This window comes from Capricornis sumatraensis, chromosome 5 (assembly GCF_032405125.1).
Source record: "Capricornis sumatraensis isolate serow.1 chromosome 5, serow.2, whole genome shotgun sequence".
NCBI classification, from domain to species: Eukaryota; Metazoa; Chordata; class Mammalia; order Artiodactyla; family Bovidae; genus Capricornis; species Capricornis sumatraensis.
In genome coordinates this window covers 18,721,345-18,793,433 of record NC_091073.1, presented here as the reverse complement: position 1 = coordinate 18,793,433, position 72,089 = coordinate 18,721,345, and the positions used below count along the sequence as shown (strand labels likewise).

The 72,089-nt window shown below is 38.3% G+C and overlaps 1 protein-coding gene across 1 annotated transcript; it reads left to right on the top strand.

Annotated features, from left to right (window-relative positions):
- Positions 1-31,113: 31,113 nt before the first annotated feature.
- SEM1 (SEM1 26S proteasome subunit) lies at positions 31,114-54,730 on the top strand. Its single transcript, XM_068973178.1, has 3 exons — positions 31,114-31,292; positions 49,532-49,625; positions 54,551-54,730. Exons 1-3 carry the CDS (start codon positions 31,217-31,219, stop codon positions 54,591-54,593), a joined length of 213 nt encoding a protein of 70 aa, XP_068829279.1. The 5' UTR covers positions 31,114-31,216; the 3' UTR covers positions 54,594-54,730.
- The last annotated feature ends 17,359 nt before the right edge of the window (positions 54,731-72,089 follow it).

Genomic DNA, 72,089 nt, shown 5'->3' with positions numbered 1-72,089 from the left:
CAACTGGAAGAGTTCGGGAAAGGTCGAAAGGAGACACTGTGTGTCTGTCCACTTCCCAGAATCCCTCTCGCTAGCATCCATCTTGGCTGAGCGATGCATGTGCCACCAGGAAAGACTCTGAATTAGAATGATTGGCCAAAGACCACCCGGAAACTAATCCCATCACCATAAAACCCGAGGCCCTTTCCTAATAAAATCTCTTGCTTTGTCAGCACATATGCCTCCTCAGACAATTCATTTATGAGTGTTAGACAAGAGCCCAGTTTCGGGCCCTGGAAGGGGTCCCCCTTCCTGCAACACCACCAGTAGTGCACAAGTGTTCCCTTTTCTCCATATTCTCTCCTGTTTTAAATCTCTTAAAACAGATTAATTTTTTAAAAGATCACCTTGGCTACTCTGTGGACCATAGATTAAAGGGAGACACAAAGAGATGCAAGGAGACCAGTTCAGGAGGCTGTTGTAATAATCCAAGAGAGAGATGAATGTGGATCAGACTAAGGTGGTGGAGAAAAGTAGATGATTTTCAGAGATATTTGGAAGTGAATTTAACAGGTTTTGGCTATTAAGTGAAATAAGGGTACAAAGCAAATATTAGTGTCACTAGTTTGGGGAACCTGGGAGGAAAAAGAGGAGAGAGAGAGAAGAGAAGAGTAGGACAGGTGCTGGATGAAGAGGTGGATGATGAAGGGTGGTCGAGAAAGGATGCCACACCCTGATGCTAATTAAACAAAAACGCTTGTACATATCACCAACCAGGCATGTAAGGAGGACCTTCCCAGGACCCTGAAATCACTCCACCATGGTGGCCATCTAGCCTGTTCATGTGATGTGATGGATGTGGGGGCTAAATTCAAGCTGGAATGGGCCTAGGAGGAGTGCTAAGGCTCAGTGTTGCTTAAGACACAGATCAACCCAGCTGTGGTTACTACAGGCAGGACACAAAGCTGCTAAAAATAAGACTTTGGGTCTCTATGCATTCTCTCCTAATTGAGCTAAGTATAGTGATAGTTGTTGCTGCTGCTGCTAAGTTGCTTCAGTTGTGTCCGACTCTGTGTGACCCCATAAAAACTCCTTGTTCCTAAATACACATCCACTGGTGGGGTTCCTGAGAGATGCAGCTCATCCCTACTTATTTGATGTTGCCAAACTTCCAATACTTCATTAAAAAATGAAAGAATTGAGTCTGAGAAAGTTAAAGTCAGGTTAGCATTAAAAGAATTATCTTCCTGAACACAGAGTGATGATAAAGGACGCAGAGACTGCAGTAACGCAGCTGCAAGCCAAGGAACACAAGCATTTCTGGCCACTGCAAGACGCTAGAGAGAGGCATGAGGCAGGGTCTCCCTCAGTGCAGTCGCTCAGCCGTGTCTGACTCTTTGTGACCCCATAGACTGTAGCCTACCAGGCTCCTCTGTCCATGGGATTTTCCAGGCAATAGTACTGGAGTGGATTGCCATTTCCTTCTCCAGGGAATCTTCCCAACCCAGGGCTCAAACCCGGGTCCCCCACATTGTAGACAGGTGCTTTACCATCTGAGCCACCAGGGAAGATTCTCCCTCACAAGCCCGCAAAGAAAATCAGCCTTGCCAACACCTGGATTTTAGACTTCTGGACCCCTAAACCAAGAATATAAACTTCTGTTGTTTTAAACACTCTCTAAAAAAAAAAAAAATGATCTTACTTTTGAGGAGACTGAAGTTGATATTTAATCTGTATATCTTGAGAAATAAAGTTTCCTTTGCTGGAAGAACAATGAAAATATGTTCTTCATATTTTTTCTTCATAACAACTAAAAACAAAGACAGACTTACAGAATGTTTATGTTAATATCAGCGATACTGGAAGGTTGCCCCGAAAGAAAATAGTGCCCACAGGAATGACAACTACATAGCTCAAGAAAAGCAACTGTGTACTTGATGGTTTGCAATGTGTTCAGTTCCTGGGTAGATCGGCAACTCAAAGTCCTTAGCAGTGCAAAGGGGTATTAGATCACCCACCGCTTCTCAACTCCCCCAACCAGGGCAGGATTCTTTTCTCTGGTATGTTCATAAGGACTCTGTTCAGTCTCGTTTTAAAGGTCTTAAGCTTAGAGGTTTTAATCATCTCTTTTAAAAGACTCTTCCCTCCTATCATAGGAAGTATGTCCTTAAGGGAAATTCACTGATACTTAACCCATATTTTACGTGTTATAATTTCCTATTACCCTAATTAATACCTTTCTCTGAGCCTTTCCTTGTGACTCATTCAGCAGGTATCATCTCTTCCTCTGCAGAGTTTTTACCATTCAGATCCCTTGCATGTGGACAGTTATCCCAAGTCTGTAGTCAGCTTTAATAGTTAGGAAATGTTTAAGCCTGTAGTACTAATAAATCAGCTCAAGGTATAATTAGAGGCTTAACTCTGTGAAGAGAAGATGTAACCCATTTGTTAATAACATCACTTAGGTCTTTTGAAAACATTCTTGCCTAAAATAACTGAGTCAAATTAAGAATGAGCCTTTAACAAAATGTCAAAATGATGGCCTTCTAGGAGAGTATGAGCCCAGTCCCTTCACTGAAAGTACAGCTAAGAACACTCTGTAGCTTTCTGCTAGTTATTCCAGAGGCAAGTTGACTCAGCGTCTCCAAAGCTGATTAAAATTCATATGTAATTAATATTCATTGATGTGCTAGATGCTTTTGTTTAATCCCCACATTACACTCATTGTATAGAGTACAAGGCTAAGAGATGTTAAGAAATGTGCCTGATGCCACACAGTTGGAAGTGACAGATTCAAGGTATAGACTCAGGTCTTTTGACTCCAAATCCTGAGCTCCTAAAGTGTCATTCACCTAACTGCGGGATGATAAGATGATTAATTAGTGGGCTTGAGTCTCTCCACCACACACAAGGCCTCAGCAAAATATCTGCTTTGTATTTTCTTTTGTGCCAAAAAGTATATGGACATTAAGAACAAACATTTTTACAGATGTATAAGAGCCATGTAATTCATCTTTTTCACCTTGTAGTAATCCATGTCTCCTTGTTCAACCTACTTTGCATTGCTCATTTTGTTTTCTTATACATATAGTCACTGACACTTTTATAGCCCAGGTGCTCCAAAAAGTTTTCCCAAAGAGTAGAAAGTGGCCAAATTCAAAATCATACACAAGTCTCTCTGACTCCAAAGCTCTTCCTTTATTTATTTGTTGGAAGTGAATGAAGGAAGCCCTAGTTTGCTTTCTTATTAGGAGTGTTGTGGGGAAAAAAAAAAAAACAAAGAATGATTGCAACTTGTTTTCCAAAGTAAAATAGACCAGTGAAGAACCGAGAGTATTGACCCATTCCTAGGTATAGTGCACGTGATGAACTGTAAGATTCACTAAACCGGTTTTTCTGTTGTGTAAATCCTCCCTCTGTCACTGTCTTACATATGCAATGCCATCTCTTATGTATTGTAATCTGTACAGCTAGTTCTAATTCTATTGCTACTCAGATAAATTCTGTTTAAAATTGAAGTCAATAATTTTTAATGAAGAGATCACTCTGTATAATCAAATAATATTTCAAAAGAGCATGTAACCTGACAAACACTACCTCAGCCAGGGTGATCAAGGTCAACGTTAATGGTGATAAGTTATGTTGATAGCACGTTTGATGTCATGGGATGAAAATGGCACCTTATCACTGTGGTCTTGCTCTCAAAGGTGCTAATCCTAGTCTAATTATGAGAAAAACATTTAAAAAAATCTCAAAAGAGAGACATTGTTAAAATATTAACATAAATATGCTGCTGCTGCTGCTGCTGCTCAGTCGCTTCAGTCGTGTCCGACTCTGTGCGACCCCACGGACAGCAGCCCACCAGGCTCCCCCGTCCCTGGGATTCTCCAGGCAAGAACACTGGAGTGGGTTGCCATTTCCTTCTCCAATGCAGGAAAGTGAAAAGTGAAAGTGAAGTCGCTCAGTTGTGTCCAACTCTTTGCGACCCCATGGACTGCAGCCTACCAGACTCCTCCGTCCATGGGATTTTCCAGGCAAGAGTGCTGGAGTGGGGTGCCATTGCCGTCTCCGAACATAAATATAGATATAGCCAAAACCAAAAAACTAAGCACTCCTCAAAATTATCAAGGTCATCAAACACTTAGAAAGTCTAAGTAGTTGTCCCTGCCAAAGAGGAGTCTAAGGAGACATGATGACTAAATACAACGTAATATCCTGGACGGGATCCTGGAACAGAAGAAGAATAGTAGGTAAGAACTAAGGACATTTCAATAAAATATGGACTTTAATTAGCAATAAATGTATTAAAATATCAATAATGTATCGATAAGGGTTCATTAATTATGACAACTATACCATACTAAAGTAAGATGTTAATGATAGGGGAAACTAGGTATGGGGTATATGAGACTCTCCTTAGTATCCTCATAATTTTTCTATAAATTTAAAATTGTTCTAAAAAAGGTTTACTGAAAACTAATACAAAAGAGCATGTACGTAGGTTCTTGCTTTGAACAAATTCCTTAAAATATGTATTCTCCTTCTCTTGTCTTCATGTTTTTAAAAAAATTCTAAGAACACAGAAAGAATATCATCTTTTTTAATTCATAGGAAATAAGTTTATCATGGAAGTGTAATAAATTAGACTATTCCCATCCTTCTATCATGAACAGACATTAAGAAATTCAGGGCCATTTTTCTTTAACTTTATTGCTAATTAATTATGATTCTAAAAAATCATTTTTTCCATTTGTAAAACAGATAAAATTCTGCCATGCGGGAGGCTTATAAAATTTAATGAGATGAAATAAACAGATAGTGCATGAAAAGAATTACTTTAAGCACTGAAACATACACATTACCATATATAAAATAAATAGCTAATGGGAAGTTGCTGTATGATGCAGGGATCTCAACCCAGTGCTCTGCCACAGTCTAGAGGGGTGGGATGGGCGAGAGGTGGGAGGGAGGCTCAGGAAGGAGGGGACACATGTATACTTATGGCTGATTCACATAGTTGTACGGCAGAAACCAACACAACACTGTAAAGCAATTATCCTCCAATTAAAAAAAATTATTACTTTAGTGCATTCTAATATCAGAGCTTTTAAAAATAAACAGTTTTCATCCATTTCTACAGCTGACCGGAAGATTTTACTTTGCTGTCAGCAAAGAAGCCTATAATGGTTTTATTCCTCTGCTGGATTTTCTTCACACAAATGAGCATGCACTTACACTGCTTAAATACCAGGACATGCTGACACGAGGATTGCATGGGCAATCCACACCCTGGCTCCTGCTCAGTTTTTAAAATCCAGGACACACTGTAACCCAGCAAGGCACTGTTTCATGAATCAGCCCCTTGATGCGAGGGAAAAGTCCTTGGCCACCTGGCTGTGCTGTTCTAAGGTAAGAGAAGTGATTGCCTAGGGAGAAGATATCAAGGCCACCACATGTACACGCTTACTCTGCCCAGGAAATGGGGAATTTTGCTTTGCTTAGAATCAGCTCTAGAATTCAGAATTAAGCTAACTACAACTTACTTTTCTAATATCCTAAAAATGCGTGCTTTTCAGAAGACCCTAGGCACTGGCTTTCGTATTTGTGCTTGCTTCGCCTCTGCTCACCAGCCCTGTGCCCTTGAAGTTGATACACCATTGCTTGATCTCATCAGGTAATATGAGGTAGAGTGAGGCAATCAGCTGTTCAATTCAGTCACAGGTATGAGTGTGGAAACAACCCCATGTGTAATCAGAAGGCACAAGACAGTAAGGGCAACTGCAGGTTCTGAAAGGAGACCTGATTGGATCTATGCCAAAAACGAGGCAGCCTAGTTTCTGGGGTAGGGTATGGTCATCAATTCTATGCTGTCTGTTGTTCTTAGGGTTTCTGCTACCACTGCCTGATTCAAGAGAATATCACCTGGTGGGACCAACCAACAAATTACCTCCAGTCTCTGGCCCACGGTAATTTGCAAGTGCACTTTTTGTCCCTCAAGTAGGCCTGTGGAACTCACGCTGATAAAGACTCATGACTCATGGTAGCTACTGACAAGAATTTTATGGAAAATAAATTCACCCAGTTTGGTGGCTTAAGTTTTAGTGTTACATGACTTGAAAGTTATAATACTGAATTCTATAGCCTGCATTTCTTTAATACTGTTCTTACCCATCTTTCCCTAGAGACTCCTCTCTCTTCTCATCTCCAAGACTTCGAGTCTGTGAGTGAATCATGTACTCTTTCGTACTTTTTTGTGAACTGTATAGACAATGGACACCATTTTTGCTTTAAAAGTTTAGACTAAGTACTACAGGAATGATGCCACCAGAAAAGAATGTAATAAGCATGGAGAAAGTTGTAAAAACTAATAAATTATATCAAATTCTTCCAGTCAAAGTCCCTTTGGCTATGATTACACTATTTGGGTTTCAGTTCTTATTTATAAGAATCAGGTTCAGAAGAAATAAGGAAAAGTGTTGACTGAGTTCCTATTTGTGGGTAATAGTTATTTTTCAGGAAATCTCATATGTATATTACCAAACTCAGTGGGCATTTTCACAACACAGGAATCAAGTCCTATGAACATACTGGGATACTCACATCCCTTCCCAGAATTTTCTGAATGCTAAGGAGTTATTCAATCAATATACAGAATAAAGAAGAATTTGACTTCAAATTTTATTTTTATCATTTGACTCATAAGAGCAACTAACCAGAATTTTATTAAATATAAATGTGATTCTGAAACAAGTGCATAAGACTGCATGGCTTGGTTTCCAATTTCATTATCATATGTCTGCTCGGCAATGTTATGTGGACTCAAAGTTGGTCTAGGATCTTCTTCTTCACTTAGTCCTTAGATTTAGAATGCCATTTAACAGAGGCTTATGTTCCATAGATAATGCAAAATATTTACACTAAGAAAGTTTATTTTTTTCCTCTAGATATGGAACCCATGAACTAAGGACAACCTTGGGTTTAATGACTATGGAATCAGGGAACAAAGCAAAGAGAATGTTTTGAAGCTGAGACAGCTAGCTGAAACCTCCTCTCACAATTGTGACATGACAGAGTTATATCTGCCCAGGAGCCTAAACAATATCATCAATGGTCCAGGAGTTCTTGGTTTAAGGATATATCAAAAAATTCTTACTTTACAATTTTCATTTTTCCAGCTGCCTTATGAACCCACATCTTTTGAATTCTATAGTTTCAATCCCACTGCAACTCTCTTTATAACATTTGGATAATGTGTCTTACATTCCATTTACCTGAAGGAAGTATCTATGTATATTCATTTCTGCTAGTCCACAATAGGACCCACCTTTTTTCCCCAATTACTTTCTAGTTTATTTTGGTCTGTTTTGTAGATCCAGTTACTTTAATAGCATATAAGAATAACTCACCACGTTTCAAATTTGTATTTATATCATCAGTTGAATGGGTGTGATAAGCACAAATGAGGAAAATGGTGTTATAAAATCACAAAGAACCAGCATCTAGGATAAGCATTGCTTTGGTCCTCATCCTATATGTGTGAATGGGAGAATCAATATAGGATAATTACACTATCCTTAGTACTTTAATATACAACAATAGGTGAGGGTGTATAGTTGAACAAACCTATCTTGTGGTCAGTCATTATTGACTTGAGGTTTAATTCAGAAGACATTTGTTTTGTTCTAAGTACAGTGTTTACAAAGCTTTGATAGATTGGCAGGAAAGCACCCAGAGAGGAAAGATTGTATTATAATATTAATAAATATATTGGAATAAACATAGCCTCTGAAGTATTTTTACCTAAATTTTAAAGCGCTCCTAGAATCAAGAAATGGTGCTGGGATAACTGCATATGCATGTTTTTAAAAGAGAATGAAGTTAGACCCTTATTTTATACCAGATACAAAAATTAACTCAAAATGGATCATAGACCTAAATTTTCATGACCTTGGATTAAGCAATGGTTTCTAGATGAGGCTCAAAAGCACAAGAGACAAAAGGAAAGAAAAAGATAAATTGGACTTCATTATGATCAAAACCTTTTTAATGGTAACTATATGAGATGATATGCTAATAAACTTACCTGTCGTAATCATGTCACAATGTGTGTGTGTGTATATATATATATATATATATATATAAAATCATCACTTTGTGCACCTTAAACATATACAGCTTTTATATTAAAATTTACAAATAAGGAAGATTTAAAACTTTTGGCTTCAGTGGAATCATCAAGAAAATGAAAAGACAATCCACAGAATTGGAGAAACTGCAGATCATAAGTGAATAGATCACTATAGCATTAACATTGCTATAGTGATATAGATCACTATATCTAATAAGTGACTTTTCTCAGAATATAGAAAGAACTCATAACAATAAAAAAGACAACTTAAAAAGCTTTTGGCAAAGTTCAACACCCATTTATGATAAAAAAAAATCTCCAGAAAGTGGGCATAGAGGAAATATACCTCAATATAATAAAAGCTATATATGACAAGTCTACAGCTAACATTATACTCAGGGTATTGGAGAAACATTTCCTCCAAGATCCACTCTTGCCATTTTTATTCAACATAGTTTTGAAAGTCATAGCCATGCAATCAGAGAAGAAAAAGAAAGAAATGGAGTCCAAATTGGAAAAGAAGTAAGACTGTCAATGTTTGCAGATGATGCAATATTATACATAAACAATCCTAATGACACTATAAGGAAACTAGTAGAGCTCATCCATGCATTTGGTTAAGTTGCAGGATACAAAATTAATACACAGAAATCTATTGCACTACTATACATTAATGACAAAAGATAAGAAAGAGAAATTAAATAAACAATCTCATTTACCATCACATCAAAAAGAATAAATTATCTAGGAATAAACCTACCTAAGAAGACAAAAGACCTGTATTCTGAAAACTATAAGATGCTGATGAAAGAAATCAAAGATGACACAAAGACATGGAAAGATATACCATGTTCTTGATTGGAAGAATGAATATTGCCAAAACGACTATACAGCCTAAGGCAATCTACAGGTTCAATGCAATTCCTATCAAATTACCAACTGACATTTTTCATAGAACTGGAAGAAAAAAAATCTTAAAATTTGTATGGAGACACAAAAGACCCCAAATAGTCAAAGCAATCTGGAGAAAGAAAAATGAAGTTGGAGGAATCAGATTCCCTGACTTCAGACTATACCACAAAGCTACAGTCATCAAAACTGTATGATGCCATCATAAAAAGAGAAATATAGATCAGTGGAACAGAATAGAAAGCCCAGAGATAAAACCATCCACATCTAATCTATGACAAAGGAGGCAAGTATGTACAATGGAGAAAAGAGAGTCTCTTCAACAAGTGGTCCTGGGCAGGGAACTCTACTCAATATTATGTGGCAGCCTGGATGGAAGGGGAATTTTAGGGGGAAAATAGATACATGTATATGTATGGCTGAGTCCTTTTGCCGTGTACCTGAAATTATCACAGCATTGTTAAATGGCTATACTTCAATATGAAATAAAATGTTAAAAAAAAAAAAAAAGTGGTGCTGGGGATTTCCTTGGAAGTCCAGCGGTTAAGACTCTCTTTTTCCAGTGCAGGGGGTATGGATTTAGTCTCTGGTCAGGGAACTTAGATCCCACGTGCTGCGGCGCAGCCTAAAAAACAAATGGTGCTGGGAAAATGAGACAACTACATGTAAAAGAATGAAATTACAACATTCTCTAATACCAAGCTCAAAAATAAACTCAAAATGGATTAAAGACCTATGTAAGGCTGGACACTGTTTGACATAAATCACAGCAAGACCTTTTTGCAAGCAGTCTCCTAGAGGAAGGGAAATAAAAATAAACAAATGGGACCTAATTAAACTCAAAAGCTCTTGAAGAGCCAAGGAAACCATAGACAAAACAAAAAGACAACCCACAGAATAGGAGAAATATTTGCAAATGATGCGACCAATAAGGGATTAGTCTCCAAAATTTACAAACAGTTCATGAGGCTCAATACCAAAAATCAAACAACCCAATCAAAAAATGGTCAGAAGACCTAAATAGACATTTATCCAGAGAAGACATACAGATAGCCAAGAGGCACATGAAAAGATGCTTAACACTGCTAATTATTAGAGAAATGTAAATCAAAACTACAATGAGATATTACCTCATACCAGTCAGAATGACTATCATCAAAAAATCTACAAACAAAATGCTGGAGAGAGTGTGGAGAAAAGAGAACCCTCCTACACTGTTGGTGAGAAGATAAATTGGTACAACCGCTATGGAGAATACTATGGAGAGTCCTTAAAAAACTAAAAATAGACCTACCATATGATCCACTAATTCCACTCCTGGGCATACATCCAGAGAAAAATGAGGTTTGAAAGAACACATGCACCTCAATGTTCATTGTAGCGCTGTTTACAAAAACCAAGACATGAAAGCAGCCTAAATGTCCATCAACAGATGAATGGATAAAGATGTGGTACATACATACAATGGAATATGACTCAGCCATTAAAAAGCATGAAATAATGCCATCTGCAGCAACACGGGTGAACCTGGCGATTATCATAAGTAAGTGAAATGAGTCAGAAAGAAAAAACAAATATCACATGATAATGCTTATAGGAAGAATCTTAAAAAATGATACAAATGAACTTATTTACAAAATGGAAACAGACTCACAAATTTAGAGAACAACCTTATGGTTACCAGTAGAGAAGAATGATGGGGGATAGATTGGGAGTTTGGGATTGACATGTACACACTACTATATTTAAGATAGATAACCAACAAGAACTGACTCTATAGCACAGGAAAATCTGCTCAATATTCTATAAAAACCTAAATGGGAAAAGCATTTGAAAAAGAATAGATATGTATAACTGAATCATTCTGCTGTATACCTGAAACTAACATAACATTCTTTTTATTAATTGTTTTCTGTCAAACCTCAAAATGAATCAGCCATAGGTATACATATATCCCCTCCCTTTTGAACCTCCCTCCCATCTCCCTCCCTACCCCACCCCTCTAGGTTGATACAGAGACCCTGTTTGAGTTTCCTGAGCCATACAGCAAATTCCTGTTGGCTATCTATTTTACATATGGTAATGTAATTCAAACTAACATAATATTCTTAATCAACTATGCTCCAATATAAAATTAAAAAAAAATCTTACTGATCAATAAATGTCTAATCTGAAAAGCTAAAAATAAAGATAACTCAATTTTAAAATGGAGAATTTGAATAGATATTTCTCCAAAGAAGAAATCCAAATGTCCAATAAGCATTTGAACAAGTGAACATTATTAATCATTAAGGAAATGCAAATCAAAACCATAATGAGATACTACATCAAAACCATGAGAATGACTATAATCAAAATGACAATGACGAGTGCTGCCAAGATTGTGAATAAACTGGAACCCTCAAACATTGCTGACCGGAATGTAAAATGGTACTACCCTTTAGAAACATTTTGATAGTTCCTCAAAAAGTTAAAGAAAGAGTTACTACATGAGTCAACAAACCTACCCCTACAGAATCCACTCCTAGTTATATCCCAAGAGAAATGGAAACATAAATCCACATAAATTTATAACACCCAAAAAGTGAAAAACAATACAAATGAGCATCAACTGATGAATGGATAAACACAATATGTTGTGCTCAAGCAATGTTATATTTTTGACCATACAACGGTAGAAAGTATTGATACATGTTATAACATGGATGAACCTTGAAAATGTTATGCTAAGGGAAAGAAGTCAGACCAAAACCCATACACTGTATGACTCCGTTTGTATGAAAAGTCTAAAATAGGCAAATCTATAGAGAAAGGATTAGTGGTTGCCAGGGCCTGGTGGAAGGGGAAATGGGAGTAACTGCTAACAGGTATTGGGTTTCTTTTTGGAGTGATGCAAATGTTCTGAAATTAGTGGTGATAGTTGCAAAACTGTGACTATACTAAAAACTTGTGAACTGTACACTTTAAAATGGTAACCTTTATGGTATGAGATAGGTATATGAAGTCCCCACACTTTAAGGTAAAGAAATTATGGTTTAAAAAGGTTGAGAACTTTAAGACTGATTAAACCCATAGGTCTCAAAATGTAGCCTGCAAGTCACCAGCATCAACATCACCTGGCAACTTGTTAGCGATGCACGTTCTTAGGTTCCATGCAGGTCAAATGAGTCAGAACCTCTGAAGGCTGGGTTCAGGACTCTGTGATTTAACGAGCTCTGCAGGTGATTCTGATGAACACTCAGGTTTGAAAGCCACTGGGTTGGTTACAATTTTAAGGCCTCATTGCTCTTCCACTCACCAGATTCGTAAACTTTGTTTTGGCAAGTTTCTTGACCTTTCTGTGCCTCAAATTATTCATCTGGAGAAATGGTTCCTAATGAAGTTATTATGAAGATAAAATATTTAAATACAAGTAATGTGCTTGGAAGACAGCTTGCCACTTAATGAGTTGAATACTCAGTAAGAATCAGCTATTATTCTATCAATCAAATGCAGATCCCCTAATTTGGTGGAATTGAGCCACATACATGTTTAAATTTTCTAGCAGCCACATAAAAAGGTTAAAACAAAATAATAATAATATAATTTATTTCACCCAATGTATTAAAAATATTAGCGTTTCAACAAGCAATCAATGTAAAAAATGTTTAAGATAGTTTACATTCTCTTTTCCAAACAAAGTCAACAAAATCCAGTGTATTTTATACTTAGAGCATTTTTCGATACAGACTAGCCACATTTCAATTGCTCAATAGTCACCTGTGGCTGGTGACTATCATACTGGACAATACCACTCTGACACAAATGCTGAGTGGTTTATCCTGTCTAAAGTTCCTGTGCCTTCAGCACATACTCTCTGCCCGAGGATTTTCAAGGAATGGACGGCCAGGTGGGGACAGGTCAAGAAGCATCTTTTCCTGACTATGTCTCATCTTAACAGGTGATGCTGGGTTGCAGATAAGCCTTCAACACATGCTTTTTGCCCCAAGGTGGGCACAATAAAGGACAGAAATGGTAGAGACCTCGTAGATGTAGAAGAGATCAAGAAGAGATGGGAAGAATACACAGAAGAACTGTTCAAAAAATATCTTAATGAACTGGACAACTATGATGGTGTGGTCAGTTACCCAGAGCCAGACATTCTAGAGTGTGAAGTCAAGTGGGCCTTAAAAAGCACTGCTGTCAACAAAGCTAGTGGATGTGTTGGAATTCCAGGAGAGCTATTCAAAACCCTAAAAAATGGTTTTATCACAGTGTTGCACTCAATATGTCAGCAAATCTGGAAGACCCAGCAGTGGGTCTTTTACACTTGACTGGAAAAGGTAAATCCTCATCCTAATTCCCAAGAAGAGTAATACTAAAGAATGTTCAATTCATCAGACAGTTGCACTCATCTCCCATGCTAGTAAGATCATGCCTAAAAGATTCCAGACTAGGCGTCAGCATTATGTGAACTTCCAGATGTCCAAGCTGGGTTTAGAAAAGGCAGTGGAACCAAAGATCATGATTCAGCAAATGTTGGCAATTTGATCTTTGGTTCCTCTGCCTTTTCTAAACCCAGCTTGGACATCTGGAAGTTCTTGGTTCACATAATGCTGACGCCTAGTCTGGAATCTTTTAGGCATGATCTTACTAGCATGGGAGATGAGTGCAACTGTCTGATGAATTGAACATTCTTTAGTGTTACTCTTTTCCAAAAAAGTAAGATCATGGCATCCAGCCCTGTTACTTCATGGCAAATAGAAGGGGAAAAAGCGGAAGTAGTGACAGCTTTCCTCTTCTTGAACTCTAAAATCTCTGTGGATGGTGACTGCAGCCGTAAAATCAGAAGACAATTCCTTCTTGGTAGGAAAGCTATGACAAACTTAGACAGTGTCTTGAAAAGCACAGCATTACTCTGCCTACAAAGGTCTGTAGAATCAAGACTATGGTCTTCCCAGTGGTCATGTACAGTTATGAGAACTGGACCATAAAGAAGACAGAAAGCCAAAGAATCGACGCTTTCAAACTGTGGTGCTAGAGAAGACTCCTAAGAGTCCCTTGGACAGTTAGGTCAAACCAGTCGATCTTAAAGTAAATCAACCCTGAATACTCATTGGAAGGACTGATGTGAAGTTGAAGCTCCAGGATTTTGGTCACCTGATCCAAACAGCTGACTCATTGGAAAAGTCCTTGATGCTGGGAAAGATTGAGGGCAGAAGGAGAAGAGGGTGTCAGAGGATGAGATGGCTGGATGGCATCACCAATGCAATGGATGTGAACTTGGGAAAATTTCAGGAGATGGTGAGGGACAGGGAGGCGTGGCATGCTGCAGTCCATGGGGTCCCAAAGAGTTGGACACAACTGGGTGACTCAACAACAACAACAACAAGTTCTCAACTACATATTATTATACAAGAATGATCATGTAAACTGCCTGAGGAGAATCTTAATCGAGTGGCAGATTACAGCTTTTTGCATGTTATTTGCTGTGGTATTCACAGGGTCTAGAAAGCTTGCCTGGCACAGAGCAGGCACTCAACAGATTTTTTTTTTTAAACTAATAAGTGAACAATGCTTTTCTAACTTAACCTTTTAATTTTATTACCATTTTTCCAAATATCTAATAATTCCTTTAATATGCCCTTACTTCTCACAAAGCAGATCCATTTTCATCTTCTAAATTGATTTTTAAGCTCTTCCTTATTTTAAAATATTTATCAAGCTCCTAGTAAAGATCAGGTTTCTTAGCGCATGAGCCCATAATAGAATTGCTGATATTAGGAGTTTATTTTCCATACCAGAATACATATTTCATGTATGTACAGACATCATACAAAAATCACAAACAAAATTTTGTTCGGATTTTTCTATTGCTGGCCTAAGAACAAATGGAAGCAAGGAAGCAAATGTCTTAGAGTTTCAATATTGATGAGCGTTCCTTATTCTTAGTATAATCTAGGACATATTTAGACATTAAGGGTCCACACCGCTGGATAATGCTGACGTTATTATAAACGCATAGACTGAAGGAGCATGCAGAAACACTGTGGATGTGGTTGGGGTGGAGTGGTTTCCCAGGGAGACCAGTCTCTGCTCTGAATTAGTTTCTTCTCTGCGTTCCTAGGAGCCATGAAGCAAGTCGGTGTGTGAAGTTTACTCAGAGTAAAAGATGAGGCCTCCCAGACCTCTCTGCAGCCATCTTCCTTAAGCTCACTCCCCTCCAGCCACACTAGCTTCCTTCCTGCTACTCAGACACACCAAGTTTGCTGCAACCTTCCTCCTGTGCTTTAGGTTCCCTTAGACTGTATTGCTCTTCCCCCAGTATCCACTTAGCTACCGCCTTTTCTTCCTTCAAGTCTTGTTCCGATGTATTTCCTTCACAAATTCTACCCGAATTTACACACTGAGTACAGTAAGCGCCTGGATTCCACCGCTGCCGCTCATTTTCCTTACCTTATATTTCATCCCCCTTAGCACCTACCAACCTTTAACTTATGTCATGCTATGTTGTTCATTGTTCCTCACACTACTATGTATTAATAAAAGCCACAGGAGCAGAGATCTTGGTTTTTTGTTGTTGTTATTTGCTAATGTACCCTATCCTGGAGCAGTGGCTAGCCTATAGTAGCGGCTCATATCCTTGTAGAATGAGTAAATGAATTAGTTCACTCATAGAGCAGGCTCTTTCATAGATTTCCTTTTCAATTTTTGAGACTGCTCTAGCATTAAGATTAGCTGGGAGGTTTTGGGAGCCTGTCTGAAAAGTTGAACTCTCCCAACCTGTTGGCTGGACTTGCTCACTGAAGGGTCCTGTCTCTGGAATTTTTTCTGTTGGGCAAATTGCCAGAGCCTGAATTTGTCCATCTTAGGTTCTTTTTCTCTTTTTTTCTTTTTGGATGGGCCTGTTTCAATTTTGACTGACTTTACTGTTTTGTCTGGGGCTTTATTCTTGTATTAAGTTTTATTTTTCTGTGTTGATCAAGCAATTTAGCAACTATTCTTCTCAGAGCTATGGAATAGTAGAAATTAGAGATGGAAAAGAACTCACAGTTGATCCAGTCTATCCCCCTTGCCATTGAAGTCTTGCTTACCACAATACAAAGTCCACAGCTTTGTTGAATGAGGTTTTAAATGTCCTCAGAGATTCCTTTGGGCGCCTACTCAATTAACCTAATACTCCTAACAATTAACAAAAATTCTCAATGTTTGTCTAAACTTTCCCTTTCATATTTTCATTTTATTTTTCCTATTGGTAGTCCCAGGTAGCAAGCCCTTTCTCTTTGGGGATTTTATACCTTTCAGAGAAGTGTAGACTTACATTTCTGCTCTGTTCCTTAGCCAATCTAATACAAGTGTCCCTCCCTTAATCTTTTTTATATTCTCTTTAATTGTATTTTTGCTTATTGAACTCCTTCAAACTCTTCATCTTAATTATTAGTATGTGTACTTTCACTAGTCATCCATTGAACTACTGTAACATAATGCTTTTCCTTCTGAAACCTGGAAGACAAAGCGCTGCCATCTACCATGTGAAATTACAAATATATACAATTCATTGCCATAATCAACTAGGGTGTATTTATTTACCAGAATATTAAATAATTTCTGTGCAATGCTGTTCACTTGACTTTAAAATTTTGATGATAATTGTGCAATATCAGATATTTCATTGAAGCCCTTTGAAGTTTTGTTTTCATATCTGCAAAAGGAGAGAATATCTGCTTTAGCCTCCTTTGCTATAATCTTATAATAGTAAATATATGACTATAGGACTAGAAAGAGATCTTTCAGAGATAAAAAAGCTTTCATTTCCCAGCTTTCAGACATAGTCACACAGGTTAAATGATTTTCATTACTATGAAGTTCAAATGCACTCTTTTTTTTTTATTTGTTTACAGTAATTTATGCTAGATCAATGTATCTGTAACTAATTCTACTAAAGTGAAAATTTTTAAATTGCCAAATGCCATGGACTGAGTTTTGTAAAATATAAAATTACAGGTTGGGTGAAGTAGTAATGTCAACTGCTCTAAAATTTTCAAATTTATACTCTGTTTTTATCTTGTCTCAGATGGGCGCTGGTCCCTGGACCTCATTTTGAGTAGCCTTGATGAACAATTATACTCCTTACATTTAGATTCTGATACTTTTCAACATAAATATGTCTCTTCTGATGGTTAACATAAAACTTGCTTTTACTATTCAGCTTGTCTGTTGCTTCCCTTCAAATTCAACTTTTAAAAAATAGAAGAGTCAATTATTTCCCCCAAACATCTGGTAATGTGTTTTCCATTTATTTGTGTTACTTTTTCAACATGTAGTAATCCTCAATTTATTTCATAAAATCAAATCTGAATGAAAAATACCTTTAAGAAAGAAAAAAGCAATTTCTTGGAGTTTATACCAGGTCAGTGAGTTATAGGATGGTCTCTTGGTCACAAATGCAAGTAGCTTCATTTTCTGGAACTCTCACTAGTCTCTAGCAGTCTTGACCAAGGCCACACTGATAGTGGGCAGAAATCCATCAATCCAGGAAAGATTAAAAAACACTCTCACTTATTTCACCCTGTCTGGCACTCTGCCATCAATCTGTACCTTTTGGATTTAAGACACAGATTATATGTCAGCAATAACCAGAGTAGCTATTACATAAGCTGGTTATGGGATGCCATGTGCTTTCAACTGGCATCTTATACAGTTTGGGTGTAACAAAAATTTAGTTTTAGCACTCTTTCCTGAAATAAACTTCTCTTACTTTTAGTGGGTTTTAATTACTTTTAAAGGGAATTAAATAAAAATATACTAAACTATCATTTCACCAGGGAATTAAAAAATAAAATTTATGGGAAAACATGAAATGTGGGGAAGTATTACAGTAAACTGCACAAATGTAATGCATAAGTTAAGACACTGAGCTTTTTAGGATCTAAGAATCTATTCCAAGAAACAGAAAACTGAAATTTGAAGACTTATGAGCTTGTTTGAAAAACAATAAAAAATAAGTTTCAGCTGGTCTGAGAACACAGGAAAGGTACAATACAGCACCAGGGTAAATAATAGCAAAGGATGAGTGAGGCCCTGGCAGTGGAAAACTTTAAATACAGGACATTTTATACTTCTTTTTTAAAGGGATTTTTACAAAGGTAAGGAAAAAGTACACACATATAATATATATCAATATCAGAAAAGTGAATTAAAACAATGTATCAGATGAAGTTTTCTTTACACAATTTTCTAAGAGCAAGCATATGGCTAATGTGGATTAATTACTAATGAATTTAATAAAGTGAACAGATTATTAGCTCTTAAAGCTAGTTATTTTGTTTTCAAATGTTCCAATGTGCCAGATGTTTCATAAAATAGTTTTCATTATTTAAAATGATTTATGAAGCTAGATGTCTAACTTTTATTTCTGTGTTAAAATTTAAGAGTTAAAAACCATTTAACAGACAAACAGAATTTGCAGTTCAGTTAGCAGTCACTGAATGTGAAAAGAGTTCTTAAAATGCTCCTCTTCACAGCCATTCTCGTTCCCATAGAAACCAATGTGAGATCCAGGAAAACAAGGTAAGTTCTAAAATAATCACCATTATAAATACCCATTATATAAATGTAAATACAGGCAATTGAAATGATTTAGATGATTTTGAAATTGCATATCATTTCCCAAACCATAATGATTCCTTCAGAGTGGTTCTTATCTGTCATATAAATACAGCATTTACAAAATTTTAAAAATTCTTATGATTTACTTGTGAGACCATAATTGCCTTTTCAAACAAGTCTTGGGCATGCAAATATCAATTTTTTAACATGTATTTTGGTGCAGGACGGATCTTTTATTGGCTAGGCCTTTTTCTTTATGGTAGATTAAGTACTTATCATTACCAGCATTTGAATTTTACGTAACCATTTCTCTATTCATTATTAATTGCTCGACAATGAGATCTAGAGATTTTAGAGAGTTATTTTACAACTACGATTTTTCACGTTTTTATTTGTCCAAGAATTTTGTCATGATAAAAGACCCAAGAAATCTTTTATTGGGATTGTAATTCTTCTCAAAGTCCAGAACCAATCCTTGAGTATAGAGTACTCATAATATTAATGAAGATGCGAATGTGAGCTGTTCACAGAGATATACCTCCCTCTAAGAAGAGCTAAGTCTCCTAGTGTTTAAGGAGCAAGAAAATTTCAGAGGGAAAGTCCCAACAATGAGAAGCAAACACTTGAATTTAGTGTGGCTGTTGAAGGAGTTCTGGACATAACACCGTAAAATATGTTGCTGCTTTGGTATATTGATTTTAAGCTTGAAGTCACATGAAAAATGACAAGACAATGGACAAGCTTTCTTTGAACTTTACCTGCCTAAAGACAAATCCTCCAAAAGGAATTCAACTGTCATAAATCTTCTCCCTAGGATTGACTCTCATCACCTGGGAAGAGACTAGATGTCCAATTCAAATCCAGACAAATTGTCACAAACTATATCTCCCGTCTATTCTTCAAAAGCCCATTTATCATTCTTAAAAATCATTTATTCTCTCCTTGGTTGCCTATGTCCCCCACTTTCCCCTATTATAATAAGACAGTATGCTGCTGCTGCTGCTGCTGCTAAGTCACTTCAGTCGTGTGTGACCCCATAGATGGCAGCCCACCAGGCTCCCCCATACCTGGGATTCTCCAGGCAAGAACATTGGAGTGTAAGCTCTCAAATCCCAGTGCTTTTTGAGGTGTTCCTTTTTTTCCCTGTGATGCCCTGCTGTGTGTTATAATAAAAAATAATAAATTTGTTTATCTTTAATACTATTAAGCTGCCTGTCATAAATTTATTTTATAGACCCAGCTATTGAACCTAGGAGAGTAAAGGGAAATTTTTTTCTCTCCTACGAAGTTAATGACACCAAAACAAGTTATGGACTAGTCACACAGTATTGATAACTGGATCAATTATCAGAAACTTAGATATTTTCCCTTACATTTCATTGATACCCTTGATCCTTAAAGGTGGTTCCCAAACCAGCAACACTGACATTGCCTGTGAGCTTGTTAAAAATGTAGAATCTCAGGCCATAGGCAGAAAAGATTAACACAGCTAGTCCAAGTATTTGCTCCAGAAAAATTTAGTTTTATTCTAGTGGACTGATGGAAGCTACTGAACAGGATGTAAATCTAATAGGAGAAAGACCATGTCTGCAAGTGGCATCTGCACAGCATGAAGCTCAGAGCAGAATCCATAAACAAAATTAAATGTTTGATAAAAGAGAGTAGAAATTATCTCCTTAATTTTGAAACTGGCAAAACTCCTTAATTTTGAAAATTTCAAAAAAATTTTTAAGTTTTGTTTTTAAAAGAAAACATTCTCTTATTTTCACCCACTCCCCATAAGCCAAGCCAATTAAAATATATTATGCATACAAATCAATTCAAAATGGATTAAAGATTTAAATGTAAGACCTGAAGCTATAAAAAACTCCTAGAAGAAAACATAGGGAAGAGCATCATGACATTGGTCTAGACAGTTTCTTGGATATCACATCAAAAAACACAGCCAACAAAAGCAAAAATAGACGAGTGGTACTGCATTGAACTAAAAAATTCTGTACAGCAAAATAAAGAGTAGAGTGAAACCACAACCTACAGAATGGGAGAAAATACGTGCAAACTATATATAACTAACAAGGGGTGACTCTCCAAAGCATACAAGGAACTCCTACAACCCAACAGCAAAAAACCCCAAATAACCCAGTTTAAAAATGGGCAAATGACTTGAGCAGACATTTCTCCAAAGAAGACATACAAAAGAGTGACAGGTATGTGAAAAGGTACTCAACCTAATAAATTATAAAGTAAATTCAAATCAAAACCACAACGAAATATTCTCTCATATCTGTCAAGATGGCTCTTATTTAAAAACCCTCAAAAAGTAACTTGTATTGACAAAGGTGTGAAGAAATTGTAACCTTTATATAATACTGATGGGAATGTAAAAGCTGCATCCACTCGGAAAAACAGATTGGACATTTCTTTAAAAAATTACAAATAGAACTACTATATGATCCAGCAATCCCACCTGTGGACATTTATCTGAAAGAATAAAAAATCAGGATCTGGAAAAGATAGCTGCACTTCCACGTTTACTGCATTAACCACAATAGCCAAGATATGGAAACAACCTAGATGTCTATTGATGAATGCAAGAATAAAGAAAGCATAGTATATATGCACAATGGAGTATTATTCAGCCTTAAAAAAGAAATTCTGCCATATTTGACAACATGGATGAATCAGGAAGATATTCATGCTAAGTGAAATAAACTAGTCTTAGAAGGACAAACACTGAATGATTCCACTTATACGAGGTACCTAAAATAGTCACACTCATAAAAACAGAGAATAGGTGGTTGCCAGGAGCTGGGAGGAGACGGAAATGAGGAATTGCTTTTCAATCACAAAATTTCAGTTATACAAAATCAGTAAGTTCTAGAGGTCTGCTGAATAACACTGTGGCAATAGTTAACAATACTGTATTGTGCATTTAAAATTGTGTTAAGTTAAACAAAAACGCCCAACATAGATCACAGCAGGGTTCAGAGCTAGCTGCAAGTGTCCAGTGTTGTAACCCAGAGATATCCTCATCTTTATTTTCTAATATCCCATCTTCCCCTGCTTTATTTCCATGGCTGCAAGTGGTTTGGTTTGACCCACCTTCTTTTATATTTTCGTTTTCTCATAGAGTTACATTTGCATTTATTACCAATGTATGTAAAATTTCATATATTATGAATTTGGTGGAGAGAGGAGGGTCCTGAAGGTGTGCTTCATGGATTTAATCTCATCTAGAACCTGCCTTTTGAAGACAGGGAGAAGCTGCAGCAAACGGCTGTGTTCTGGTGGTTAGAAAAGGCAGGTAAAAAGATAGCTACAAGGCAAAAGTTCATTACTGAACTTTGATGTCAAACATGGATGCTGTTTGAAATAAACTTTTCTTCTAACGTTAAGGAGTTTTATGCATTGATATAAGATGGGAATCAGCATTATTCTCCTTTCTACTTCAAACTATTACTATTTATTGTCTATATAACATATGCCAGGCACTCTTCTGAGTATTCTGTATGAAATAGATCATTTAATCCTTACCACAACCTTATGGGGAAGGTAATATATTACTCCCACTTCCAAGATGGGTAAACTGAGACTCAAGAAGGAAAGTAATTTTCTAGGACCTCTCAACTGATAAGTAGCAGAGCTTGAGTTTGAACTAAGTTAGGGTGACCTTGGAGCCAAAGCTTTTTGCATACTTTGAACGGACGTCATAGACTTGAAGTATATGTTGGCCTCTTCAGTTCTTCATGGCTGGTCACTTAGCTGTTATTTCCTAAAATCAAAAGGAAAGTGCCTTTGAAATTGGTCCTTCCTTTAAATATTAGCCATTTGATGATCCCTCACCTGGAAGGAAATACAAAAGGACAATCTTGATGATCCATTCTGCCCCTTTACTGGTCAACTCCACAGCAAACTTAAGCATTCAGGTATTTGTGATTTAACTTTTATAATGTGCATCCCATTCGCTTCTCCAGTGGACCACATTTGTTAGAACTCTCCACCATGACCTGTCCATCTTGGGTGAGACAGACTGAAAACCACAATCACAGAAAACTAACCAATCTTATCACATGGACCACAGCCTTGTCTAACTCAATGAAACTATGAGTCTCATCTCATTCTCCCCAAATTTCCTAAATTGTTGGTCATGTGCTGAATACGTTAGCTTCTTCTGATATTAGTCAATTTCTAGTTCCAAGTGATTTAATCACTGTCTAAGGATCAGTTTGGTGTTCCAGTCATACAATGTCACGGTGGAAAGACACTATCATTTAAGCCAACTCACACTTATTATGAAATTCCTAAAGACAACATATCCAAGAAGATGAAACATATTATTTTGTACTAATTTCTCAGCACTCACTTCTTTTGAAAGATTTCCTTGGCCTTGTTGAGGTCCCCAGAACAAGCCACCAAGCTGTGTTGCCCTGTCTACCCAACTTGGCCCCATCTCATCCAAACACTGAAGTTTCTCTGAGCATCATCTTCTAACAGCTGAATCAGATTAATACTCACTGTTGAACTGGAGATAAGTCTGATTTGGCATGACATCATAGACACCATTTCCTTCACAGTATACATGGGCCTTTCCCACACTGGCTGTGCACTCTGGGTCCACCAGGGCTTTGCCCTTTAACAGCAAGCTCTTCAAAGACTCTTGCTTGTCTTCAGTCCTGTCATTACTTGCCTTTCCTTCAGCCACAGGCTCCTTTTTCACTCTGTGACATTTCCGAATTTTCTTTGCAGGAGCGTCTTCTGTAACTGTTTTGCCGTTATTAACACTTTCAGCTTGCGATCTGCCGCCAGCAGTCCCTCTCAGCTGAGCTGCCATGGATTATACAGTGGAAGTAAGAAATAGATTCAAGGGATTAGATCTGATAGACAGAATGCCTGAAGAAGTATGGACAGAGGTTTGTGACACTGTACAGGAGACAGGGATTAAGATCATCCCCAAGAAAAAGAAATGCAAAAAAGCAAAATGGCTGTCTGAAGAGGCCTTATAAATAGCTGTGAAAAGAAGAGAAGTGAAAAGCATAGGAAAAGGAAAGATATACCCATTTGAATGCAGAGTTCCAAAGAATAGCAAGGAGATATAAGAAAGCCTTCCTCAGTGACCAATGCAAAGAAATAGAGGAAAACAATGGAATGGGAAGGACTAGATATCTCTTCAAGAAAATTAAAGATACCAAGGGAACATTTCATGCAAAGATGGGCTCAATAAAGGACAGAAATGGTGTGGACCTAACAGAGGCAGAAAATATTAAGAAGAGGTGGCAAGAATACATGGAAGAACTATACAAAAAAGATCTTCATGATCCAGATAATCATGATGGTGTGATCACTCACCTAGAGCCAGACATCTTGGAATGTGAAGTCAAGTGGGCCTTAGAAAGCATCACTACGAACAAAGCTAGTGGAGGTGATGGAATTCCAGTTGAGCTACTTCAAATCCTGAAAGATGATGCTGTGAAAGTGCTGCACTCAATATGCCAGCAAATTTGGAAAACTCAGCAGTGGCCACAGGGTGGGAAAAGGTCAGTTTTCATTCCAATCCCAAGAAAGGCAATGCCAAAGAATGCTCAAACTACTGCACAATTGCACTCATCTCACACATTGCTGCTGCTGCTAAGTTGCGTCAGTCATGTCCTGACTCTGTGCTACCCCATAGACAGCAGCCCAAAAGATTCTGCCATCCCTGGGATTCTCCAGGCAAGAACACTGGAGTGGGTTGCCATTTCCTTCTCCAGTGCATGAAAGTGAAGAGAGAGTGAAGTCGCTCAGTTGTGTCTGACCCTCAGCGACCCCATGGACTGCAGCCTTCCAGGTTCCTCCGTCCATAGGATTTTCCAGGCAAGAGTACTGGAGTAGGGTGCCATTGCCTTCTCACACACTAGTAATGCTCAAAATTCTCCAAGCCAGGGCTCAACAGTACGTGAACTGTGAACTTCCAGATGTTCAAGCTGGTTTTAGAAAAGGCAGAAAAACCAAAGATCAAATTGCCAACATCCACTGGATCATGGAAAAAGCAAGAAAGTTCCAGAAAAACATCTATTTCTGCTTTATTGACTATGCCAAAGCATAGTGTGTGATCCACTGTGTGGAAACTGTGGAAAACTCTTAACGAGATGGGAATACCAGATTACCTGATCTGCCTCTTGAGAAATCTGTATGCAGGTCAGGAAGCAACAATTAGAACTGGACATGGAACAACAGACTGGTTCCAAATAGGGAAAAGAGTATGTCAAGGCTGTATGTTGTAGCCCTGCTTATTTAACTTATATACAGAGCACATCATGAGAAAGGCTGGGCTGGAAGAAGCACAAGCTGGAATCAAGATTGCCAGGAGAAATATCAATAACCTCAGATATGCAGATGACACCACCCTTATGGCAGAAAGAAAAGAAGACCTAAAGAGCCTCTGATGAAAGTGAAAGAGGAAAGTGAAAAAGTTGGCTTAAAGCTCAATATTCAGAAAACTAAGATCATGGCATCTGGTCCCGTCACTTCATGGCAAATAGATGGGGAAACAGTGAAAACAGTGAAAGACTTTGTTTTGGGGGGGCTCCAAAATCACTGCAGATGGTGACTGCAGCCATGAAATTAAAAGACACTTACTCCTTGGAAGGAAAGTTATGACCAACCTGGATGGCATATTAAAAAGCAGAGACATTACTTTGCCAACAAAAGTCCATCTAGTCAAGGCTATGATTTTTCTGGTAGTCATGTATGGATGTGAGAGTTGGACTATAAAGTAAGCTGAGGGCTGAATAACTGATGCTTTTGAACTGTGGTGTTGGAGAAGACTCTTGAGAGTCTCTTGGACTGAAAGGAGATCCAACCAGTTCATCCTAAAGGGAATCAGTTGAATATTCATTGGAAGGACTGATGTTGAAGTTGAAACTCCAATACTTTGCCCACCTGATGCGAAGAACTGACTCATTTGAAAAGATCCTGATACTGGGAAAGATTGAGGGGGGGAGGAGAAGGGGCCGACAGAGGATGAGATGGTTGGACGGCATCACCGATGCGATGGACGTGAGTCTGAGTAGGCTCTGGGAGGTGGTGATGGACAGGGAGGCCTGGCATGCTGCAGTCCATGCAGAGTAAGACATGACTGAGCAACTGAACTGAACTAACTGAACTGAATGTACATCCCAAAAGGAACTTTAGGTTTCATTTGCTTGAGATAAATGGAATTATCCACTGTAAAATCTGCTTCTGACTTGACTTTCTGTGAAGCTTAACAAAATACAAGTCTGTGTGCTTGACACACAGTGAGGCCAAACAATACCTTTAATACTATTAATGGTCTTGCAGTAACATTTGCCTGGCAAGAGCATAGGCAATAACAGCACACAGTAATGGCCACGTGGAACAGAGAAAGGTGTACTGAAGGCCCTGCAAGGAGATGGGTGGCTCATGCCTTAAAATCCCCAAACTCTCAGAAAGTTCTCAGCAAAGCAGTTTCTTAGGAAAGGTTAGGGAGGGTATGAGGTTAGGGAGGGAGGTGAGGGAGGTTAGGTGAGTTGCTGCAAACTTCCTGGTGTCAGAACCTGCGTACTTGAGGTCAGGTAATGGTCAGGTAATTTGCATGTTTGCTCAGCTGCTCGGTCATGTCTGAGTCTTTGTGACCCCATGAACTGTAACCCACCAGGCTCCTCTGTCCATGGGATTTCCCAGGCAAGAATACTGGACTGGGTTGCCATTTACTTCTGTAGCAGATGTTCCCAACCCAAGGATCGAACCAGCATCTGGTCAAGTAACATGTTCCTGCCAATCTCCACCAAACAAATGTTATTTTCTGTTCTGACAACAAAGGGCCAGGTCCCTAGACACAACGTTCATCCTCCAAAGTCCATGCCTGGCTGAGAGGAGGCAGATCTCAGCTGGCAGCTCCCTCAGGGCCAAGTCCCCAGGCCCCACCCAGCCATTATTGCTGAGGGAGCCAGGTACCCAGGACCCAACTGGCTCTCGGCCTCCTCAGGCTGCCCAGAGGGCAGGGGTTGGGCCCACAAACCAGGTGCCTGGCAGACAGCTCCCACCATTCGGTTGCAGAGGCGGGGACAGGGAAGAGGTTCACCACTGCCTCAAGGCCTGGGCCTGGCCAGTGGTTGGCCTTGCTGAGGGCTCTGGAGACCTGCAGGACACAGCTTCAGTCTGTTCCCTGGGCCCCCCAGGTCAGCTGCCAGCCATAAGCCATGTGAGCTGGAGAGTCCCTGGGAGAAGGCCAGGAGCCACCTCTTACCTCACACTTCCAATCCACCACTCCACCAGCCAAGTGGAATGGCCCCAGTAACGGTTGCGCAGTGACAGTTGCTCGTTTGGGGGAGGCACCCACTGTGGTGCCTGACCAATGGCTGAGTGACTGCTATCAGTCTTGTGGGTAACTGTTGCCAGGTAACTGTGAAAGTTGAGAATGAAAAAGTTGGCTTAAAGCTCAATATTCAGAAAACTAAGATCATGGCATCTGGTCCCATCACTTCATGGCAAATAGATGGGGAAACAGTGGAAACAGTGTCAGACTTTATTTTTGGGGGCTCCAAAATCACTGCAGATGGTGACTGCAGCCATGAAATTAAAAGACGCTTACTCCTTGGAAGAAAAGTTATGACCAACCTAGATAGCATATTGTAAAGCAAGAACATTACTTTGCCAAAAAAGGTCCATCTAATCAAGGCTATGGTTTTTCCAGTGGTCATGTATGGATGTGAGAGTTGGACTGTGAAGAAAGCTGAGCGCCGAAGAATTGATGCTTTTGAACTGTGGTGTTGGAGAAGACTCTTGAGAGTCCCTTGGACTGCAAGGAGATCTAACCAGTCCATTCTGAAGGAGATCAGCCCTGGGATTTCTTTGGAAGGAATGATGCTAAAACTGAAACTCCAGTACTTTGGCCACCTGATGCGAAGAGTTGACTCACTGGAAAAGACTCTGATGCTGGGAGGGATTGGGGGCAGGAGGAGAAGGGGACGACAGACGATGAGATGGCTGGATGGCATCACCAACTCAATGGACGTGAGTCTGAGTGAACTCCAGGAGTTGGTGATGGACAGGGAGGCCTGGTGTGCTGCGATTCATGGGGTTGCAAAGAGTCGGACATGACTGAGTGACTGAACTGAACTGTGGCAGACACAGCAACAGCCTGCGCTCGTGGCGGCACCTGGCCCTCCTCTATGATAACATCTTCTGATGTGTAGGTAAAGGCATAGTTTTAACTGTTAATAGGATGCTTCTCATTAGAGTTGTGAAGGGTTTCCCCTCCAGAGAGCTGAGTCAATGCTGAGGCTTGTTTTCTTCTTCACTCTACTGCTTGCCCTCTGCAAGTCTACTTATATTTTATGTTTCTGCCATTTTCCTACACGTGTCTATGCTTAGTAGTGGTAGAAAGAAATGATTCCAGGGGTTCTTGTATCAACTGTTGACCTCTTCACACATTGAGATAGTCTGTTTCCTATCCTTATGAAAACCCTTTAGCACTTCACCACTTCTTAGCACTGTGAGTTTGGCCACATCACAACCTCTCTGTGCCTCAATTCTTATAAGCATAAAAGGGATTTTTTTCTACTTACTTCATAGGGCAGTTGTGAGGACAATTCAGTAAGTAAATACACAGATAAAGACTTTGCACAGTACTTGATAGTTGTTGAAATCTGAAAGTGTCAGTCGCTCAGTCTTGTCTAACTCTTTGCAACCCTGTGGACTATAGCCCACCAGGCCCCTCTGTCCATGGCATTTCTCAGGCAAGAATACTGGAGTGGGTTGCCGTTTCTTTCACCAGGGGATCTTCCTGACCCAGGAATCAAACCCAGGTCTCCCACATTGCAGGCAGATTCTTTACCGTCTGAGCCCACAGGGAATACTTGTTAGCTATTATTATTTTATTATTATCATTATAATTGACTTTTGGAGGACCTGACTGACTTGCAAAATATCACCAAAATATCATCTAAGAAACAAAACCCACATTCTGAGACTTTTAAGGTTGGTATGGAGAACCTGAGATATTTAAAATGTTCCCTTGTGGCTCAGCTGGTAAAGAATCTGCCTGCAATGCAGGGGGCCTGGGTTTGATCCCTGGGTTGGGAAGATCCCCTGCAGAAGGGAAAGGCTTCCCACTCCAGGATTCTGGCCTGGAGAATTCCATAGACAGTATAGTCCATGGGGTCGCAAAGAGTCGGACACGACTGAGTGACTTTCACTTTCAAAGAAACTAAGTGATTTGACTAAACTCCTGTTTAGTAGGAACTGGCCCATCAAATACATATTCTTATGTGTTCAATTTAACTAAGTAATAATGGTGCTTATACTTTATTAATAGCTACCATTTTCCAAAGTTTTTCCATATGCCATGACCATTAAAATAAGAAGTTGTTCATTGTGCCACATGCCATGATGACTAAAATGAAAAGTTATTTCAGTGGTTCCACCATTCTGGATTTAACAAACCAGCAAATTTTTTTAAATTGGAGATTTAACATAGGGTTGTCTTTTAAAAATTAATTCCTTTAAATTGAAAATATTCTATTTTAGGAGAGAATCATCATATGTCACTCATTATTTTTTCTATGGTTAAAAACTGATATAAATATCATGATATATCAGATTAAATAATAGGTCCAGGAACTAGAAACTCTTGACTTCTTGGTCAGAAATTTTATAGCACTTCAAAAATGGAGATGGATATACATCCTATAACACAAAATTCACCATTTTAAAGTGTACAGTTCAGTACACTTCAGTGGATTTTAGTATATTCACCATACTGCAACCATCATTACTATACAGTGTGGACTTTTATCATTCCACAAAGAAACCTTCCACCTATCAGCAATTAGTCCCAAATCTCCCTTATCCATCTCTTAGTGGTCATTAATGTTTCTATCTCTTCAGATATGTCCTTTGGAATATCTTTTATCTATGCACAAAATGACTGTCTCAGATATGTGATCTGGTTTTCATTCTTTTCTGCCTAAATGAAACTGCCTGCCCAAAACTTCACCTTGCTCTGTGGGTTGCCAGGGGCATATGTAATATGTATAACCGAGGGTACAATAGAGAGTATGAAACTCTAAGAGACCTCACTGTCTACATTTACTTCCAATTTTAAATTTTCCTCATCTTTTCTCTCATTAATTTGGTACTTAGTTATATAACATGCCAAATTAGATACACTTTCAACTTAATTTGAAGACAACTAATGTTTTCAGTAATCAGTACAAATAAAAACAGTATTATAAGAACCGATTAAAAAAAAATTTACATCTAAGTTCCCAAATTCTGGTCCAAATATGTGCTCTTACTTCATTCCATTGTCTGTATGTGCACACATTCTGTTCATTTCTCAGACAATTTTACTTTAAAATAAAGATTTAAATGTATTACATTTCACTATGATTTACCTGTTTACATGTCTCTGAATGGAATATGAACTCCTTGAAAGAAGGCCTTTGTCTTTGTTTGATTTTCAGCACACTGCCTGGTACATGGTATAAAATAATGTTGAATGAAGGAATGTGATTTAAATACATTAACAATGCATCAAAACCTACAATAATACCCAATTATTAATTGGGTATTACAAAACAAGTCCTCTATACTACTACCGGTGTCAGTTGCTTAGTTACATCCACTCTTTGCGACCCCATGGACTGTAGCCCACCAGGCTCCCCTGTCCATGGAATTCTCCAGGCACGAATACTGCAGCGGGTAGTTATTCCCTTCTCCAGGGGATCTTCCCAACCCAGGGATAGAACCCAGGTCTCCTGCATTGCAGGCAGATTCTTTACCCTCTGAGCCACCAGGGAAGCCCAATATTGTATACTACATATACACATATCATTATGAAATTTTATGTAGTTCACAACTATATTTAAAATAATACTCAATATTTGAAAAATTTAAAATGACATATTTAGAACACCATAAAATGTCACATGTATAGAGTTTTACATAGTATTCTAATACCTTGTAAATTAGTTATTACATACACATATACACAGCACACTGTTTAGCAGGGTATTTACTATAGCTTTCGCACAAGACAAGAAAACTGAACAATGAAAAAGCTTGACGATTAAAGGCAGGCAAAAAACTTGCCTTTGGATTGTTTAGCACTACCTGAGTGACGCAGGCTATTCTTGCTGAATCTGAATTTTCTGTGATGTGGAGACATTTCATTTCATGGTTAGGGAACTGGTTTAAGGATGGAGTTAATCTAAGAACCTGCACTCGGCCGACCTTTGACGAACTTTAGCCGATACTTCATCCCTCAGCCTAAACCAAGTAACGGTGTTTATTTTTTCCACACATTATGAGTCTTTTCCAGTCAGGGAAACCTACCCTGTTTCTCAGTTTGTCAAGTCAGAGAGTCCTGGTAAAATGGTAAAGGCACAAAACAATCCATCTTTCTAACTCTGAATAACTGCTAAACCCGCAGGAAGCGCTGGGCGGACCTCCAGTATCCCAGCATTCCTTGCGTTACCCGGTTGCTCTTCTCCCGTATCTCTATGGTAGAGTCAGCATAGAGGCGGCAACGGCGGAGGCGGTTGTGGTGAGGAAGAACGAGGGCTCGAACTTTCTTACTGGCCTGAGAGCTTTTGGGCTCCTGGGGTCACGATGTCAGAGAAAAAACAGCCGGTAGACTTGGGTCTCCTGGAGGAGGACGACGAGTTCGAGGAGTTCCCTGCGGAAGGTAGGTCGCGGCCCCTGGGCCTCGTGGACCGTGACTCAGGCCTCCGAGTGGAGGCGGTGCTAGTAGAAGGGCCCGGCCGGGGGGCGCCGGTGGGAAGTGAGGACCGTGCTGTTGGGACTCGAGGCTCTCTGCTCGCTCGACCCTTCACGGCTGGCTTCGGGACGGAGTGTCACGGTGGGATTCACCTCAGCAGTGAGGCTAAATGTTCTGTTTCCTCACTGGGAGGAGCCCCAGTGGCTCCCCAGCCCAAATCCGGGGTGGTGTGTCCTATTACGCTTCAGCTCGGTTACCCGCCACCTCGTTGGTATCTACATAATCTCTTTTCCCTTTATTTATTGTTGTCGTTACTATTATTATTTGTTTCAGCAGTCTTCCTTTGCCTTGAACCCTTCCACAGTTAAATTGTTCCTAGTTAGACCAGTGCTGCTTACTTTCAGGATTTCGCACATGAAGCCTGTTGAGTAGAATGGGAGGATCAGGTGTTGGTGCTTAATACCCGTTATTGCCTTTCTCTTGTTCCTCATTCATTTTTGATCACTTAAAGTTTTAGGATTTATAAAATCCTAAGCCGTCTGCATTTGTGTTAGCTTCTTGGTTGCCAAGAGGAACTTTACTTATCTCATTGTAGGTAATAGCAAATAGGTAACAGTGATTGAGTGGTTGCTTGTCTTGAGTGTTTTGCTTGTATTAACTTAATTCATTTTCACAAGTCTAGTAAGTTATTAACATTTTTCAGATAAACGAACAGAAGCTTAGAAAAGTTAAGAAACTTGCCCAGTGTTGCATAACTGGCTCGAAAAAATGGACAGCTGGTTCAGTTGACACTAGCACTCTTTAACTCTTTAGCCCTATTGCTTCTGTTTGTTAGATCGTTGTTTCCAGTTAGATTTCCAAAATTAATTGGTTTTTATGGGCTAATTGTTAGGCATAGGGTAAATATTTGTCTCCTAATGAAAAGAGTGGCTTTTCTGAAAGTGGTAGAGAATTGGGGTTGATGGTGAACAAATCTGTACATTCAACAGTTATTGAGTCACCAAAATCTTCCTAAGTTTTACTTCTCCTGTGCATAAAACCACATAGCTGTAACATTAGTTATTTTTATTTATAGTGTGTTCTGTTTAGTGGAAGAAGACATTAGAGCATATACTACACAAACTCATAAACTAAAAAGTACATTTATTTTCAGTTCTGGGATTCAGTTTGTATTGTTTTTTGTTTTGGTAGTGGATTTATCTGTCCAGACATATTTTCTTGATCTCACTTTCAAGTTGGTTCATAATCCTTAACTGTTAGCTGCCTGGTAGAAAATTGGCTTATTGAGATTAGTATCTGCTTATAACTCAAACTTAATATTTGATATAGTTAGCGTTTATTCATTGTTTATCAGATACAAGATACAGTATTAGGCACTTTATCTACATTTTATACTCTTAATTTTCACAACTCTAAGGAAACTGAGGCTCAGAGATTGTAAAAGCGTGTTATTAAGTGGTTGTGAGGATCTGAAAGGTCTTTGAGCCCCCAACCCAAGCAAAGTTCAGCCTAAATCTCTAACGTTTAGCAAAGTGCCTGGGACATGGTGGATGGTCAGTAAATGCTTGTTGAATGAATGAACCTGTGTTTAAGATAAGTACTTGAGAATTGACTGCTTAAAAAGTATGGTGGCTCAGATATGAAAGCATCTGCCTACAGTGCAGGAGACCTGGGTTTAATTCCTGGGTCGAGAAGGTCCCCTGGAGAAGGAAATGGCAACCCACTCCAGTACTCTTGTCTGGAAAATTCCATGGACAGAGAAGCCTGGTAGGCTGCAGTCCGTGGGGTTGCAGAGAGTCAGACAGGACTGAGTGATTTCACTTTCACTTTTTCAAAGATAATTGTGTACCTGATGATACATATGATGTTTCAGCAACTTTGATCAGTTTTTGAAGAATGTTATTCTTGTACTAAGTTTATGTTGTGAGCATCAGTTTATCCAAAATACTGGTAGTTACATATGTTTAAAAAATCTTATTAAAGTTGCAAAGCAAAAGAATTTTTTTCCCTCTAAACAGACTGGTTTTCTCTCTCACAATAGACTGGTTTGCTAGCATTAGTAACTCATCATTTATTGGTCACCTTACAGAAAATTTATCATCTTCAGGTTTGAATATGTAGAACTTAATTTATTCAGTAAACTTTCTGTTGAGAATGAGAAATAACATTTGAAATGCCTTTGCACGTTCAGATTTTTGTATGTTCTCCAGCTTATATTTCAAACAGGTAAAGTTAGAGAAGTACTGTTCAAAGCAGTACTTTGAAACTGGCCCGCTTTGAATCTTTCAGTATTTCAGTTTTCAGATCAGCTACTAGTGCCCTGAATTACTTTTCAAGTCTTTTCCTTTCTTTGGAGATTCTTTTCCTTGTGATTGTGTTTATGGTAAATATGCCATTGATAAACTTGCTAGCAGATAATGCTTAAAATTGCATATAATCATCTGTGTGATTTGGAGGAGGTCTTACTTTCAATGGCCTGTTGGGTTCTATGCTCCAGAAAGTGGATGATGTCCATTATCTAGGGTAGCTTTCAGTTAAGAGCCTGTTTCATGAAAGCCATTACTGAAACTATCTTTGGTTTGACTAAAGGATTATAGGTCTTTTGAGGGTGGTGGTGTTTCATCTCATTCTGGATAAGAATGTGTTTGGTAGGGTGTCAATTCAATTATAAGGAAAGGGAATTTCTGTTTTAGAAAGGAAACTAAAATAAGGTGTTTTCATGGAGACTTCTTTGTTTCTTCTGAATAGGTCTTCTTCAGGGTGAGATGTAACATGTAGGGTGATTTTCTGAAGGTGCAAGGGAACAGATGCTCCTTTTTATAATTTAGAATGAAAATAAAAATAATCCAATGAGATCTAATTAAACTGAAAAGCTTCTGCAGCAAAGGAAACCATAAACTAAACAAAAAGATTACAGATGAGGAGAAAATATCTATAAATGAAGGGACACACAAGGGATTACTCTCCAGACTATTTTAAACTTTAAAACTGTGGATCTGTATTACATTGTTAGTCCTCAGGATTCTAATTGGTGGATATGTAATCTGGTCATAAACAGGAACTGTTAAAAATCATGTTTAGGATTTTTGTGAGTTCTGCAGCTTCTTGACTATTTAAACTGCTTGAGTATAGGCTTTATTGGAGGACTTTCTACATTTTGAGAATGATCATAATAGTTTTGGAGGCTTGGAATGGTTAGAATTTTAGAACTGGAAAGCAACTTAAAGTCAAGAGAAGCTAGCATTTGTCAAGATCTTATATAGCTAGGTTAGTAGTAGCAGGGTGGCACCTAAAATTGAACTACTCTGTAATATATTTGAAATTCTAAACAATCTTGCAAATCAGACATAAAAGCTATTAAAATATTTTCATTAATCTCATTTCTCTAACAGTGAGAAGTGGGTGTGAATAAAAATGGGAAGAGCAAGTGGGCCTTTAAGTTCTTTTATTCACTTCTTCCTGTGCCAGAATTGAGAGGCTTTTTTCCCCCTTTTTTGAGGGAAAAGAATATTTAAAATGAACCTGATTTTGCCTTCAGAAGCAATGATGTTTACAAGAAAATACTGTTATGCTTAGTAGTCTGTACCTTTTCTATAAATCAGTGGAACTGCTGTGCTAGCTGAAGCAGACTGTGTGCTAAGTCGATTCTGTCATGTCCGCCTCTCTGCGACCCTATGGACTGTAGCCCGCCAGGCTCCTCTGTCCATGGGATTTACCAGGCAAGACGACTGGAGTGGATTGCCATTTCCTCCTTCAGGGGATCTTCCCAACCCAGGGACTGAACATGCGTCTGGTGGTTCCCTAATACTAGTATTAGCATTGTGGAATAACTGAGGCACTTTGGCCTGTGCCTAACAAAATAGGATATCTTACAGTGTGGTTCTTAACCAGGGGAGTATTTCTGGATATCACATTCACTTGTCTAGTGAGAAAGTAAAATAACTGTTAGCATATAGTGGGTAAAAGTCAAGGATTTTAAACACCTGCTATGCATAGACCAGTCTTGCACAAGGAGGAGTTGTCCTATGAAAAATGTCACTGAGAAATACTTATGTGAACATTGGATACCAACTGAGCTAAATCCTCAACAAGAAGGTTCCTTAAAATCTTAAATGTTGCAGGTAGATACAGCTAGTACCATGCCAGTTACTATACTAGTCAGTTTACCTAGAACCAGAGGGGCTTTGGTATAGCGGACACATAAATTAAATCACATTTAAATTAATTGCATGGTAGTAGCAAGAAACATAGAATTATGTTAACTAAAATCTTCCGAGAAAAAAGATAAATAATAGTGAGGGACTTCCCTGGTGGCCTAGTGGCTAAGACTGAGCTCCCAGTGCAGGGGGTGTGGGTTCCATCACTGGTCAAGCAACTAGATCCTGCATGCCACAACCAAGAGTTCCCATGCTGCAACTAAAGATCCTGCATGCCGCAACCAAGAGTTCCCATGCTGCAACTAAAGATCCCTCATGCCGCAACCAAGATCCGGCACAGCCAAAGAAATAATAATAATAATAAGAGTGGGCCATGTCTCAGTCTTTTATATATATATATATATATATATCTTTTTTTTTTAATATAATACATGCTAAAGTATGTATGTGATTTCTGTACGTGGAAATCATATGCAAGAAGAAAGTTTTTGAGCCCCACGATGGAATCTAGGATCAGACTTGGGTTCAGAATCCACCATTCATCAACTTTTAACTTGTCAACTTGTAGTAGTTACTTAAATTCTTTAAAGTATTTTTTCAGCAGAATATAGAGGATGATTGTATAAGTAGCTGTTTATTTAAAAGTTAAACCTATAGAAAGGTATAAATTTAAAAGTGAAAGCACTGTTTCTCCTGCTTTCCCCCAAAACAACTCCCATGCTTCAGTATAACCAGTTAAACAGTTCTTTTAATATCCTTCTAGAGCTTATAAATGAGATATATGTGTGTGTTTGTGTATTTCCTCACGAAGGACAGTATTTTATAAACTGTTTTTCTACTTGCTTTTACATTATATATTTTGGACATGTGTCACATTAATATAAACATCTATCTCATGCTTTTTAATAGTTGTGTTCTACTAGTCCATTGTATGCACATTAAATCTATAAATATCTATTGATATCTAGTGGTTTTAGGTTTTTTGTATGCTTGTTTTTATGCTTTGTTTTTTTCTGTTACAGGATATATTGAGGTAAATATTCTTATGTCTTTGTTTTTGTTCTTATTTGTAAGATAAATTCTTAGAAGTTGTTAGATCAAATAAAAATTCATTTTTAACTTTGAAATATAATTGTTATTTTAAAAAATTACAAACTTACAGAATAATTGAATGTATAATACAAACAACTCCCCCCGCCCCAGCTACTTGAGAGTAAGTTGCCAACCTGATGTTCATCACCTCTACATATTTTAATGTGTATGTCCTACAAAGACATAACCTCAATACAATATACAAAATTGGAAATTAACACACAGCTGTATAACTATCATCTAATCCACAGGTACCTTTCAGGTTTCTCTAGTTGTTGTAGTAATATATTGATTAAAATCATGGATTACATTCAGTTGTCTCTTCTTCTGCGTACCTCTTTTTCAGTCTACAGCAGGTGTCTCTTTTGACTTTTATGATTTTGATACTTTTGAAGGTTATAGGCAAGTTATAATATGTTTCTCAACTTAGATTGGGCTCATATTTCTATATGATTAGATTTAGGTTCTATACTGTGGTAGGAGTATCATAGTAGTGATGTTGTGTTTCCATTCCATCCTATCAGGTGGAAAATGATAGTTATTCCAACTAACATGGAATAGTTGGAATAACTATCCAACATGATAGTAATCAGTTCTGTTCTACTAGTTCATTGTATGCACATTAAATATTCTATAAGTATTTATTGATATCTAGGTGGTTTTAGATTTTTTGTTTGCTTGTTTTTATGCTTTGTTTTTTCTGTTACAGAATATATTGAGGTGAATATTCTTATATCTTTGCTTTTGTTCTTATTTGTAAGATAAATTCTTATTCCAACTATCATTCCAGCTATTAACAGTGGAATAAATTAACACTCATTTATTCCATTGTTGATAATCTCTTTATTAAGTTAGTGCCTGTGATTCTTTTCCATTGTTAGATTACACATTTTCCCTTTGTAATTAATAGATATTTTACCGAGAGGGACTTTGAACCTATGTAAATACAGTTTTCCACTCATTATCAGACTTTCAGTTTATTTGTTTGTGTATTTGAATCAGAACAGATTCATGGATTCTCATTCAGTGGGTTATAATTTGTTGCTATTATTTATTTTGATCTTTAGATTGTCCCAAATTTGAACATCAGAAATCCCATCAAGCTGTCTTCTGTGACCTTTTGATGTCACCATCATTCTTTGTGTATTTCATAACATTCTGATACAACAAAGTATTTCAAGCTAATCTTATCTTTTCCTGTTCCAGTCCTGGAATCAGCCATTCCTTTAAGCTGCATTCGTTTTGGTGGAGAATGATACTTGGATGGCAAAGTATTACCTCCAGTTGTGCTAATGACTTTTGAGATGCTCTCAATGGAAGGAGCTAGGAAATACACAAGTGTGTGTGTGTGTGTGTGTGTATATATATATACACACACTCTTTTACATCTATTTGTAAGTATGTGCTTGTATAAAACCAGGAGTTCAGATAGATATCTCTAGTTTACAGTTCAACACCATAGAGCTCATTCTAGTTTATTCCCTTTCCACATTTGTAACTTTCTTCCCCAATAGTGAGAAACCTGGCTCCTGTTATCATAAATAATTGTCTATTGGGTGATTATCATTCCTAACCAATGTTTGTTGCCCTCTCCACCCCACACATCCCCTTGTTATCTCACTTGGGCTTCAACATTTTATGCCAGGCCACTGTCACCCCTCCTTCCTCTAGTCTTAGATGGTTTCTTTTCTCTGTCTTGACTATGACACAGCAACCACACAACACTGCCCCTCCACGGGAATGCACTGCTGGCTCTGCTTGGGCTCTGACACCTTATTCAGAACCAGGTACCTTTTGAATTTTGACATAGTCTCAAATTGCCATTTACGAGTGTTAGTTGCTCAGTCGTTTCAGACTCTTTGCAAACCCCCATGGACTGTAGCCCACCAGGCTCCTCTGTCCATGGGATTCTCCAGGCAAGAAGACTAGAGTGGATTGCCATTTCCTTCTCCAGCTATAATTCACCTTTTCCCTCAGGTTACCTACACTCCATATTAAACATTTTAGTGTTTACAAACCTGAGGGATGGAAATGGAATTGCATCATTTTGATTTGGGTTTATTTCTTTGAGTGACATTAACCTTTGCATTTTTTCTTGACTTGTTACCTTCTTAATCCTCAGTTCCTTCATGTAATTTGTGTATAATAATTAGAGTCATGTAAGGATTATATGATTGTATTAGTCTGTTTGAGCTGCCATGACAAAATACTGTAGGTTGAGTGACTTAAACAATAATAATTTATTTTCTTGCAGTTTGGATTGTGGGAAGTCCAAGATTAAGTTCCATACCTGTTCAGCCTGGCAGGGGTTCTCCTCCTGGCTTGCAGATTGTTGCCTTCCCACCATATCCTTACAGGATAGAGAGAGAGAGCTCTCTGGATTCTCTTCTAACAACACTAATTTCATTATGAGGACTCTACGCTCATGATTTCATACTACCCTCATTACCTTCTAAAGTCCCCATCTCCAAATACCATCACAATGAGACTGATTAGGGCTTCAACATATAAATTTCAGAGTTTGACACAAGCATTCAGTCCATAAGAATGATATATTTTCTGTACAGCATAGAGTTTGGCACAAAGTTGTTATTCCGTGAACATTAGTCCCCCCTTTTTTTCTCCCTCCTAATCTTAAGGATTTGGATTTTTGCATGTTTGGTATTTATTTAATTTGAACCATTTTTGACAAATATTTTGTAATTTTAGATGTATCCAAAATTAAGCTTGTTGAGTTTGTGGGTTATTTGATTATTTTTTAGTATTAAAAACTTACAAATTAAAAAACATTGTCAAAAGTTTTTCCAAAAGTACTTTAAAAATAGTTGGTTATTTACATAAAATATGAAGATATATACTGGCACACATTGTTTTAAGAATGTGTACGGGAGATATAAAGAAATACAGTGGAATGAAAAAACCCCAAGTCAAGATATTAGTGCTTGCCAGAGCTTTGTGAGAGGTATGACTCAGGATATTAAACAGTAAAACTACTTGGAAAAACTATTTGCTTATTTATCTAACTTAGTGGAATGAAGAAGTATTAAGCAGTTGTGATTTAAATAGCGTTCAGTTGTTACGTAGTAATGTTTTTAAGCATAATCCATTGAAAGATGTGAGGAACAGTGAAAACGAGGAAAAAATAGAAGTTTCAAAAACTATACTTATACTCTTCTGAAGTATTAAAAATTCACCAAATACTTTTTTTCCCCAATTTTCTGTTCTATTATTGATGTAATGCTTGGTAGAAATAGTATTATCTTTATTCTGGACCCAGATTCTCTTTTTTACCTCCATCACCCCTTAAGTTTCCTTGCAGTGGTTAGCATGTAATAAATAACTTACTAATTGAATATATGTTTGTAGAGTGCTTCCTATAAATCTGGCAATGAAAGGTGCAGAATGAGAATGATTCTAGCTGCCATTTATCAGTACAAAGTGCTTTAAATAGTCTTGTGTAATCCCCATAGCAGCCTAATGACAGTTTTATAATTGGGGTTCAGCAAAATAACTTAACCAAGGACAAAGTTAACTAGAAGCTGCACTGAGTCAAATTTGACTCTTTAGATAGATATTTGTCTTTGAATTCAGTGATATAAATGTCAGTGGAGATACGGATCAGTAAGTTTTCGTGCCAGGCTTGCACTTTTTAGTATTTTGCAGGTGCTTATCCTGTAGGGAGGGCTCCAAGCCTTTCTCTCCCCACCCCCAATTAAACCAGAACACCTTTGCTTTTGACTGTGTTTATCTGTTGGATTTTTTTTTTTTTGCTTCGTTTCCTTCCAGTGAAAGGGGAATTACTGGTGGTGTGGGGATTAAGCCATTGATAGTAAAGTGCAGCAGCAGGTTAAAAGGGGAAATTATTTCCAGTTGTGTACCACGTGAGCCAGCAACATTTGAACAGAGCTTTCAAAATGTAGAAATGTAGGAAAGGGATTTCCAGAAAAAAAAGAGGAGTAGATACTTGGAGGTAGAAAATCAGTGTGTACGTGTGTTTTATTTGACTGTGAAGTAGTTACACATGCAGGTAGTTTGGGGCCTAATTGTGGAAAGCTTTAAGCCACATGACCAGTGTGGACCTGATCCTTAGGTAGATGAGAAGAGGGGAGGATTGTTTGTTTGATATGTGTAAGTTTCCTTAGGCAATAGGCAGTTTAGGAAAAATTAACCCAGCAGAATGAATTTGAAAGGATAGAAAGAAAGAGTCAGGGAAGCTAATTAGCAAATTGTTCACATTGCTTAGTTAGGACTAAGGGCCTGTAGTAGGTTGTTATTAGGAAAGAATGATGCAGAAATAGCAAGGAAGCTTTGGCAACTGGTTAGATACAGAGTGTGGGAACAGGAAAAATCAGGGATTGTGATTTTTCACTTCCATGACTAGTGAAAAGAGTGATGGTGGAAAAGATAAAACTAGTTAATGGCTTTGGGGAATTTTATAGAATTAAAGAGAAGTAAAGCACTAATCAACAAAGAGGACCAAAGTCAGTGTGTTTGTAGTGAACCTGATACACACACACACACACACAACATAGATTGTTGTTGTTCAGTCACTGTTATGTCTGACTCTGTGATCTCATGAACTGCAGCATGCCAGACTTCTCTGTCCTTCACTGTCTCCCAGTGTTTGCTCAAACTCACGTCCATTGAGTTGGAGATGCCATCCAACCATCTCATCCTCTGTTGCCCGCTTCTCTTCCTGCCCTCAATCCTGCCCAGCATCAGGGTCTTTTCCAGTGAGTCGGCTCTTCACATAAGGTGGCCAAAGTATTGAAGCTTCAGCATCAGTCCTTCCAATGAATATTCAAGGTTGATTTCTTTTAGGATTGACTGATTTGAACTTCTTGCTATCCAAGGGACCCTCAAGAGTCTTCTGCAGCTCCATAGTTCAAAAGCATCAGTTCTTCGGTACTTAGCCTTCTTTATGGTCTAACTTGCACATCCATACATGACTACTGGAAAAACCATAGCTTTGACTATACGTACCGTTGTTGGCAAAGTGATGGTCCCTGCTTTTTAATATACTGTCTAGGTTTGTCATAGCTTTTCTTCCAAGGAGCCAGCGTCTTTTAATTTCATGACTGCAGTCACAGTCCACAGTCATTTTGGAGCCCAAGAAAATAGTCTGTCACTGTTTTCATTTTTTCCCCATGTATTTGCCGTGAAGTGATGGGACTAGATGCCATGATCTTAGTTTTTCGAGTGTTGAGTTTTAAGCCAGATATGTTTAATTATTGATGAAAAGAATTATGTTTGAACTTCCTTTTTTAAAAAATGTAAGAAAAATTACAGATGATTATGTAAGTTATCTTGGGCCTCTGTTTCAGATTCTGAACCACAAACAGCTGAAAGTTCACCAGTAGTCTGGTAGCAACATCGTTTAAGACTTGCTTTTGGTTGTTTGCTCTGAAGTTTTCCATTGACATTTTTGATCCTTGTTGGAGAAAATTTAGGTATAGTACAGTGGTACTATGCTGCTTTTGATTTCCTAGCTACTGGGTATGTAGATGTTTTTGTATCATGATAATCTACAGAACTGAAATTTTATTTTAAAAAGTTTGATACATTTTATGCAAGTTAAGCAGGAACATGTATAAATTTATCTCAGAATGACTAGATATAGTGTGGCTTTACTATCATATTTATGACTGTAATGATGCCATTTGCAACTATTGGTGTCTCACCTGTGGTGGTGAATGTACAATTTAAAACTTTTTTGAACTTTCCTTTGTTTCTTTTATATTTTTCTTCTTGTAATGTTCTGTATATACATGCACATTTTTTATTTGAAGGAACTTTGTTGGAGATTAGTTTGTTTATATTCAGAGTAGTTTCACTGTTAAGGAATAAATGAGAGTTTGATGCTCCTGAAAAGTGCTGTAAAATAGAACATTTGCAACCCTCTTTGGTATAAATAGAATTTCCTCTTTACTTTTCTCCAAAGTGGCATACTTCATACTTTGAAGAAATTTCAGAATGTATGTTGGAGAGTGGGACGAGTAAATACTTTTAAAAACATTGAGAGAAAAACTTTTTCATACTTAAATGTCAAGGTGATACTTAGATGAAGTATTGGGATCTTTGATATCTATGGTTTTTGAAATCTAAAGCTAGTCAAAGATATAGTTGTTACTGGCAACTGTGAACAAAGCCAAATTTGGGGCAAAGTCTCAAATAATTTAGGATTGCTAGAAACTTATGTATTAGGCATCTGTTATTGGTTATTTCCAATTCTGACTTCTTAAAATATGGTAATTTTTTACCAGTACACATCTGGAGGTCTGCACACTGAAGTAAACACAGCTGAGGTTATTTAAATGATTAATCACAACCTTGGCAGTGCATTTAGTGTTGAAGATACAGTGTGTACTTTATAGTCATCTGCGTATTGAAGGAGGGCATTAGATATAAATCAGGTGTCCTTGTTTGATTTTTATTATTTTGCCCTTAAAAAAAAAAGTATTTCTGAATTTAATGCTTTAAAAGTAGTTAAGATTGCTTGGTTATCAATGCAGTGTTATAATGGAAAAGTAAACACAGTTCAGAGATGTTTTGCAAGAGAAGTCTGCCAAATTCAGAGGTTAATCAATCACGTTTTTATGTTGCATACTCATTTAGTTGCATTGACATATATTGTAGTTTATATATATTGTAACATGTATAGTTTGGAGGACTTATAAGAGTTGGAAATAAATTTGGGGATATTATACTCTATTTAAACTTTTTATGTAATATAGTTCATTCAGTACATTCCTAGATAATAAAGAAAATCTTTATTTACAGTTTTTGTTTAAAATAGGTTATAGATTCTGGTTTGTCTTTGTATGCTCCCTAGTGTCATAATTATGAAGTACTATATAATAATACCTAAGAAATATAGAACTATTGTCATGAGTCTTTGTGTGTGTGTGTGTTCTACCTAAAATCTTGCTTGCAATACTGTTTTTTCTCCATTCGTGAGCCAGTTTCTTTTTCTTGGGCCTTTATTTCTACTTTCTTTCTTTTCCTTTTCTTGCCATTAAAGTTACATGAAAGGGTTGTAACAGAGAAAGAGATGTGTGACTCTTATGCTAAATGATCATCAGACTTCAACTTGATAAAGTGAAATTGTGCTAGTCTTAAAATTTTTTAAAAGACACTGTTCAGGGACTTCCTGGCAGTCCAGGATTTTAGACTCCATGCTTCCACAGCAGAGAGTGTTGGTTTGATCCCTGGTCAGGAAACTAAGATTCCTGCATGCTGCAGTGACGCTCTCCCCCCAAGAAAGATAGTGTTCAAACTAGTATTTCCCATATTATTAATATGTGAAAGAGTTAAGAATTGGACCTCCTACAAAATAAGTTATCAAATCTTTTATGTTTCTTATTCTAGATTGCTTATCTGAAGCAATAAAGTACAAATTAACAGTATTTTTTTAGTCGCTTAAGGTTAAAAGAATTAAAGCCAACTTGAAGATGTTTTAATGACACAAGTAATAATAATATTAAAATCAGTGTTTTAGTTCTTTTTTTTTTTTCCACCTCACAGCTTGTGGAATCCTAGTTCCCCAACCAGGGATTGAACCCAGGCCTTTGGCAATGATAGCATGAAGTCCTAACCACTGGACTTTCAGGGAATTCCCTGAAATCAACATTTTAAATCAACTCATAATTAGATTAAAAGTTCCTGTGGGCCCTGTATTTTAATTGTTCTCGAAAGGGTAAACTTACAAGAGGTTTGGTGTCTTAGAACCTTAAAGATCAGTTGTGACTTGAGCCTATGTCATCTCTTTTACTCAAGATCATGTATTGTATTCTAATTAATGTATTTATGTATCAAATTAATCAAATCATAATAAACTCAAATTAATTTTTGGAATATTAAACTATTAGATATCTTTATAAAGATTCTTTAAAATATTAGTAAAATAGATGCTTCTTTTGACAATTCCCATTTCTATGCCTAACTCAAATATGTTTAAAATCTGGAATTTGAGGTCATGAAATAATGTTAGAAAAAAAATCAATAAACATTTTCTTGTAAAATAGTCTTCTCTTTCTCTCTCTCTCTCTTTTTTTTTTTGGTAGAGGTAATGGTGGTGGTTTCCAAAGAGGGGTATACTATATAGTGATCTCTAAGGCTTTCTCTGTTTCCAAAATTCTGAAATTTTAAATAATCTTCAGTCATTTTATAAAAACTTCAGGTATAAAGCCAAACTTTGCTATTATGATTTAATGAAATGATTTTGTATGAATTTTTTATACTGGACGGTGTTAGTGTAATTAAATCAAGACACAAAAAATCCTAAGCCGTCCATTAGTACTATTAGATAGCTCAGGGCTATAGGTTATAGGAAGACTGGAGGGGATGAGGATGAATAACATTTTATAGTCATTATTCACTTGCTATAAAAAGGATTTTGGTGTGTTTTAGTTGCCAAGTCATGTACGACTCTTCATGACCCCATGGACTGCAGCATGCCAGGCTTCCTTGTCCATCACCAACTCCTGAAAGTGGCTCAACCTGATGTCCATCGAGTCAGTGAAGCCATCCAACCATCTCATCCTCTGTCTTCTCCTCCTGTCTTTAATCTTTCCCAGCATCAGGGTCTTTTCCAGTGAGTCAGTTCTTCACATCAGGTGGCCAAATTATTGGAGCTTCAGCATCAGTCCTTCCAATGAATATTCAGGGTTGATTTCTTTAGGAATGACTAGTTTGAACTCCTTGCAGTCCAAGGGACTCTTAAGAATCTTCTCTAGCACCACAGTTCAAAAGCATCAATACTTTGGCAGTCTGCCTTCTTTATAGTCCAGCTCTCACATTCATACATGCCTCCTGGAAAGACGATAGCCTTGACTAGATGGACCTTTGTTGGCAAAGTGATGTCTTTGCTTTTTAACACACTTGTCTAGGTTTGTCATAAAAGAGATAATGGATTGCATTTTTCCATTATAAGTTCAACATTCAAGAATTTGAATTTCTGTGATTTGAAGTGGCTTATTGAATTTTAATTAAAAGATAAAATCATGAGGTTGACTTTTGGTGATTTAGTATTAGAGAAATATATCTACTCTTGAGCTCCTTTTTAATTTAAAATTTGATCTCAGCCTGCAACCCATACCATCTTAATGTTCCTGTTGTATACTTAATGCTGCAATTTCTGTCCCCTTTATTTGTACCTTAAAACAGCTCCCTTCTTTCTGAGATTTCTTTGCTCTTAGAAGAACAAAAAGAAAATTTGTATATAACAATTTAGAGTAAACAGTTTATTATTGATTGCAATGATAATATGAGAATAACAGTACTCTTTTATCCCTATACCTAACGATTAACTCTTAACTAAGTCAGTTTGCTTGTTTATAAATGTTCAGAAATGTTATTATTTAATCTTTAACCCTGGAAATAGATCGTGTTTTGTGTTTTTTTTTTTTTTTGGCCAAACTGTGTGGCTCCCAGGACTTTGTCCTCTGGCAAAGCATGGAATCTGTGCCCTCTACAGTGGAAGCACAGGGTCGTAACCACTGGACCTCCTGGAAAGTCCCTCGATACACTTTTTTTTTCTTCAAATTTGGTTGCATTAGCTTTCTGAGCGTTCTTCCCATAGACTGAAGGAAATCCTGAATGTGATTTTCTTTTCTCTAACTTCTTAATCTGTACTCACTATGAACTATAGGTGGATCCATAAACAGAATAAAAAATTTCAATTTGAAAGGTACTTCTGTAAGAAAGGAGAACATGTAAGGGTATCTCAAGCCCAGTCAACTTAATTTTGAGATGTAGTTAATATTTAGTATTGTTAAATATTACTGTTGTTAAGGACCTCAGAGAATAGTAATAGGATTTGAATTTAGATCATTAAAAATATTTCCTCCTTGAGAATAATAATTATTACTGGAATATACAAAAATATTTATGCAGATAAAAATCAGTATTTTCGATTATTGAAAGTTTACTAATGAATGCCTTATTCACTACCCTATACAAATGATTGAAACACAAGTGAGCACACACATTGCCATTGCCAATACATTTGCCTAAGCTTCCTAGGAACCTGAAATAAATTGCCTGAGAGAAACTTCCATCTTTTCAGGCACTGATATCGTAAAGAAATTTCCCACATGATCTCTCTTCAGGGAGCACTCAGAGATGATCATGTATTCTTACAGTAAATACAGTTGAGAATTTTACATGACTCATTCACAATACATGATATTATTGATCTCTTCTGTGTTGAAATTTATACTCTTGATTCTACTGGAACCACCCACTGCCCTGAGATTGACCACTCAAAGGAAGAGAACTTGAGAAACGTAGTTCTACTTACCCAACATATTTTTGAGTGCCTACTCTGAGTTTTCCTGGTGGCTCAGATGATAAAGAATCTGTCTGCAATGCAGGAAACTCGGGTTCAATCCCTGGGTCAGGAAGGTCCCCTGGAGAAGGGATTGGCAACCCACTCTAGTATTCTTGCCTGCGAAATCCCATAAGGAGAGGAGCATGGCGGGCTAGAGCCCATGGGGTCACAGAGTCCAACATGACTGAGCGGCTAACACACTATGTGCCCAGTACTCAGCTCTAGATATTAGAGTTCCAAATTTAATAAAATATGCTCCTACCTGAATGTTTTGAGTAGTTGCTTATGGAAATAGTGGTAGTCATTTTGGGCATCAGTGGAAGATAAGTATAGAGTAGGAAGGACAGAAAAAGACCACTAGTAATTCATGATAGTAGTTACTTATTAGAAACATAGCTAAGAACATTTTAATCTTAAAAAAAAAAAATCAGTAAGAAAAGGAATGAGTTAGGCTTTTCTTATAAAGCGCATACAGATTTTAAGCTATTCAGCAATGGTTCATATTGGTATTTATTTATCATATTATGTACCTAACAAAATATTTTGGATGCCATTTGTCAACATCATGAAAATCCTTTCATGATGAACAGAATACTTACATTTACCTGGTTTTCCAAACCAGAAACTTGGGAGGCATCTTAGCTATCCCTTCTCCTTCAACTCTCAAAATTATTCATTAAGTCCTTTTCATTTCAACTCAAAAATCTAGTTATTCTCCCCCTCCCTATTATTACTGCCATTATGTTAAAAGAGATTAGTCCCTTCATGAACTATTGAAAAGTGTTACTATGCTGTGTCCAACTCTCTGTGGCCCCATGGACTGTAGCCCACCAGGCTCCCCGTCCCTGGGATTTCCCAGGCAAGAATACTGGAGTAGGTTGCCATTTCCTTCTCCAGGAGATGTTCCTAACCAGAGATTGAACCCAGGTCTCCCACATGCAGGCAGATTCTTTACCATCTGAGTCACCAAGGAATCCCTACTAGGACACATTTAAGCATGTGACACATGCTTACTGTTTTTGGAGGGGATGGGATCAAACAAAAATATGCAAGATCTGATTTAGTTCTTTTGAATCTTTCACAACCAGTTATGCATATGCACAACAGGTATTGTGTAGCTTAAGAGTGTAGAGATAAATAAAAGTTTTTACTCTTAAGGAGCTTTAGATACTCGGAAAGGATATAGACATATAAACTGAGAATTACGATTGTACGGTATATAGGTGTTGTGATAGAGATATACATGTAAGAGGGGACCTTATATCTGAAGGAAGAGAAGAGAGGGAATTAGGAAGGCTTCCAGAGGTGATATCCAGACTGGTTTTTTTAAAAGCTGTTTTTCTCAGATTTTGAAACTTTTAACCCTGTAGAAGTTTTTGAGGGCACAAAAAGGGGTTGTATAATGGGTGAAGGGATCAAAAGGTACACATTTGTAGTTATTGAAGTCATGAGAGTGTCATGTATAGCATGCTTACTGTAGTTACTAACACTCTGTGGCATGTTTGAAAGTTGCTAGGAGAGTAGATCTTAAAAGTCCTCATCACAAGAAAAGAAGTTATATATGCTGGTGATGGATTTTAATTCGACTCATTGTGGTGATCATTTCTCAGTGTATACAAATATCAAATAATGTATGCTAACACCTACTGTTATATGTCAATTACAATGTTATATGTCAGTTATACTTCAAAAAAAGGGCAGCAAACACCCACATTTCATCAGCTAACATTTTGTCATATTTACTTTGTTTCTATCAAAGCATGATATGATACATATATGTAGATATATATATTTGAGAAGCATTTGCAAGTAAACACAACAAAGTGACACTTGGTTCTTAAATATTTCAGCATGCATGTCTTAAAGAATAAGGACATTCTCTAAGACAATTTTACAACCATATTTAAGAAAATATTCTGCTTTTTACTATTTGTGTATGAGTTATCTTTTAAAAAAATAATTTTATTTATTTATTTTTGGCTTTGCTAGTTCTTCAGTACGCATGCCCTTTTCTCTGTCTGTGATGAACAGGCTCCTCATAGCAGTGGATTTTCTTTTGTGGAACATGCTAGGGTGTGCAGGCTTCAGTGGATGCAGCTCCTGGGCTTCAGAACACGGGCTGAATAGTTGGGGCACACTGGTTTAGCTGCTCTGTGGTATATGGTATCTTCCCAGACCAGGGGTTAAACTCATGTCACCTTCATTGGCACTGGCTCACCACTGAGCCAACCAGGGAAGCCCTGAGTTTTTTTGTTTTTTTTTTTTAGCAGTTTTGAATTCCAGGCTGATATCTTCCTGCTGCTCAACTTACTTTAGTGTTATTGGTGCTGTGTTTTGAACGACTGTGTAATAGGCCTTATAAAAGTAAGCCAAAGGAAAAATCAACAGTAAAATATCCTCCTGAAGTTATAATAAATTTTCATGGCAAATAGAATGTTTTGTATTAACTACTATTTTAGATTATCTGCAAATTCAAAAATTGAGAAGACAAGATAGCATCAATTGAGATGTAAAGAGGAAGATTAGATGTTTTGAATTGAGAGATTCTTAAGTAGCAAGTTTTCTGAAGCTTTGTCTTTATGGAAATAATGTATAAGAAATACTTAGCCTCTGTTTCTGTTTTTTAGACTGGGCTGGTTTAGATGAAGATGAAGATGCACATGTCTGGGAGGATAATTGGGATGATGACAACGTAGAGGATGACTTCTCCAATCAGTTAAGGTAAGTTTAAGTCAAAATTTATATAGCTTAGTATTGTAAGTACAGAATTTGTAAAATATATGACAATTGGCCTTTGAAATATTTTTGAATTATGGAAAATAAGATACATTGCCTTCATCTCTTGTGTTTCTAAACATGAATTCTTTGGGTAATTGCAGAGAACTTTTGTTCTTTCTGGTCTCTTTATAAAGATAGTTAAATTGAAGCATATTTGTCTTTTTCATCCTTGTGGGTTAAATTCTGTCACTGTTAATTTCCTACCAATATTGAACAACTCAGCAGAAATTAGAATCGTGAATTACTCAGACTCAGTGTATTAGTGATTCTCAAACCGGGATGGAGATTGAGGTGTTGGGAATGTACTTTTTCATATTCATGTACAGTTCAGTTCAGTTGCTCAGTCGTGTCCGACTCTTTGCAACCCCATGAACGGCAGCACGCCAGGCCTCCCTGTCCATCACCAACTGCCAGAGACTACCCAAACTCATGTCCATTGAGTCGGTGATACCATCCAACAGTCTCATCCTCTGTCGTCCCCTTCTCCTCCCGCCCTCAATCTTTCCCAGCATCAGGATCTTTTCAAATGAGTCAGCTCTTCACATCAGGTGGCCAAAGTATTGGAGTTTCAGCTTCAAAATCAGTCCTTCCAATGAACACCCAGGACTGATCTCCTTTAGGACGGACTGGTTGGATCTCCTTGCAGTCCAAGGGACTCTCAAGAGTCTTCTCCAACACCACAGTTCAAAAGCATCAATCCTTCTGCACTCAGCTTTCTTTATAGTCCAACTGTCACATCCATACATGACCACTGGAAAACTATAGCCTTGACTAGACGGACCTTTGTTGGCGAAGTAATGTCTCTGCTTTTTAATATGCTATCTGCTGCTGCTGCTAAGTTGCTTCAGTTGTGTCCGACTCTGTGCGACCCCGGAGAATGCAGCCCACCAGGCTCCCCCGTCCCTGGGATTTTCCAGGCAAGAACTGGAGTGGGTTGCCATTTCCTTCTCCAGTGCATGAAAGGGAAAAGTGAAAGTAAAGTCGCTCAGTCGTGTCAGACTTCTAGCGACTCCATGGACTGCAGCCTACCAGGCTCCTCCGTCCATGGGATTCGTCAGGCAAGAGTACTGGAGTGGGTTGGTCATAACTTTGCTTGGAGCAAGCATCTTAATTTCATGGCCGCAGTCACTATCTGCTGTGATTATGGAGCCCCCCAAAATAAAGTCTGACACTGTTTCCAGTGTTTCCCCATCTATTTGCCATGAAGTGCTGGGACCAGATGCCATGATCTTAGTTTTCTGAATGTTGAGCTTTAAGCCAACTTTTTTCACTCTTCTCTTTCACTTTCATCAAGAGACTCTTTAGTTCTTCTTCACTTTCTGCCATAAGGGTAGTGTCATCTGCATATCTGAGGTTATTGATATTTCTCCCAGCAGTCTTGATTCCAGCTTGTGCTTCCTCCAGCCCAGCATTTCTCATGATGTACTCTGCATATAAGTTAAAGCAGGGTGACAGTATACAGCCTTGATGTACTCCTTTCCCTGTTTAGAACCAGTCTGTTGTTCCATGTCCAGTTCTAACCGTTGCTTCCTGACCTGCATACAGAATTCTCAAGAGGCAGGTCAGGTGGTCTGGTATTCCCATCTCTCTCAGAATTTTCCACAGTTTCTTGTGATCCACATAGTCAAAGGCTTTGGCATAGTCAATAAAGGAGAAATAGATGTTTTTCTGGAACTCTCTTGCTTTTTCGATGATCCAGCAGATGTTGGCAATTTGATCTCTGGTTTTTCTGCCTTTTCTAAAACCCACTTGAACGTCTGGAAGTTTAGAGTTCACATATTGCTGAAACTGGCTTGGAGAATTTTTAGCATTACTTTACTAGCATGTGAGATGAGTGCAATTGTGTGGTAGTTTGAGCATTCTTCGGCATTGCCTTTCTTTGGGATTGGAATGAAAACTGACCTTTTCCAGTCCTGTGGCTACTGCTGAGTTTTCCAAATTTGCTGACATATTGAGTGCAGCGTTTTCACAGCATCATCTTTTAGGATTTGAAGTAGCTCAACTGGAATTCCGTCACCTCCATTAGCTCTGTTTGTAGTGATGCTTCCTAAGGCCCACTTGACTTTGCATTCCAGGATGTCTGGCTCTAGGTGAGTGATCTCACCATCGTGATTATCTGGGTCGTGAAGCTCTGTTTTTGTACAGTTCTTCTGTGAATTCTTGCCACCTCTTCTTAATATCTTCTGCTTCTGTCAGGTCCATACCATTTCTGTCCTTTATCGAGCCCATCTTTGCATGAAATGTTCCCTTGGTGTCTCTGATTTTCTTGAGATCTCTATTCCTTCCCATTCCATTAGTTTTCCTCTATTTCTTTGCACTGATCGCTGAGGAAGGCTTTCTTATCTCTCCTTGCTATTCTTTGGAACTCTGCATTCAAATGGGTATATCTTTCCTTTTCCCCTTTGCTTCCCTTCATTTCACAGCTATTTGTAAGGCCTTCTCAGACAGCCATTTTGCTTTTTTGCATTTCTTTTTCTTGCTGCTGCTGCTGCTAACTTGCCTCAGTTGTGTCCGACTCTGTGTGACCCCATAGATGGCAGCCCACCAGGCTCCCCCGTCCCTGGGATTCTCCAGGCAAGAACACTGGAGTGGTTTGCCATTTCCTTCTCCAATGCATGGAAGTGAAAAGTGAAAGTGAAGTCACTTAGTCGTGCCTGACTCTTAGCGACCCCAGGGACTGCAGCCTACCAGGCTCCTTTGTCCATGGGATTTTCCAGGCAAGAGTACTGGAGTGGGTTGCCATTGTTTTAATCCCTGTCTCCTGTACAGTGTCACAAACCTCTGTCCATAGTTCATCAGGCATTCTTTCTATCAGATCTAGCGCCTTAAATCTATTTCTCATTTCCACTGTATAATCATAAGGGATTTGATTTAGGTCATACCTGAATGGTTTAGTGGTTTTCCCCAGTTTCTTCAATTTAAGTTTGAATTTGGCAATAAGGAGTGCATGATCTGAGCCACAGTCAGCTCCCAGTCTGGTTTTTGCTGACTGTATAAAACTTCTCCATCTTTGGCTGCAAAGAGTATAATCAGTCTGGTTTTGGTGTTGGCTGTCTGGTGATGTCCATGTGTAGAGAGTTTATAAATATAATTGGTCTCCACCTCCTGTCATGAAGGAAGAGAGACACACAAAGCTGAATGAATTTGGTGACTTACTACCTAAATCTTAGATTGAATCTTGGGTGTTTTTTTCCTTGTCATTGTAAAATAAGGGAGAATGAGTAATCTACATTGATTTTGTTTAAAGGCAGTGGAAGTTACTGTTTAAGATATTACATCCATTTTAAATAGGAAACATGTGAAGGACAGGTATTACAATCTTCAGTTTCCTGGAGTGGGGGAAAATGGAAACATTTTAGTTAAATTTAGGGAAGGAAGGGATAGAATCAGAAACTTGTGCTGATCTCTTGACTCCTAATCCAGTGTTTTAGCACCAGCCCATACCATCCTCTACACCTGAGCAGAAGACAAAGATGATTCATATGAATAAGCTCTAGCGTTAATATTATTCATGGACTTTAGGTCAGTATTTATATTATAAATGCCTAAAAATTTTTAAGAAGTGAAAGAGTTTGGGGAAATGAATAACATATATCATTCCTACCATGTATTTTTTTTCCTAATATGTAATTTTTGCATTGCATTTACATTAGATTGTGTGATAGTATCTAAGCTAAATTATGCTTGAGAACTAATGTCTTTTTATCTTAGATATAATGATATAGTTGTGCACATTAATCATACTTAACATTTATACAGTGTTTTATAAATTGGCCCTCACATAATTTTGTTGTGAACTTTTATAAAATCTAAATTGCAGCAGATCATTTCCTGGTGATACTTGGAATGGTAGTTTAAATAACTGAAATTGATTATACGACTAAAAACCTTTTTATGCAAATGTTTATACAGTGCAGATCAGCAGGGCTGAAATTTCAGACTGAAAAAACTACTTACAATTGTAAAAAGTATCTTTTAAAAGTGTTTATACCAGTACACGTTTTTGAAATTTTTATCCATATTTAAAGTTAGGAAAGGGAAAGGAGCTGGTGGGACAAATGGAGTGAGTAGCATGGAAGCATATACCATATGTAAAATAGATAGCCAGTGGAAAAATGCTGTATGACTTGGGCAGCGCAGACCAGGCTCTGTGACATCCTAGAAGGGTGGGAGATGGGAGGGAGGTTCAAGAGGAGGGGGACATGTATATACCTGTGGTCGATTTATATTGATGTATGGCAGAAACTAACACAATATTGTAAAGCAGTTATCCTTCAGTTAATAATAAGTTAAAAATGAAGTCTTATTTAATATTTTGTATTACTGTATTTATTTTGCTTACATATAATTAATACAGAATAATTCTCACACACCCTTAAATTTGGTTAATAACTTTTGGTTAGGGTGATACATATGTCAGTGTGAAAAGTAATCTCTTTATTCTTTATGTATAAATAACAGTACGATTATAAAAATACCTGAAAGTTTGGTAGCAGTGTCTCATGTTCTTAGCCATATGGTTAATGATACTCAAAGTTTATGCTTTATATTTATTATGAACAGAATAATTACATAGTATTTGGAAAATATCACTAATTCCCTCACATTTCTTCCATAAATAGATTTATCAGAAAAATAAGGAATAAAAAACATAGGTTTATTAATGGGAAAGCAAAGTTTTATTGTCATTATGTTGATACACATCCAGTTTCCTTCTTAAGGACTAAAGTAAAACTACTTGATAGTATTTTAAATTGATGTTCAGGCTGTTAGCTCATTTATTTATTAATTGTGTTATTTTTAAAAATTATCTTGTTTCTTTATCATGAAGAATGCCTAGTGATGTTGTTCTTTTGTCTTTCTTATAGAGCTGAACTAGAGAAACATGGTTATAAGATGGAGACTTCATAGCATCCAGAAGAAGTGTTGAAGCAACCTAAACCTGAACTGTTGACTAAATTCTAGAACAGAGAACCCAGGATGGGATACTTAAAAATGTTAATTTCATTACCTGCTTTGATTTATTTTTGTTTTTGTAACACAAAAAAATAAATGTTTTGATCTAATTTTGGTTTGGTTCAGAAGTCTTCATCTTTTGACTGTAATTATTAATTTATTTAATTAATTATTAATTTATTTAATTATTAATTTTCTCATTGTGCTTTTTTCAGAACTTTATTATAAACAGCAAAATTTTCTTGTAATGAATTTTTTTTTAATGTTAACTGAGGCTCTAAGTGGTTAAGTGATTTTGAGGCTAGAATTCATCTGATTGCCAATTCAGTACTTCTCTTAAACCACGTAGATTAAATGTTGGTCTTATTTATAAGGTACTTCTTTTTAGTTACATTTAACCTTAATTTCATCTTTATTTTGAAACCTTAGGCATTTACTGACATTTCTAAGGTGACCCTTCATAACCTGTGTTTTTAAAATATTAGTCATTTTAAATTGCTGTAATTAGTTTCTGAGCCATTAATAATATTAATAGTTGATAAAATATTATTAGTACTTAACATGCAGAGTGGTTTGACCACAGTTCTAAGAATGATGTCTCTGTCAAAACTGAGGAAGTGGACTCAAGATATTTTGTTAACATATATACATTGTTATATACTACCTAATAGATTCAGTTAGTACAATTAAATTTCTGCATGGGGTTATTATTGCCACATCAACTTTTGTGAGTGGGGAGATTTAATTTGGTAAAGGCTTCTTATAACATTCAGAATGGAGCTAATATATATAGCTTTTATTAGGAATATTTTCAAATTTTAATGTGTTATTTGTTTACAAGTAGAATCATTGGTACTCTTGAGTAGTTTAAAATCTAAAATTTATGTATCATGAGATAGTATTGACATGAAAAAGAGGGTTGGACACTTGAAATATCATTTGACGTGTGCCTTGAAATTATTTTGGACATAGATAATTTTATTCTTCTAAGACAAGCATGCCTCTGCTTTGTCTACTAGATGGAACTACTAGATGAACAGATGGAATAAAGAATAAGAACTTTGGAAACTATTTTTCAAAATGATATTTTTAATCATATAATGAGGCACAGGCAGCCATACTAATGTAGCCTGTGAAGAAATATGATGTACGTGTTCTCAGTATTATGATCAGTGATTACAAGGGCATCATTAGACTCCATGTCATCCTGACAGTGTCAGATTAGTACACAGAGGGATGGCCATCTCCTATGCCTTGCATTTAAATTGGTGAGGTACAGTTTTGAAATTTCATAGGATTTGGGCAGAGATTTTAAATGGGTTGCCTCTAGTTTCTCAATGTTTTATTCTTAATAAGTTTTCAAAATTCAGTTTAGGTGGCTTTCTCTGAGTACCTGATAATTGGTATTTGGCATCCGGATGATGAAGCACATCAGTAGTAGAAGATTAGACCAGCCAGACAGCTGAAGAAAGTTCTGTTTATGGATTTTATGGTTAGTTGATATTCTTTAACTTTGGATCTTCACAATGAGTCTGTGAAGCAAGCAAGAAGGGCCTGTTTATTGTAAACATTTTATCAAATAGAAAACTGGATCTCACAGAAAAATAAGAGGTGAAAGGGTCCAAGGTTGCTTTTGAATTGTCAGATATAGACTCGAACCCAGGTTTTTAACCTTATAATTTTTCATAATCACTTAATTCTAGTTGAATCATTTTAAATTAAAATTGTAGGTATAATAGTGGTCAGGTTTTTTGTTTGTTTTTTGAAAAGAGTTTTACTCTTCTGTTTTTTCTAAATTTTATCTGTGTTTTGGCCACACTGCAGATCCCTGCTCCCTATAGTGGAAGTGTTGGAATCTTAACCACTAGGCCACCAGTGAAATCCCTGATGGTCAGTAATTTTCATCAGGCCTTGGATTAGCCATACTACTCCCACTGAATATTTAACTTAGAGGACTATGATAATGAGCCCTCTTTTTTTAAAAAATAGTGTGTTAATAATGCTTTTTTTGTTTCAAGATCTGCCTCATTTTTTAAAGGTACTTGTATCTTATCTCTCCCATGCTTAACCTTAAGTTAAATGATGGAACATTATTCACCCATTGGCAGTGAGCTGACAGTTTGCACTACTTATAGGCTACCCCAGTGGCTCAGCAGTAAAGAATCCGCTTGCCGCTGCAGGAAATGCAGGAGACTCAGGTTTGATCCTTGGGTCAGGAACATTCCCCTGGAAGAGGAAATGGCAGTTTACTCCAGTATTCTTGCTGGGAGGAGAAATGCCATGAACAGAGGAGCCTGGCAGGCTACAGTCCATAGGGTTGCTAAAAGTCAGGACTGAATACGCATGCAATCCACTCACATACATGACAGTAAGGAGTTGGGCTAGAGTTCTAGAGTTCTCTAGCTGCCTTAGTGGCTTCTGTTGTACTCCACTTTTAAATCTTGGTATGGGTCCAGACCCTGCCCTAGGTCCGCTTCTTGGTTTATCCATAAATTAATCTCATCCTGTCTCAGGTGCTTAAAACAACAACAAAAATCGCTCTATGATTTGATCCGCTATTCTCAGTCTTGGCCTCTCCCTGAAGCCCCAAGCTCATATATTCAGCTGACATATATTCAAACTCAAACTCATATATTCAGCTGACAGCTGCATCACCTCTCCAGTGTCTAATGGGTATCTTAAAGATAACTTGGTGAAGAGAGAAGCCTTGATAATCTTTCTCAAACCTAATCTTTCCTCTAGTCTTCTGCATCTCAGTGGCCCCTTAGTCCCCATGCTGAAGCCAGCACTGTTAGAACTTTTCTTGAATCCTTTTTTCTCCCAGTATTCAGTCCATTGAAAAAAACTTGTCACTGTCTCCAAAGAATATCCTGTGTAGTTGTTACCATTGCTTGCCTACTAGCAGCATCCATTTCCCTCTTCCTCTTTAACAGATACGCATTTCCCCCTCTCAGATATCCATCCTTCATTCACAGAGACCATGTGACTCAAGGCAAGCCAACCCCAACCCCAGTTCATCTTCTGTATGAATGAATGAATGAAGGATGGACTGACTTTCCAAGTGTGAGCTAGTGAAACAATGGACCAGGGTCAAAATTGCAAAGAGGAATTCTGGCTCTTGAAATAGCACATAAAGGGAGGCTCTTCCTCTGCATATGAGTAAAGTGAAGTCGCTCAGTCGTGTCCGACTCTGTGACCCGGTGGACTGGAACCTACCAGGCTCCTCCTTCCATGGAATTTTCCAGGCAAGAATACTGGAGTGGGTTGCCATTTCCTTCTCCAGGGTATCTTCCCAACCCAGGGATTGAACCCGGGTCTCCCGCCTTGCAGGCAAAGAAAGGCTTTACCCTCTGAGCCACCAGGGAAGGGAGCATCTAGTCTCAGTCGGAAGTGGCAGTCATCTAGCAACCATACCAGTTTGAGGGTTAAAATGATTAGAAAGCCTGGAGAAAATGGTTCTTTGATGTCATTGAACCTGCTCTAGCACTAGGCTTCCTGTAAAAGAAGCCTACAAATTACCTGGACATTTAAGACATCTTAGGTTGGAGATTTGGTTTCTAACGTTATGTCCAGAATCTTATCTGCTTCCACTTACTAGTCTAATCTACCACCATTGTTCACCAGGACTTAACTGCAGTGATCACCTAACTGGTCTCTGCTTCTGCTTTCTCTGCCCGACAGTCTTGTGGGGAAAACATCGTGGTCTTGTTAAAATTTAGATCATGCTGCACCTTAAATACCATCAGGGGCTTCTTAAAACAGCATAAAATCTAAAGCTTATAAAGCCAACATAATTTGGCTTCTCCTTATCTCAACTTACATCACTTAATTTTCAGTAATGTCATATTTTGGTCACTTAATGAAGAATGTTAAAAAAGCTCACCTAAGCGGAAAATGATTATACTACACGTACTTGGCTTGAACATGGGAGGGGCCTACGAGCTGTCACCTGGAATGCTTGCCTTCATCATCCATACAAGTCAGGCCTTTCCTAGCCACTAAGTCTAAAGTTAGTTCCGTCACTCAGTAGTGTCCACTCTGCAGCTCCGTAGACTGCAGCAGGCCAGGCTTCCCTGTCTATTACCAACTCCCAGAGCTTGCTCAAATTCATGTCCATTGAGTCAGTGATGCCATCCAACCATCTCATCCTCTATCATCCCCTTCTCTTGCTGTCTTCAATCTTTCCAGCATCAGGGTCTTTTCTAATGAGTCAGTTCTTCGCATTAGGTGGCCAAAGTATTGGAGCTTCAGCATCAGTCCTTCTAATGAATAATCAGGACTGATTTCCTTTAGGATGGACTGGTTGGATCTCCTTGCTGTCCCAGGGAATCTCAAGAATCTTGTCCAACGCCACAGTTCAAAAGCATCAATTCTTCAGTGCTCAGCTTTCTTTATGGTCCAACTCTCTCACATGCATACATGTCTACTGGAAAAACCATAGCTTTGACTATATGGACTTTGTTGGCAAAGTAATGCCTCTGTTTTTTAATATGCTGTCTAGGTTGTCATAGCTTTTCTTCCAAGGAACAAGTGTCTTAATTTCATGACTGCATTCACCATCTGCAGTGATTTTGGAGCCCAAGAAAAAGTCTGTCACTGCATTGTTTCCCCATCTATTTGCCATGAATGATAGGACATGATGCCATAATCTTCATTTTTTTGAATGTTGGGTTTTAAGCCAGTTTTTTCAGTTTCCTCTTTCACTTTCATCAAGAGGCTCTTTAGTTCTGCTATAAGGGTGATGTCATCTGCATATCTGAGGTTATTGATATTTCTCTGTATATCCCAGCAATCTTGATTCCAGCTGTGTTTCATCCAGCCTGGCATTTCACATAATGTACCCTGCATATAAGTTAAATAAGCAAGGTGACAACAATATACAGCCTTGATGTACTCCTTTCCCAATTAGGAACCAGTCCGTTGGTCCATGTCTGGTTCCAGTTGTTGCTTCTTGATCTGCATACAGATTTCTCAGGAGGCAGGTCAGGTGGTCTGGTATTCCCATCTCTTTAAGAATTTTCTATAGTTTGTTGTGACCCACACAGTCAAAGGCTTTAGCATAGTCAGTGAAGCAGTAGATGTTTTTCTGAATTCTCTTGCTTTTTTTGTGATCCAACTGATGTTGGCAATTTGATCTCTGGTTCCTCTGCCTTTTCTAGTTCAGTTCAGTTCAGTTGCTCAGTTGAGTCCAACATTGCGACCCTGTGAAGCACAGCACACCAGGCCTCCCTGTCCATCACCAACTCCTGGAGTTTACGCAAACTCATGTCCATTGAGTTGGTGATGCCATCCAATCATCTCATCCTCTGTCGTCCCCTTCTTCTCCTGCCCCCAATCTTTCCTAGCATCAGGGTCTTTTCAAATGAGTCAGCTCTTCGCATCAGGTGGCCAAAGTATTGGAGTTTCAGCTTCAACATCAGTCCTTCCAATGAACACCCAGGACTGATCTCCTTTAGGATGGACTGGTTGGATCTCCTTGCAGTCCAAGGGACTCTCAAGAGTCTTCTCCAACACCACAGTTCAAAAGCACCAATTCTTCTGTGCTCAGCTTTCTTCACAGTCCAACTCTCACATCCATACATGACCACCGGAAAAACCATAGCCTTGACTAGAAGGACCTCCAGTCTAAATCCAGTCTAAAGTAGTTGATCCATAAGAGGTTACCTGCTTAAAAAAAAAAAAAATGCTCTTCAATAATGATTTTCCATTAATGTTGCAATGAAAATGATTAGAAACGTATGTTTTCAGAAAGTAATGGTGAACAATGACCAGAATATTGATTTGGCTTTGCTCTCTTATGTAGTTGCCTTGGGTGGGATTTCATTTTATAGTAGCTATAGTTTGAATCCACTTGTCAGGTGGAATCACTGTATTATTACTCTTTTTGTTCCACAGATGTCATGGAATTAAATGGAGTCAATATTTCTGCCCTCTTTGTTATCCTTCAACTACTGTTTATTATTCAGGAAGTATTAGAACAGTATCAGTGATGGCAATAAGGTAGGATGACATCTTAGAGTAAGGTGACTATTAGAGATAGTCTTGTGATTTTTTCCCCCCCACCCATGGAGATTATAGTTGTAGGTAGGACCATGAGCAGTGGTACATGGGAAATTGAAAACTCTAAATTGATATCTTCACCTGGGCCAGCACACCTTTATTTATAATGTAATATTGTGTATTTTTCCTCTTGTTGTTTTTGTCCTTTGTTTATTTTTGATCTCCTATTCTAGGTTGTGAATTCTTTAAAGATAGAACCCCTTTTGTATTCGTCTTATACTTCCTTGTCTTAGTTTGGGTTCTCTCAGAAGCAGACCTAGAGATAAGGATTTGAATGTGAGTAGTTTATTACAGAAGTCATGAAAAACTGGGGGAGTAAGGAAAGAAATGGAGGGCAGCTAATAAAGAGTATATATCAAGCAAATTACCTCAGTGACCAAATAGACGTTAATTCTACCTGGGAATTTCGGGAGGCTGTTTACAACATACCTCAGTTACTTGAACCTAGAGGCTACAGGGCAGCTATTTGTCTACCAGCTCCAGTCCATCATTGGTTGAGGGTTAGTTGTTAATTTCCCAGTAAATCATGGTTTAGCCCATGTGCATGTTGAGTAGATTTCTGGCTGCCAGGGAAAGATTTCAGGCAGAATCATAGCTGCTGACAGTTAGAAATGGGGCTGTCATCCCTGGAAATGGTAAGTGATGAAGGAATAAGGGTGGGGCTTGACAACAACTGCACATCCCTCGGCTGTACCTAATGTGTCTTTAAGAGGTTTACTAAAAATCTTGAAACCATTGATTCTGATATCAGAAGAAGGATCGGCAGAATCAACATAGACCAGGAAGTAGAGTAGAGATACTGTATCTTTTAACAATAAGAGATAACTTTTGCCAGCCTTCTGGTTATCAGACACAAATCTTTATAATAAGTAAATAGACATTTAATTGCTACCTTCAGGAAAATACATTGCAGAAAAATTTTCATAACATTTTACTTTGACTAAAATATGGCATCATTGAAACCCAGTAAGATTCAATAGATTGAACTGTGTTTATATTTTCAAGATTAATCTCTTGTTTAAGGTAAAATGATATGCTTTTTTCTACATTAATGTTAATAAGTAAATATAGATTTTACTTAGAATGTTTGAATTTTATGGTTGGCATTTTATGTGTAGAAACGTGTGGTCCAAGGTAATTGAAAATATCTTCATGATTTTGATATTTCTAAGTAGAGGAATGGACAGAACACTGATTTTATGAGAAGAGCAATTTTTCTTTGCTAAGGTCACTATCACTAACTACAAAGATGATAATTAGTTTATGTCATTTACTATTTGTCAGTAATTTCCCCTTTGGTAATTAAAAAATGGATAGATGCTAAATTACTTTATCTTTGGAGACATATTTATCTTTCCTCTGAAGCAATTCTATAGAAAAAATTATACAGGAGAAGAATGTCTTGCTGAAATTTATCAATTATAACCAAAATGTTAAATGCTATTGATTGGAGAGTTTTCTTCATATTTTGCAATTTAGCTTGTTAAAATAGTAAAATGTTTTGGAAGCTAAATTTCCACTCTTTGACCCAGTAGTCTTTGTCTATATATAGTTACTAGTTGTCAGTAGTGTAAGGGATTGATTTCTGTTTGATTTTATTGTTTTTCAAATTAAAATTGATTATTGGTAGACTAATAAATAATCCAAGTATTTTTAAAGTCACTAGAAGAGAGCATATATGCTTTTCCTTGGGAAATTTTTTCCTAATTTTTCCTGTTTGAATGAAATTAGTAGTCTTGTTTTTAGAACTGTCACAGGGTACAGGTCCTGGGAGCCTGCATGGTGTGAGGATGGAGATCCGCACATCCCTCTTTTTGTTTCAGTCACAAGTTTTTTTTACCTTTTTTGCTTTAGCCATTGGGATTCAATGTAAGATTTTACTTGGCAAAATTGATTCTGCTGCCTTTCTTCTAACGTTTGATAACAGTGATCTAGATTTTCTACAATATTGGCAGTTTCTCCTAAATACTACCAAGTAAGTTAGATTTTACTTTCTGTCCAGATTCAGGGTAGAGCCACTTCATACTGTGAAAATTATGAACATTTTTTCTAAGTTTGCTGAGTCTCTGTTATCTATATATTTGTGACTATGATTTTAGGTCTGTAGAATTGGACAGATTCTTAAAGAGCACCTACCTCTACAATAGATGAAGATATAAACCCTAAGCAATTGTGACCTGTCCCCAAGGTCACGTTGGACAGAACCAAGAAAAGATTCTGTTCCAATATTCTTTCCAGTGCATTGAATTTTCTCTTTTAGAGGTTCTATTTCATCAAGACTTTTTTTTTTTTTTCCCCAATATATGTATTTTCTTGGTCATACCACAGGGCATGTGGAATCTTAGTTCCCTGATCAGGGATGGAAACCGTGCCCCTTGCACTGGAAGTGCAGAGTCTTAACCATTGGACTGCCAGTGAATTCCTGTGTGTGTGTGTCTGTATGTTGTTTAGTTGCTAAGTTGTGTCTGACTTTAGTAATCCCATGGATGGTAGCCCGCCAGACTCCTGTCCATGGGATTTTCTAGGCAAGAATGCTGGAGGAGGTTGCCATGTCCTTCTCCAGGGGATCTTCCCAACCCAGGGATCAAACCCATGTCTCCTGCATTGGCAGGCTGATACTTTACCACTGAATCACCTGATAAGCCCCTTGTTAAATATTAGGAAATATTAATGGCATATAGGGAAGGATGAGAGCAAATAATATTGCAGAAGAAATTTATCCATTCAAAAAATATTGAAGAGCTACCATGCATCAGGTTCAGTTCAGTTGCTCAGTAGTGTCCAGCTCTTTGGGACCCCATGGATTGCAGCACACCAGGCCTCCCTGTCCATCACCAACTCCCTAAATTTACTTAAACTTATGTCCATTAAGTCGGTGATGCCATCCAACCATTTCATCCTCTGTCGTCCCCTTCTCCCACCTTCAATCTTTCCCAGCATCAGGGTTTTTCCAGTGAGTCAGTTCTTCACATCAGGTGGCCAAAGTACTGGAGTTTCAGGTTCAGCATCAGTTCTTCCAATGAATATTCAGGACTGATTTCCTTTAGGATGGACTGATTGGATCTCCTTTCAGTCCAAGAGACTCTTAAGAGTCTTCTCCAACACCACAGTTCAAAAGCATCAATTCTTTGGTGCTCAGCTTTCTTCACAGTCCAACTCTCACATCCATACATGACTGCTGGAAAAACCATAACCTTGACTAGACAGACCTTTGTTGACAAAGTAATATCTCTGCTTTTTAATATGCTGTGTAGGTTGGTCATAACTTTCTTTCCAAGGAGTAAGTATCTTTTAATTTCATGGCTGCAATCACCATCTGCAGTGATTTTTGGAGCCCCCCAAAATAAAGTCTGCCATTGTTTCCACTGTTTCCCCATCTATTTGCCATGAAGTGACGGGACCAGATGCCATGATCTTAGTTTTCTGAATGTTGAGCTTTAAGCCAACTTTTTCACTCTCCACTTTCACTTTCATCAAGAGGCTCTTTAGTTCTTCACTTTCTGCCATAAGGGTGGTGTCATCTGCATATCTAAGGTTATTGGTATTTCTCCCGGCAATCTTGATTCCAGCTTGTGCTTCCTCCAGCCCAGCATTTCTCATGCTGTACTCTGCATCTAAGTTAAATAAGCAGGGTGACAATATACAGCCTTGACGTACTCCTTTTCTTATTTGGAACCAGTCTGTTGTTCCATGTCCACTTCTAACTATTGCTTCCTGACTTGCATACAGATTTCTCAAGAGGCATCGGGTAGCATGTTACTTATTGAAATGAGGCTGTTAACTTACATATGAAATCTCTGCATATGCTCTCTGTGGTGTGTAGTGTTCATGTAAGTTAGTAGATGACTCCTGGCCTTGAGGGTTAAAATAATTTCTGTGTTAACACTGTATTGCACATTGATTTCATCTTGACCACCTAGGATACCTTGCTTTTTGTATTGATAACATCCAGATTTTTTATAGGTAATTAACACCACCACCTCCTTACTCCATCTCTCCTCCCAACTCCTCCAGCTTCAGAGGGCTAAAAATCAAATTCATCCATCCAGTCCTAAGCAAATGGGTGAAAACATGCAGCCAGTTCTAGGCCAGTTAAACTCTTTATCCTAGGACCTTCTATCCCAGAGAGAGACAAAGATGTTAGAATTCATTCTGTCCTGACCACAGAATAGTTCCTGTTTCTGAGATCCTTTCCTTGACGGAGCATCCAGATTCTATCCTTCTGAAGCCTGGCATTTCAGGCTTATCTTTGATTCTCATAACTTTAATGTCCTTTCACTAAATTCCCTTGCATGCTAAGTCACTTCAGTTGTGTCAGATTCTTTGCGACCCCATGGACTGTAGCCCACCAGGCTCCTCTGCCCATGGGATTCTCTGGGCAAGAATACGGGAGTGGGTTGCCATTTCCTGCCCCAAGGGGATCTTCCCAATCCAGGGATCGAATCTGTCTCCTGTGCCTCCTGCGTTGCAGGTAGACTCTTTACCACTGAGCCACGAGGGAAGCCAAACCTATGTTAATTAACCTATGTTAGTAAAGTTGGTTTCTAGTGCTTATAATTGTTTAACCCCAACTGATATCTTTGGACATGACAACACAAATAGCTAGAGAAGAACAGGAGCTACGGATAGGTTCTTTGTCTCAAAGTCCAAAACCTGAGTCATTGTGGGAAGAAGTGACAATTCTAACTGCCTGAATGAAACATTTAGCTCTTTGTTACATTAACAAGCTTGATATCAGGAGAACTGTTATACAATAAAGATTATTCCCTTCTCTCACTCATCTTCTCCCTTCTCACTTAAAGGCTGCTTCCTAAGGAGTGGCACTGGGCCTCTTAGGCCTGTGAAGCACTGTCATCCTTTTCTTCATTTTGATCTGTTAAAGTACCATCTCACCGGCCCTCTGCTGAGGGCTGTTGACCTTGTTCGCTGATTGCTTTTAGTGATTCCCTTCAGTGATTGATGAGATGACTGGACAGTAATGAAAACAGAGCTGATTCACTTTATCTTCGCAGATTAAAGCCTGGAAACAAATCTAATTTTCTTTTATGGGGAGGGGAAATAGGAACAAAGATTTTGATCAGCTTCTTAAAGTAACATGAAAAGAAGACTGGTGGACTTCACATGGTAAAAGGAAACTTTGTAGAGGAAAGGGAACATGACTGTTAGGTCCCTAATGGAAGGAGTGGTGGTGGTCTAGTTTCCTTTTCAACAGTAAATGCCATTCACATGCTAGGCATGGTGTGTCTACTAGCTCACAAACCCTCCAGATAAATTTGTGACCCAAATTGGGAGAAAAAAGACATGTGGGAGACATAAAACAATGATGGAAAAATCGAAGAGATTAGAATGGAGCTTTTGTCAGCATAATTTGATCTTTCCCTCTCCATGATCTCTGTAAAACTGGGGAAATTAGCTTGTAGGAAATTGAGATATGTATAAAGTTCTCAAGTTCTCCTAGTCTTTCCCACCCCCCTCCCAGTGGTGATGAATATGAAGGGTTAAGTATTAAAAACTACATCGTAGCACAGAATGTTAGATATATGTACATATTCTTAAAATTCTGATCCTTTAATACTTAGAGGCAAGTTACAGGTACCCATGATTGTGTTAGGCCTTGTCATAGAAAGACAGACCATTACAAGAACACTCCTCCTTTCAAATTTTGCAGCAGTAAATAGGTAGTTCAATCTATAGACAGAGAAAAGCGCAGCAGGATAGGCCAGTGCAATATATTGCATTATTGTAATCACAGTTTACACGTCAATGACTTAGTCTCTAGGCCTCTTTTAGAACTGATGTAAGTTTGGATGTATCAGTCAGGTGCAAGGCCACTAGCTGTCTCTACAGTACCTCAGTGGAAATTGGAAAATGCTACCCTTTTCTGCAGTAGAATGCAGCCCCCTGGCAAGTGGAACACAGGCTGGATTTCAGCTCTCCTGGTTTCTTTTGCTAGGTTCTTTTATACAAAGTTACAGCCTATATAGCTATATATAACAGCCCTGATTTGAATTTTTGGTTGTGTGCAACAGAGATTAACCCTAAATATCTTAAGCCAAAGGGGAATTTACTGGGCAGGATACCAGGGGCAGCAGGAATCTGAGAAAGTGACAAGAGTTAGGGCTTCTCTGGCATCAGGAGTTAAGGCTTCAACTCAGTAGCTTCCTGGTCCTTGGGTCCCAAGTGCTGCAATGAATTTGACCTTGCCCTGTGCGCTCTTCTTTTCTATCGCTCACTCGGGATTTACAACCCCAGGAGTGGTGTGTGATTGCCTGGACCCTGGGTATACCAGGGAGCTGGTGGAGGAAGGAGCAAGCTCCCCACTTCTGAAATGGGAATTGGCAATGAGAGGTGGCAGTGACCTCCCACTGATACTACATACCATTCAAAGTATCCCCAAGGGGAGGCCTGGAGGCTATTAGGAAGGTGTGTTATATATGGAGAGAGCTGGGTGCTGGATAACTACAAAATAGTGTCTGGTGTAGGGCTTAGGTGATAGTATCTGCTTTTTTTGTTACCTAATAAAGTATTACCTAGACCAAGCAGTTACAAAACCGCGATAAGGACGGCCACATAAAAAGTGTGCTGACTAAAGGCACAGAGGTGGCTAGTTTTCCTGGCCCAGTGTTGTAGTGTGTGTCCTTTTCTCTGTGTATAGACGTGATGGCAGAAATGGATGACCCAGAAGAGAAGAATCTCAGGTGAAAATGTGTAGTGAAATACTCGAGAAGTGATCTTGTGAATTCATGATTCCTCTTGGGTCTTTGTTGTCTGCCTCCGAGGCCAGAAGACAATTATCTTCAAGAAAGATCCAGAATTTCTATTATCTCCTCTCTTATAGATAGAAATGCTTTTTTTTCTTTTCTACCTTTCTTTCTGTTGTTTTCCTTTCCTTTCTCCATCCCTCCCTCCCTCCTTACTTTCTCCTTTTCTTCATGTTCTTTCTCTCTTCTTCCCTTTTTACCTTTTCTTTCTTCTTTCTGCCATACCCATGAATAGCAAAGAAGTGCTTCTTATAATCAACAAAGTGATCTGCTGGGAGTGGGGCGAGACCCTGTGTCCCTAGGCTTCTGGAAGATTCAGAGCCTTCTATGTGACCCTTCTCTGCTCCTTCCTGCTGTAGAGGATGGCTGCTGCTTTTAGACGAGGTTACCAGAATGGGAGAGAGACTGACAGTGATTCTGTTTTTCAGTTGTTACCTGTGACTCTCTGCTGCTTTTTCTTTTAAAAACTCTGAATTTTTAATGCCCTTGAGTTTCTTGTGTGTACAAAGCCTTTTTGTAGTCAAGTCTCTGTACAAATCCCTGGCCTGGCACATAATCCAGTGGTCTTGCCTTTCTCCCAGTAATACCATTGTCCGTATCATGAAACAACAAAATTCCTGCTGCTTTGCATATACTTCTTTTGATGGGTTGATGTTCATTTATTTAAAAAGAATAAAACACTGTCCGAAGACCTAGTGGTGTTCTAAGCCCTAGTTTACTTTACTGTTTTAGTGGAAAGTAAAACTTATATATTCTTATAGATTCCTTGCATATTGTACAGTCTAGTGGTGGAGACCAGGAAAAAACAAGTAGACAACTGTGTAAATATGTAATTCCAAATTATGAGGGAAATAATTTTAAAGAAAAACGGGGCTCAATAATGAAAATAGTAACAGTTGTTGTTGTTCAGTTGCTAAGCCATATCCGACTCTTTAACACCATGGACTGCAGCGCACCAGGTTCCTCTGTCCTCCACTATCTCCTGGAATTTGCTCAAATTCACATCCATTGAGTAAGTGATGCTGGGGCCTGCTTAAAAAACGATGAGTTTGAGGAAGGTAAATCATGATCTGAAAATTGACAAGGAACCTTTATACAGGTGGATGGGGAGGTAGGAGTCAAGGGTGGGGGAAGTAAGGTTGGTGTGGGGGTGGGATGTAAGTGGTATATATTATTCAGGATGGGCCAGGCTTAAGCTGTAGTGACAAGTAGCCCCCAAATCATCATAGCTGAACACTTAAGAGTTTATCTTTTGCATACATAACATATGTTGTGTGAGACAGCTGTATTCTTGGTGAGTCAGGTCCATCACATGGAATCCCATCTCCACACACAGCTGCCACATTCTCCACTGAAAGGGGGGAAGGTTATATGGTACTTTTCTCCACTGTTAACAGACCATTGACCGGGTTTGAGTTGACAGCCTTACCTAAGCACACAGAGTTGGAATGCTCAGGAGGGAGTAGAGAGCTGTATATTGTTGAGCATGAATCACTTCCATCTCGGAGTCTGTGGGAGTGAGACAGGAGCTAGAACATTCTAGGCAGAGAGGGCAGCCTGGGGAAAAGTTTTGAGGTAAGATTTTGGTCAGTATACTGCAGAACTGTCGGGTTGTAAGAGATCATGCCACTTCCTGTAGTTATGTATAAGACGCACAGTTGAGGTGTAACACCATCTACTGTTTCAGTTCCTGGAGTTAATGCAAAATTATGTCTTTCATATAAAAATATGGCTTCAAAATCTTAGAGTCCTAGATGGGAAAGAGATAACTACTAATGATTACTAATATTATACTGTTAGTGATAAATATGTGCTCAGTTGTGTCCGACTCTTTGCAACACCATGGGATGCAATCTTATAGGCTCCTCTGTCCATGGGATTCTCCAGGCAAGAATACTGGATTGGGTTGCCATTTCCTCCTCCAGGGGATCTTCCTGACCCAGAGATTGAACATGGGTCTCCTGCATCTCCTGTGTCTCCTGCATTGGCAGATGGATTCCAAACCACTGAGCCACCTCATCTGTAGAATGGGAATAATAGTACTTAGAATAAACTGAGAACATGCATATGCTATGTTTGTAAATATATAAACATATGCATTTATATAAAGTATATATAAATATATATAGTTATACTGTCCAACTTGTGTTTTCTGTATCGTATTCTCCACCAAGCTGTCCAAATGAAACTAATAACACATAGGTCAAATTTAAAAAAAGTATATATATATATAGAGAGAGAGAGTACAGCATCATCTTTTAGAATTTGAAATAGCTCAACTGGGATTCCATCACCTCCACTAGCTGTGTTCATAGTGATGCTTCCTGAGGCCCACTTGACTTCACATTACAGGATGTCTGGCTCTAGGTGAGTGAGCACACCACTGCAGTTATTTGGGTCATGAAGATCTTTTTTGTATAGTTCTTCTATGTATTCTTGCCACATCTTCGTAATATCTTCTGCTTCTGTTAGGTCCAGACCATTTCTGTCCTTTATTGTGCCCATTTTTGTATGAAATGTTTCCTTGGCATTTGTGATTTTCTTGAAGAGATCTCTAGTCTTTCCCAATCTCTTGTTTTCCTCTATTTCTTTGCACTGATCACTGAGGAAGGCTTTCTTATCTCTCCTTGTTATTCTTTGGAACTCTGCGTTCCAATGAGTATATCTTTTTTTTCCTCCTTTGCTTTTTGCTTCTCTTCTTCTCTCAGCTATTTATAAGGCCTCAGACAACCATTTTGCCTTTTTACACTTCTTTTTCTTGGGGATGGTCTTGATCCCTGTCTCCTGTACAATGTCACAAACCTCTGTCCATAGTTCTTCAGGCACTCTGTCTATCACATCTAATCCCTTAAATCTATTTGTCACTTCCATACTAGACAGCATATTAAAAAGCAGAGACATTACTTTGCTGACAAAGGTCCATCTAGTCAAAGCTATGGTTTTTCCAGTAGTCATGTATGGATGTGAGAGTTGGACTATAAAGAAAGCTGAGCACCGAAGAATTGATGCTTTTGAACTGTGGTGTTGGAAAAGACTCTTGAGAGTCTCTTGAACTGAAAGGAGATCCAACCAGTCCATCCTAAAGGAAATCAGTCCTGAATATTCATTGGAAGGACTGATGTTGAAGTGAAACTCCAATACTTTGGCCACCTGATGTGAAGAGCTGACTCATTGGAAAAAGACCATGGTGCTGGGAAAGATTGAAGGCAGGAGGAGAAGGGGACAACAGAGGATGAGATGGTTGGATGGCATCACCGATTCTATGGACATGAGCTTGAGTAAGACCTGGGAGCTGGTGATGGACAGGGAAGCCTGGTGTGCTGCAGTCCATGGGGCTGCAGAGTTGGACACGACTGAGTGAATTGAACTGAATGAATAGTATACATGTTCTCAGTTTAAGTACTATTATTCCCATTCTACAGATGAAACAGCTACAAAAAGGCCAAGAGATTTATGTAAGGTCACACAGCAGATAAGTGATGCAGCTGGTATTCAAACTCAGGCAGTCTGACTCAGGGCCCATTTCACCACTGACTCTAATGCAGACTGAAAATGTTTTCTTGGTCTTGGCCAGAAAGGGCCTTGGGGACCAGGTGTCTGACCCTGTAGAAGAGGAAGTGTTATTGCACCTAGACGCACAAGATGGAGGACAGGAGGAAGGAATGAGTGTAAGGTGCTAATGGAGTTGTATGGCCTTTGGGGGTTAGTGTTTATCCTGAGAATTCAGTTTGGGATAGTGAGAAGTCATTACCTTGTTAGCTTAACTAGATATTGCCCTGCTGTTCTGTTGTTGGTCTTTCATATTGAGTTGGAGAACAAAAGGTACCCTGTACTGCTCTAGTGCCCAAGTCATAGAGCACCATCCAGGGACCTCTATTAAAGCACAGAAACCAGAGGGATGAAAATTCAATGGGGATGAAGCTGGAGGTTCTTGAACAATTGCCTTTCCCCACCTACTGTGTTTCCCTTCAATACTAAAACCTAGGTGGGTCTGCAGCTCTCCCCTCCAAACTTTTGAGTAGTTGTCTGCTGAATTCAATAACTTGGCACCCAGTCGTGACCTTGGGGCAGACAGGGTATCATTCTTGGTTTTCTGCCCACCTTTTTTTTTTCCCACATAGTAAGTGACTGTGGGATAGAAGTGCAAAGTAACTACCTAGAAGCCCTGGGAAGAAATGCTGGGTGTGCAGGATATTCAGTAAATAACTCTCAGGGAATTATACTTGAGAGACCGTTGAGTTTCTATTTGTCTTACCTGGAGTCAAAGCTCGATGAGGGCACTGACCTGAGAACGAACATGAGTTATATAACTGACCAGGAGACAGGGAGTGTTTTGGTTTTCTAAAAATAAATCCATTTTTATAAAAGATAGCTCTAGGACCAAATTCTCCCTCCTGATCTGGGCATCATATAATAGCAGTAGGTCTCTCAGCTTCAGTGTACACTGTGAGTTTAAAGCTTTTTAACAGTATTATCCAGATAGTTAATTTTTTTCCATTTAGCACTAGTCATGGATTATAGTTTTCAGATTAGTTCTGCTCTCTATCCCCAGAGCAGGTTTTCCCAGCATATTCCTGCCTCCTGGTTTTGCTCAGGCAGTTTCCAAAGCTGGGATGCCTCCTGGTTTTTC

Excerpts from the sequence above, each read along its gene's own strand:
- SEM1 (XM_068973178.1), top strand. The coding sequence starts at position 31,217 with ATGTCAGAGAAAAAACAGCCGGTAGACTTGGGTCTCCTGGAGGAGGAC. Across the intron at positions 31,293-49,531 it reads CGAGGAGTTCCCTGCGGAAG|ACTGGGCTGGTTTAGATGAA; the intron begins GTAGGTCGCGGC and ends TCTGTTTTTTAG. Across the intron at positions 49,626-54,550 it reads GACTTCTCCAATCAGTTAAG|AGCTGAACTAGAGAAACATG; the intron begins GTAAGTTTAAGT and ends TCTTTCTTATAG.